Source organism: Pan paniscus, chromosome 7 (genome assembly GCF_029289425.2).
Source record: "Pan paniscus chromosome 7, NHGRI_mPanPan1-v2.0_pri, whole genome shotgun sequence".
NCBI lineage: Eukaryota > Metazoa > Chordata > Mammalia > Primates > Hominidae > Pan > Pan paniscus.
Window position 1 is genome coordinate 119869244 of NC_073256.2, and position 71767 is coordinate 119941010.

General features: G+C 44.8%; 1 protein-coding gene and 1 pseudogene across 3 annotated transcripts; one reads left to right on the forward strand and one right to left on the reverse strand.

Moving 5' to 3' along the window:
- The first annotated feature begins 21548 nt into the window (after positions 1–21548).
- On the forward strand, positions 21549–56921 carry ODF1 (outer dense fiber of sperm tails 1). Of its 3 annotated transcripts, XR_008626455.1 has the most exons (3): positions 21549–21980; positions 26880–26990; positions 55841–55975. XR_008626455.1 is itself a non-coding variant. In XM_003821724.4 (2 exons), exons 1-2 carry the CDS (start codon positions 47129–47131, stop codon positions 56280–56282), a joined length of 762 nt encoding a protein of 253 aa, XP_003821772.1. In that variant the 5' UTR covers positions 46965–47128; the 3' UTR covers positions 56283–56921. The 3 variants fall into 3 exon arrangements, 1 of the variants encoding a protein (XP_003821772.1); XR_008626454.1 differs by lacking the exons at positions 26880–26990; positions 55841–55975 and adding an exon at positions 22435–22954; XM_003821724.4 differs by lacking the exons at positions 21549–21980; positions 26880–26990 and adding an exon at positions 46965–47448 and having other exon boundaries at positions 55841–56921.
- On the reverse strand, positions 26366–26464 carry LOC112440738 (U6 spliceosomal RNA; annotated as a pseudogene).
- Positions 56922–71767: the final 14846 nt, after the last annotated feature.

Genomic DNA, 71767 nt, shown 5'->3' on the forward strand with positions numbered 1-71767 from the left:
TAGAGGCCCCACCTTTTTTTTTTTTTTAGATGGAGTCTCACTCTGTCCCCAGGCTGGAGTGCAGTGGCATTATCTCAGTTCACTGCAACCTCCACCTTCCAGGTTCAAGTGATTCTCCTGCCTCAGCCTCCTTAGCAGCTGGGACTACAGGCATGAGCCACCACACCCAGCTAATTTTTGTATTTTTAGTAGAGACAGGGTTTCACCATGTTGGCCAGGTTGGTCGTGATCTCTTGACTTCGTGATCCACCCGCCTTGGCCTCTGAAAATGCTAGGATTACAGGCATGAGCCACCATGCCCAGCCATGGCCCCACTTCTTAATACTATTACATGGGCCCTTAAATTTCAACACATGAATTTTAGGGAATACATTTAGACCATAGCAGACATCATTCTTTTCTGCAGTGGCATAGAGATTCAGTGGCTAGCCATGGTGTAGTTTATTTAACCCCTTGCTTGTTGATAAACATTTAGGTTGCGTATGGGTTGTGCCATCATGAGCAATGCTGCTATGAACTTCCTGTAGATGCATTTTTATACATGCATTAGGATATCACTGCAGTGAACTCAGAGCAGCGAAATCATTGGGTCAAATGGAACATGTCTGCAGCATTTTTTGTTTTATTTTGTTGTTTTTAGTCCTTTAGCTTTCTCTGACCAAGGAATATGCCTGTAGCATTTTTTGTTTTGTTTTGTTTTGTTGCTTTTATTCCTTTAGCTGTCTCTGACCAAGGAAGATGCCTGTAGCATTTTGATAGATATTGATGAGCTGCCATGCAAAAAGGTTATGTCAACATCCACTCCCACGTGGAGCATGTCCTTTCTCCACATTCTGTACAACACAGTGCACTGCCGAATTTTTTTAACTTTTGCCAATCTGGGAGGTGGAAAATGGTACCTCAACATTTTAAATGTCCATGACTTTAATAATGAGTGATAACAATTATATTTTTATCTGTTTACGAATATTTTGAACTTTTATGAGTATGTGAACTGCCTATTCATACCTTTTGTCCTTTTTCTTTATTGAATTAACAGGCTTTTCTTGTTGATTTGTAAGTACTCTTTATATATTAAGGAAACAAATATACCCTTGCCTTTTGTGTTGTACATATTTTTCAGAATATGCATTTTAAAAATGCTTCTCCTAGAGAGTGAAATAATAGACATTGGAGACTTGGAAAGGTGGGAGGGGGCGCAGAATGAGAAATTACATAATGGGCACAATGTACATTATTAGGGTCATGGTTACACAAAAGCCTAGACTTCACCACTATGCAATATATCCATGTCACAAAATTTGTGCCCCCTAAATCTATTTTTAAAAAAATACATTTTTAAAAGTGTTTCCCAGGTGACTCTAATGACAGCCAGGTTGGGGAACCACTCTAGGGAATGGCATATTAACCAGCGTTAATATGTCCCATGTGTGGGCCACCTCCAGCTGTAGGTAAAGGTAAGAGCTGCTGAGCAGGTGTGGTCTGAAGATTACAAAACTCCCTGTCTGAAATCTTCACAGCTACTTGAGTAGAGATTCCCAGCATTAAACCCACCTTTGAAGGGTAAGGCAGTGTTACCAGAGAGGTTAGCAGCACTGACCCCTTATTGTGCAGTGGCAGGACTGCTTCTCCTCCCATGTCCTTGAGTTTAGAGGATGACAGAGGGAGACTTTTGGCATAATACCATGAGACATAGCCACGGCCTTGTTAACGAGGCTGAGCGAAAGTTCTGATTCTCTTGTAAGCACCACATCCTGAGGGCAGACCAGGCGGAGGCCTCTCCTCCCCTTTTCTGTCTTTCACACCCCAGGTCCTGAAGCCTCATACTATCAAGATGGAAAGGAACAATGCACAGCTCAGCAGAAGAAAGGAACCAAAAGAGGGGCTGTGTGGGGAAAGGGGACAGGATAGAATGTCCAGGGCAAAAGGCTCTTCCTCCAAAGGGAAGGAGCTGCAACCTGGATGCCGGAGGGTCACAATGAAGCCCTTGTTAGTGAGAGAAACCCAAGAAGGGCAAGCTGCTGAGAGAGGAGCAGAGGAGCAACTCCAGACTCTTGGCCCCTTTGCAGTCTATCGGGTGGGAATGTTCAACTGTACGTGAAAGGGTTGTTTTATACATAACTCTGGACTCCATGTATGTTTCACTGGATAACTATAGGACCATCTGCTCCATCCCCTTCCTCCCATGATGATTGTGTAGAGAAGGTTGTCTTTGAGCCTACATTCTGGGATCAGACCCAAACTGAGGAATGAGGATATTTTAAATGAAATGTGTAGACCAGTGGTTCTCCAAGAGTGGTCATAGAACTGGCAGCATCAGCATCACCTGGGAACTGATTAGAGATGCAAATTCTGGGCCCTCACACCAGAGTGACAGAATTAGAAACTCAGGGTGGGGGTGCTAGCCGTCTAGGTTTTAATAAACCCTCCAGATGATTCTAAAGCTCGAGTTTGAGAACCACAGCTCTAGAAAGGAGTCACTGACGTCTGCCACGGCTTCCAAATTTAACAGAATGGAGCCTGTAAGCAAAATGAAGGCAAGAGGAGGGCCACTCTGCATAGTCTTTTTGGGATAGAGATGTTTTCACCGGAGAGCTGGCACCCGAGTGCTGTGTGCATTTGCCGCAAAGGTTTCTGAGCAAGAACTCCTGCAGGAGATTCCAGGGGAGGCCCAGGAGCCAAAGCCTGTCTATAGACAAGGAATTTTTAAAGATCCGCCCCCATCTGCAGAGGTGGAATTTTTAAAGAGAGTTACATTGCTATAGGAATGGAGGCATTAATTTTTCTTATTTTGTCTGGCGCAGTGGCTCACGCTTGTAATCTCGCACTTTGGGAGGCTGAGGTGGGAGGACTGCTTGAGCCCAAGAGTTTGAGACCAGCCCGGGCAACATAGCGAGACCCCATCTCTACAAAAAATAAAAAAAATTAGCTGGGCATGGTGGTGCACACCTGGAGTCCCAGTTACTTGGGAGGCTGAGGCGGGAGAATTGCTTGAGCCTGGGAGTTCCAGGCCATAGTGAGCTGTGACTGCGCCAGTGCATCTGAAGCTGGGTGACAAAGCAAGACCCTGTCTCAAAAAAATTTTTTTTAATTGTTTCAACATAAGTGGAGTGAGGGCCCTGTGTTAGTGTCCCATGGCCCCTCACTTCTCTGGATTTGAATTGAGCTCATTGTGCTTTAGGGTCCCTCTGGTTTTACCCAACCCCCAAACAATTCCCCCTGGCAAAGTTACAGAACAGGTTAAAAACAACAACAACAATAATTATCTATATCTGTATCTATATCTATATCTGTATCTAAATCTTGACAACTGGATCATTATTTCAACTTTAATGAGTCAGCGAGTAACCTTAATGAGTACCATGCTGTGATTTATTGCCAAGTCACCTTTTTTTTCAAATATTTTTTGTATAAAATATTTAAGGCTACATCTGACTTTGGGTCTTTGGAAGTGATTAAGTTTCCTCTAAATGTCAAATGCATCCCCTAGTGTTTTGGCCACAGCCCTGCCAACAAGCCTGCTTGACGAGAAGCTCAGTGCTCTGGGGGTGCTGGCAGTTCGTCACTCCAACTCAACAGATGTTTGCATCAACTAGAAAAGATGCAGCAGACCTAAATATTATCAGAATTGTTTTAAAAGTTAAAATTAAGGCCAGGAACTGTGGTTCATGCCTGTAATCCCAGCACTTTGGGAGGCCGAGATGGGCGGATCACCTGAGGTCAGGAGTTCAAGACCAGTCTGGCCAACATAGTGAAACCCCTTCTCTACTAAAAATACAAAAATTAGCTGGGCATGGTGGCGTGCAACTGTAATCTCAGCTACTTGGGAGGCTGAGGTAGGAGAATTGCTTGAACCCAGGAGGTGGAGGTTGCAGTGAGCTGAGATTGCGCCACTGCACTCCAGCCTGGGCCACAGAGTGAGACTCTATGTACAAAAAAAAAAATTAAATTTTCTCTATTTTTCCTTATTTGATAGAAAGAAATTAATAAACTCCAAATACCAAAATGGTTTTTTAAATGACGTATCCTGTCTCCAGATCAAAATGATTTAAAAAAAAAAAATGTTTAGAGCCAGGAACGCTGGCTCACACCTGTAATCCCAGCATTTGGGGAGGCTGAGGTAGGCGGATTGCTTGAGGCTAGGAGTTTAAGACCAGCCTGGCCGACATAGTGAGACTCCCCATTTTTTTTTTTTGAGACTGTGTCTCGCTCTGTCACGCAGGCTGGAGTGCAGTGGCGCCATCTCAGCTCACTGCAACCTCTTCCTCCCGGGTTCAAGCGATTCTCCTGCCTCAGCCTCTTAAGTAGCTGGGATTACAGGCACCGGCCACCAGGCCCGGCTAATTTTTGTATTTTTAGTAGAGACAGAGTTTCACCATGTTGGCCAGGCTGGTCTCAAACTCCTGTCCTCAGGTGATACACCCGCCTCGGCCTCCCAAAGTGCTGGGATTACAGGTGTGAGTCACTGCGCCTGGCCAAGACCCCCATCTTTAAAAAAAAAAAAAAAAGATCCGGGTATGTTGGTGCATGCCTGTAGTGCTAGCTACTGGGGAGGCTGAGGCAGGAGGATTGCTTGAGCTAAGGAGTTTGAGGTTGCAGTGAGCTATAATTATACCACTGTACTCCAGCCTGGCTGACAGAATGAGACCTTGTCTCCAGATAGATAGATAGATAGATAAATGAAATTTAGTTTAAAAAACCATCTTAATCCCAGCCTAAGGTCGGCAGGGAAAAGAGGACTGCCTGGGCGCTGGATGGGAAGACTCTGTCCCCATTAGGGAGGTTGGGTGAATCCCCAAGGCCTTCCAGCAAGGAATGTTGGAGGCTGCCAGTGCCCTGAGCAAGCTGTTCATCCTGACCAAAGTCTGCCCACCGCATGGTCCCTGCAGGGAGAGCAAACAGAGCAGTCCTTCTGCAAGACCAAACGTGTTTCTCTAAATTTCCTGCTCCAGGCTGAGGGAGGCTCATTCCAAGGACCCGAATGCTGGCATTTACACTGGCAGAAGCTGGGCTCCCTAAGTCTCAAGTTTCCCAGAATGATCTGACTTGTTTACATTACAGTTCAGGAGGCAAACTGAGAGCTCGTGAGAAGCTGTGCTTATTTTTTTAGGGCTTCAGCAGTTACACACACACATGCACACACACACACAGATTGAGGGTCCGAACCTTCTTTCTTCCAAGAGAAGGTTGTATTTATATTTTAACAAGTCTTCTTGGTCTCTCTGTTACACATTTCTACTTAACTGTTCTAAAGGTCAGAACAAGCCAACCACATGATATTCTGTAGTAGTGCAGACTCTTCACCTAAGGGCTACAACACCCGTGAAATTATATGCCAAACTGTATGTGCATTTTCCCCCCTAGAATCGAGAGGACACAGCTTCCATCAAAGGGTCAAAAAGGGCTGTAGGTGTTTAAAAGCCTCAGCCAACTGTTCGAATTTCAATGCCATGGCAATGATTAATTTCTGTTGTCAGCAAGAGAATATTTCTAAAGGATCATAGTCAAAGTTTTTCACCAGTCCCTCCCTGCCCAACACAATACAACACAACATACGTATCCCAAACCAGACTACAGAAGCCATATTTTTGTTTTCTGAGAAAAAAATACTTTTTCAGATAGAAAAGTATCCTTGTACCCCAACCATCATCCTGAATTCAATTATTAATATTTGTCCTTCAAAACTCTAAACTTGTTTGTGTTTGAAAAAGAGAAAACATTACAGATAAAATTTAAGCCCTCTTGGTTCCCAAATTCCCCTTCCCAAAAGTAACTGCAATGAATTTAGCATGTATCCCTTCAGCCCATTGTTCAAAACTTGTACAATCATGTAGTTCTGAATAATATTACAGTATTGCTTTTATATCTTATTTATTTATTTATTTTTGAGATGGAGTGCAGTGGCATGATATCGGCTCAATGTAGCTTCTGTTTTCTTGGTTCAAGCGATTCTCCTGCCTCAGCCTCCCAAGTAGCTGGGACTACAGGCATGTACCACCATTAATTTTTGTATTTTTAGTAGAGACAGGGTTTCACCATGTTGGCCAGGCTGGTCTTGAACTCCTGACCTCAAGTGATCCACCCACCTTGGCCTCCCAAAGTGCTGGAATTACAGATGTGAGCCACTGTAATTACGGGCTGCTTTTATATCTTTAAGTGGTATCATATTGATTGCATTTTTCTTCATTCAATATTATACTTTTGAAATCTGTCCATATTGATACACAAAAATCTTGCTCATGCCTTTGCATTTGCCAATTTGTATTTTAACATTTAAATGCATCAAATTTTATTTATTCACCATTAATAGATACTCAGGTTGCTTTAATTTCTTGATTTTGTAAATAATGCAACAATGCATTACTTTGGACACATCTCCTTGTGAGACACAAGGAGACACATCTAGACACATCTCCTTGTCTAGAGTACAGACCTAGAAGTGCTGGGCCACAGGGTATATGCACCTTCTGCCAAATGGGTCTCCAAGGTAGACTGTAGCAATTTTCACTCCTCCAGCATCACATGGAATTCTGTCCACTCAGGCTAAGATGGGAAAGTACCTAGTCCGAGACCTCCTGCCTCCTTCCACCTTTCTGTGTTCAGGAGCCTACTTCTCTGAACATAGAGAGGCTTCTGTGGGGAATCTAAACTGGGTTTGATCCATGAAACATGCTCACTCGCTGTGGTCTGCACCGTGGGGTTGTGCCGCAGCCCAACTGTTAAGCCTCTTAGTTTCTATTTTCTCCTGACTTGATAAACCAAGTGGAAACTCTTCACCTGCTCATACCTGTGTCCTAAGCTAACCCCTGAGCAGGGGGCCTAGCATTACATTGGTTTGATCTTAGATTCCCTAAGGTCGACGTTGCTGCTTGGTTTGGCTTGTCCATTTATTACTTGAGTATTTATTGAGCACCTGGGTGAGGGGTGCAAAGGTGAACAAGACAATACTTATGGATTCGTTACCATCTGTAGAGGTGGGCACTGGCAGCTGATCTCAACCAGTCCTTCCAACCTGCCTATGAAATAGGTACCATTATTAGCCCCATTTTACAGAGCAGGACACTAAGCCTTTGAGTCCAGGAAGATCTCACTTGCCCAGGCTTAGCTAGGATTCCAGCCTGTCCACAGATGCAGTCTGAATAACTGCCTTATTCTTCCACAATGTATTAGAAGTTAGCTGGGATGACAGGCCACTTTGGTTAAGGGGATCAAAGGAGAAAGGAAGGGATATTTGAAATGGGCCTAGAAGGCCATTTTCAATTTTAATGGGAAATGATGGTGAGAAGGACAGAGGATGCACACGGGCATCAGGTGGGAAAGGGCAGAATACATTTGGGGAGTGGTGGGGGAATGGATGGAGTTAAGAAAACTGTAGAAGTGGAGTAGGACATACACCAGAAATACAAGTTGGGGTCTCATCACAGAGGGCCTTGAATGACATAAGGAAATGGTGAGTTACCTGAGGCTTTTGAGCTGGGGAGTGACGTGATTAGAGTCAGCAGCAAGAAAGAGAATGGAATTGTAGGGGAGAGCAGGGAAGCTGGGAGGCAGGGCTGGGAGGGGAGGGAGACGTGGAGGCCAGCCCTGCTCAGCATCCATTCCAGCCTATGCTGGTAATGTCAGAAACCTGAAGACTGCAATTCACACACTTCTTTGTAGCTAGAGTTCTGGACAAGGATTCATGTAGCCTGCATGGGTGATAGAGAGGCTGCTTGGTGCTGGGGTCGTTTGCTTCTTCATTCGAGGACTTCCGCATGGCAATGGTGGCTTTCCAGTTTTTTTGTTTTTTGTTTTTTTTACACAGAGGTAATAGGATTCCAAGAGTTAGGTGTTGTTCCTGGAAGGTCTGCTTCAAATATCTTTCCCAGATTTTTCAGCAATGTGTTAGTTACCTGAACCCGAGTTCTCCTGAAACTAGCTTGAGTGGCTGTTTCTCCAAATGAACTGACACCATTGCAACAGAATTAGTAAGGACTTCAACTTGGATGAAAAGCATCAGGGCTGGAAAAAAGGAGGAATGGACGAGCACATTTTGGAGGTAGAAATGGGCAGGTTGAGGTAAATCTTTGAATGTGGGATGGAGGAAATTGTCAAAGATTATGCTGAGGCTTTACACAGGGACAATGCAAGGAGTGACAGAGTCATTAATGGGTACAAACAGTAGATTTTGAGAAGCTGCCCTTAATCTGAAGCTTTGGGGAATCAATTGCCTGCCCAGAAGCGTCTGTGTCCTGGAAGCTAAAGCTCTATGAGGACAGCTCTTTGCCAATTTATTCACTATCATAATCACTTTGGCCATGTGCTTGGCATGTGGTAGACACTCAAGACATACCTGCTGAGGAATGAAATTAGGGTCCAACATGCAAAAGGAATTATGGAAGGAAAATATTTTTAGAGCAAGAGGATAGGAAATTGTGTAGGAAGGATAAAAGGAGTTGAGAAGTCAGAAAAAGACTACTAGAGGCCAGGCATGGTGGCTCATGCCTGTAATCCCAGCACTTTGGGAGGGTGAAGTGGGAGGATCGCTTGAGGCCAGGAGTTCAAGACCAGCCTGGGCAACACAGTGTGACCCCATCTCTACAAAATATATTAATACAAATGTTTTTCAAATTTTTAAAAAGAAAAAGACTACAAGATATAAATAGATAAAACAGAACTTTTTTTTTTGAGACAGAGTATTACTCTATTGCCCAGGCTGGAGTGCAGTGGCATAACCTCAGCTTATTGCAACCTCCACCTCATGGGTTCAAGCAATACTCCTGCCTCAGCCTCCTAAGTAGCTGGGACTACAGGCGCCCACCACCACGTCTGGCTAATTTTTGTGTTTTTAGTAGAGACGGGGTTTCAGCATGTTGGCCAGGCTGGTGTCGAACTCCTGACCTCAAGTGATCTGCCCACATCAGCCTCCCAAAGTGCTGGGATTACAGGTGTGAGCCACTGTGCTTGGCAAAACAGAACATTTCAAATGCTTTTCTAAAAATAACTTTTTAAAAACAGTTGAAGTAAACATAAATACAGAAAGTATATATCATACATGTATAGCATAAAGAATTATCACAATCAAGTAACCACCTTCCTGATTTAAAAAACCAGAATATCCCTAGCATAGCTGGAACCTCCTGAATGACCCCTCTTAGCCATTAACTGCCACCACCTAAAAGAAACCACTATCCTTCTTCTAACAGCATAGATTAGTTTTGCCCATTTTGAACTTTATATAGTTATATGGCACGTATTCATCTATATCTGACTTCTTTTGCTCAACATTATGCTTGTGAAATTCATCCATGTTGTTGCATGTAGCAGTAATTTATTCATTTTCATTGCTGTATAGCATTCTGTAGTATGAAAGTACCAAATTTATTTATCTATTCTACTGTTGATGGACTTTTAGCTTGCTTCCTGGCTTTGACTTTAATAAAGCTGCCGTGGGCCGGGCGTGGTGGCTTACGCCTGTAATCCCAGCACTTTCGGAGCCAAGGAGGGTGGATCACCTGAGGTCAGGAGTTCAAGACCAGCCTGGCCAACGTGGCAAAACCCCATCTCTACTAAAAATACAAAATTAACCAGGCGTGGTGGCGCACACCTGTGATCCCAGCTACTCAGGAGGCTGAGGCAGGAGAATTGCTTGAACCCAGGAGGCAGAGGTTGCAGTGAGCCAAGATTGCACCACTGCACTCCAGCCTGCGCGACAGAGCAAGACTCCATTTCAAAATAATAATAATAATAATAAAGCTGCCATGAACATTTTACTTCAAGTGTTTGGTGTACCTATGTACACATTTATATTGGGTACATATCTAGAAGTGAAATAGCTGGAATATATTCAACTTTAGTAAATACTGTCACACTGTTCCAAAGTAGTTGAATTAATTTATATTCTACGCAACAAGCATATTTTACAATTATCCTACATCTTCTCCAAAAAGGCTTAGTGGTTTCTGTATTCTGTTTAGCAAACCTTATCAAACCTTAAAGTCATGGAGATCATGTCACATTTTATCTTTTAAAAGATTTATTGTTTTATTTTTCACATTTGGGTCAATAATATGCATGATGTTCATGTTTATATATGTTGTGAGGTAGGGTTCATGTTTATATATGTTGTGAGGTAAAGATTAATGTATGTTCCATTTGTACATCCAGTTATGTCAGCCACTATTTATTTGAAATAATTTTCTCCATTGTTCAGCAGAACCATTTCTAACATATATTATGTATCTTCATAAATGTGAATCTGATTATGGATTCTCTATTCTGAAATTTTGACCCTACCATTTACCCAGATCCTATAAATTTTCCCTCTTAATATTCTTTATTCCTTGTTCCAAGAAATAGATATTAATGATCAGTCATTTATCCAATTTGCAATGAACACAATGAGATTTATAATGAATGTTATGCTGGATTATTCTATTGGGAACTATGTTCCCTAGAATTTCTTTCTCTGTATGATTCTGGGTCAAGTTGGCAAAAAGTGAAGTTGTGTGAGATTTAGGAAGCAGAGATGAAGCAGGCACCATTGTGATCTAAAGACTGATGTTGGTGAGAGGTGATGAGACACAGACACAGACACACCAGCAGTTTCGTTTGCCCTGGTTCTTCCCACTCTGGGTCCACCTGTCCTTTCTCCCTGCTAACTCTGCCAACAACAGCAACCCCAGGACTACCAGCAGATGCTGTGCTGTGAACTCAGAGGCTGCAGTCATGAAGAGCCAACAGCCCTTTGTAGACTGAAGTTTGAAGCATGGGTTCCAGGCTTCCCTGCAAGCTGGGCCTAGTAAGTAACTTTTCTCTAATTCTTCATCTCCTCTTTCCAGACCTTTACCTTCCAGCTCCTCCCCAAATTGTGCAAAGTCCATTTCCTGTAATAAATTCCTTATCTCATAACTTATAGTGGTCCTGCTTCCCTGAATGAACCCTGACTGACACTCACGCTGAAATAGTCAACAAATGTAAAAGTGGCAAGCCCTAAAACTGCATATGGTAAAATCTGCAATTGATGAAAAATTGACAGAAGAACTGCATATGGATATTCTGGGCTGACAACATTGGCAACATCATCACGTTGTTGTTTTGAATTTAAGATCTTGAAGCTGGCTAATTTGCTTCTGTTCTAGAATCCTTCCTCTAACCCATCCCTAGCCTCCTTGGATCATTCCCTTGTCTCTACCCCCTTGTGTATATTTCCCTCCAGATTAGGGGCTTGTCTTGCCCTATTTGTCTTTGCACTCTTTGCCAGAAGGGAAGCAAACCCTGTGTTGTAAGAATTCAAGAAAGGAGTGATTAGTTCTGCTCAGGAGAGCTCCCAAATGTCTCCATGGGGGTGCTGGCACGTGACCTGGGCCTAAGTGTCTGATCAGGACCTCAGTGGGCAGGAAGAGGGAAGAAGTAAGAATAGATAACATTTATCTCCACGTTGTGTGCCAAGCACTGTGCTAAGGGCTTTACGCATTAACTTATTATCACATCAATTATGTGAAGCAAGCACTATTATATCCTCGTTTTACATATGGGGAAACTGGGAATCAGAGTAATTAGAAAACTAAACCATCATCACATTCCCCTACTAATATGCAAGCAAAGTCCAGGGGTGGGGGTTGGTTTGTCCCAGAATTTAACAGCCCTTCCTTAAGAGTGGTACTTTTTAAACTGCAATGTAGGGAGTTAAGCTATGAGGACGCAAAGGCATAAGAATGATACAATGGACTTTAGGCACAGGAGGAAAGGGTGGGAATGGGGTGAGGGATAAAAGACTACACATTGGGTACAGTGTATACTGCTTGGGTGATGGGTACACCAGAATCTCAGAAATCACCACTAAAGAACTTATCCATGTAACCAAATACCACCTGTTCCCCAAAAAACTATTGAAATAATAATAAATAAATAAATAAATAAATAAATAAATACAGGCCGGTTTGATGGGTCATGCCTGTAATCCCAGCACTTTGGGAGACCGAGGTGGGCAGGTCACTTGAGGTCAGGAGTTTGAGACCAGCCTGGCCAACATGGTGAAACCCCGTCTCTACTAAAAATACAAAAATTAGCTGAGCATGGGGGTAGGCGCCTATAATCTCAGCTCCTCGGGAGGTTGAGGCAGGAGAATTGCTTGAACCCGGGAGGCAAGGTTGCACTAAGCTGAGATTGCACTACGGCACTCCAGCCTGGATGACTGACTGAGGCTCCATCTCAAAACAAAAAACCAAACAAACAAAAAAGTAAAAAACAAACAAACGAAAACAAAGATGTTTTTCCAGACATGAAAAACAAACAAACAAACTGCAATATAGTCCTTGAATATGTGAGGGAAGCCTGGAAAATGGGAGGAGTGTGTGTGAGTGTGTGAGTGTGTGTGTGTGTGTGTGTGTTGGCGGTGGTACTGATGTTTTGTGTTGTTTTCTTTTCTCCTGGGAGAACAGAAAAGAGGCAAGAAGAGAAAAGGAAAAAATAGAGGGATGATTCTGTAACCTCATAGAAGGTGGTAGAAATGGCTGAGGGATGTTTTTAAGAACACGACCAAGGAGATTATAAAGTATGACTAATGTTCACTTTTAAGTTGCCTGACTTTTGCTGGACGTGGTAGCTCACGCTTGTAGTGCCAGCTACTGGAGCGGCCGAGGTGGGAGGATCACTTGAGACCAGGAGTTTGAGATCAGCCTGGGCAACATAGCAAGACTGTCGCTAAAAAGTTGCCTGATTTTCTTTAGTGTAAAGCTCTCCATCTTCCTGAATTTTTAGTAAAAATAGAGTCTGCTGCACACGCAAAGACATGTCAGTGTGAATTTATGGAAAATAAGGAAATGGCTGAGGCTTGCATTTGAGTTATACAAAATAGCAAGATGAGCCCTATGCTGAACTAATTCACAGAAGCAGAAGGTCAGAACAAGAGGCAACCCAGACCTCAGGTCTCCTGGGAACTTGCAGAAGTCTTAGAGGAGGCACTGGACTTTCTAGTCTGTAGAATGGTGTACTCCAGAAAATCTTCTCTGGATCTTAAGGGGCAAGAAGGCTCCGGGTAACTCTTCTATTATTTAAGAAACTGGGTGTGTGTATCCAACCTGGAGGCAGGATCTGTGAGCTTGGAGACAGGCTAGTAGCAAATGTTGCTGGAGGTTGGGGGCCAAAATAGAGTGCTGTGGGGAGTTGAGAGGGGACAGATGTAGCCCTTATGCTCATGGAATTCAACAACTATTAGGAGACTCAACAATATACAGATGAAAGGATGGGAAAGCAATGCAAGAAGGTATCCAGCTCGGCGAGGGGGCTCATACTTGTAATCCCAACATTCTGGGAAGCCAAGGCAGGAGTATTGCTTGAGCCCAGGAGTTTGAGACTATCTGGGCAATATAGTGAGATCCCATCTGTTAAAAAAAAAAATAGGCCAGGTGTGGTGGCTCACGCCTGTAATCCCAGCACTTTGGGAGGCTGAGGCAGGCGGATCACAAGGTCAGAAGATCAAGACCATCCTGGCTAACATGGTGAAACCCCGTCTCTACTAAAACAACAAAAAATTAGCCAGGCGTGGTGGTAGGCGCCTGTAGTCCCAGCTACTCAGGAGGCTGAGGCAGGAGAATGGCGTGAACCCGGGAGGCGGAGCTTGCAGTGAGCAGAGATTGCGCTACTGTGCTCCAGCCTGGGTGACAGAGCAAGACTCCATCTCAAAAAAAAAAAAAAAAAAAAAATAGCCAGGTGTAGTGGCACACCTGTAGTCCCAGCTACACGGCAGGGTGAGGTGGGAGGATCACTTGAGCCCAGGAGGTTGAGGCTGCAGTAAGCCATGATTGCACCACTGCACTCCAGCCTGGGTGAAAAAGCAAGACACTGTCTTAGAAAAAAAAAAAAAAAGGTATTTAATTCAACATCAAAGGGAAAGATTCATATGGCCTCCCACTTTTGTTTTTATTTTTTAAATAAAAAATTTTTTTAGAGACAGAGTCTTACTCTGTTGCCCAGGCTGGAGTGTAGTGGTGTAGTCATAGCTCACTTCAGCCTAGAACTCTCAGACTCAGGCAGTCCTCCCACCTGAGCCTCCTGAGTAGCTGTGGTGTGCCACTACAATGGGCTTTTTTTTTTTTTAAATAGAGTCAGAGTAGAGTCTCTCTATGTTGCCCAGGCTTAAACTCCTGACCTCAAGCAATCCTCCTGCTTTGGCCTCCCAAAGTGCTGGGATTACAGGTGTGAGCCACCTCACCCAGCCTAGGTCCCTTCCAAAATCGACTTGCTGTTTAGTTATTTTGAATGGCCTTTGGTAGTGAAAGCTTTTGAAAATAGTCAACAGGCTGCCTAAAAACACTAGCCTTCTGAGATCAGATGATATTGGGCGCATTCAGGGTGGCATGGCCGTAGACTAAAAACACCGGCCTTAATGTGTGTATACAGCACAGACAAATGCACCAGCCACCTGCCATCTTCCCCCACATTCCCCCAAACCCTGCCCTGGGAACTACCCTCTTTCAAATCCTGATCAAAATTAGTAGGGAACAAGGAAATTTAGGCCCTTTTGATCAGGAACTTCATTTTGACTTCCAAAATATTTTGACCTTTGAAAATATTCTAGAACAAGATCCTAACTTATCTCTCAGTGTTGATGGTCTCCTATGAACGCCCAAGTCAACAAATGTTTACTGAGCACAAACCATGTCAGGCACTGGGAGTTACAGAGAGAACCAAGACCCAGCCCCACCCTTGAAGAGCACAATGACTTACTAAAATTCAGAAAAGACTTTTAAATACACAATGACCTGGCCTCTAAACAGTCTTGAAGAAACATTCAACATTTGAGCTTTAAAATACTCTTTCTGGCCAGGCGTGGTGGCTCATGCCTGTAATCCCAGCACTTTGGGAGGCCGAGGCAGGCAGATCACCTGAGGTCAGGAGTTCGAGACCAGCCTGGCCAACATGGTGAAACCTCATCTCTACTAAAATACAAAATTAGCTGGACGTGGTGGTGGGTGCCTGTAATCCCAGCTACTTGGGAGGCTGAGGCAGGAGAATCGCTTGAACCCGGGAGGCAGAGGTTGCAGTGAGCTGAGATTGCACCATTGCACTCCAGCCTGGGAGACAGCAAGACTCCGTCTCAAAATAAATAAAATAAAATAAAATAAAATACTCTTTCCTAGACTTAACCTTCTTTCTTTTGGTACCTTACCTTGCCAAAAGAGGGTTTTGTTGTTGTTGTTGTTGTTAAATATTAAAATGTCAGGGATGTTCTTTCTTTTAAGAGATTGCTCAACAGGGCCTTATGTTTCTCAAAAGAGAACTTACATACAAATTCAGTAACTTCATGGAATAGAATGAGAGGCACTATCAAGCAGGCTTGAAGTTGAGTGACATTAAATCTACTTTTCAGACTTAATTAAGCCTGAAGCCCACAAATACCCTCACTCCCAAATCACCATTTATTGTGGAAGATAAAAGCAAATGACTTAAAATAAAGAAGAAAACCTGCAAAACAACATCTTAGCGTTCTGTCAGAAAACACGGAGTCCTCTGAGGACAGTTAATAACAAAATTAATCCCAAAGAGCTAATACCCACCCCCTGTACTGCTGTAGAGTAGCTAATCACGATTTCCTCTTGCCTGAAGGCTGTTTCTGGAAACAGGGACAGGTCCTGCCCTTCCCAGGTGAGCACTCTCAGGTGGGTTGGGACTGCTGCTAGGCCACTGTTTCTTAAGACTGCCTCCTTTTCCAGGCTCAGGGAAACACCATTGCCTTTTCCTAGATTGCTGAGAATTTCCAGAGGCCTACGGCCAAAGCATCTTCTTCTGTGGCATACGTAAGTTCATGGATGGATCGCTTGCTGCCCTCAAGTGTGGTCGCTGCTCAGCACTCTGTGAACCTGGAAAGAAATCTTAGCCCCTTAGAGTGACCATTAAAAGCCTCTCACAAAGGAATCTGTGTGTGTGTGTGTGTGTGTGTGTGTGTGTAGAGAGAGAGAGAGCATGTGTAGCAAGCTTGATTAATGGTTTGGTAAAATGGAGGAGTCTTATATTCCAGCAACACAACATCAAACATTTTAGCAAGCCCTGTTCTTACAAATCTTTCTGCCACCCCACTTGTGGCCAGAAGGGTTTGCTCCTACTCTCCCTCCTTGAAACTGCATTTGCAAAAATTAGAACAGTGAGAAAATTATGATAATGAAAGAGATCTGATCTAACAAACTCCCTCTTGCCGCTCACCTTCAAACTGCACTTGATCATTCCTGGGTGTAGCCCAAGCTAACTTTGGGAGAATTTTAATTTATAGCTTAAATAATAGTCCTTCCTAAAACTAAACTGCCTTTGTAAAAGTAATGAAAGACTACTAGGTTTGGAGGATAAGAGGGGTCTGAATTCTGCTAAAATGTAGGCATAGTTAATTACCAGCCATTGTTCTGGAGGTCATAACATTTGTGACTTCCCCAATTACTTCTGTAAATAACATTACTATTGTAGAACTTAAGCTTGGCCTTTTGAGATGTCTTTTCAGACTTTTGCATTTCTGATGACCGGGTGACTCCACTGGGACCAGAGACTCAACCCTCAACAGGTCCTGTGGCCCCCACCTAGAAGTGGACTCAGCGCACAAAGACCATTTCCACACCCCTATGACTGTATCCCCAACCAGTCAGCAGCAGCCATTCCCTAGCCCCTCCTGCCAAACTATCTTTAGAAAACTCTAGCCTCCAATTTTTGGGGAGGCTGATTTGAGTAACCAAAAATTCCAGTCTCCTGTTTAGCCAGCTTTATGTGCATTAAACTCTTTCTCTATTGCAATTCCCCTGTCTTGATCAATTGGCTGTATCTGGGCAGCAGGCAAAATTAACCAATCATGCAGTTACATCCTCTCTCCTCACTCCCCTTTTTATCTTCTTCTCTTCTTTTGACCTCAAATTCAAGTTCTTCCCATCGGATTGCAACACCTTGGGACAATTTAGCACTCCTCAGCCCCTGCTCCTAAACCCAGCTCCAGCCTGCCTCTGCACCACTCATAGTGGCTTGGCTAAAGAGCCTGATTCTGTTCCTAGACAAAGGCCGTCTCTCCCCCATGGGTAGCGTGGTAGTTCTTAAATATGTCTACAGATTCTTTGATACTTCTTTCAAAGGGTGACACCTATGTCTCCTCCCCTTTAGTATGGGCTATGCTTACTGACTCAATTCCAGTCAATAAAGGGCCACAGAAGTGACATGTGACTTTCCAGATGAGGGCAACAAAGACACTGTGACTTCCTCCTTAGGTCACCCACCCTGGGGCAAGTCAGCTGCCCTCACAAGGACTCAGAGAAGCTTCTCTCTCTCTTCCCATCCTCCATTACTAATTCTTCCCAATAAACACCACCACGCATAACTCTGGGTCAATGTGCAAAGTGTGGAAGGGGTAGAGGGGGAGGTGCTGGGTCACAGCAGAGAAGTAGAGAGATGAGACTAAGGCAATTGAGTGCAGCAGAGCAGTGCATGGGCTCCAAGCCACAGCAACCTGTGTTGGAGCCCCAGTTCTGGCTCAGATAGGCTTGGTATAAGGCTTGGCCCAATGTAAGTATTCTTGTGATGATAGCAATTATGGTGATTATTATTGGTTGAGCACACACTGTGTGTCAAGCTCTATGCTAGCTACATTACACACATTACCATATCATTTTCTTCCTTTTTTTTCTTTTCTTCTTTTTGAGAAGTAGTCTCACTCTGTTGCCAAGGCTGGAGTGCAGTGGTGCAGTCTTGGCTCACTGCAACCTCGCCTCCCAGGTTCAAGCTATTCTCCTGCCTCGGCCTCCTGAGTAGCTGGGATTACATTTGCACACCACCACGCCCAGCTAATTTTTGTACTTTAGAGACCGGGTTTCACCATGTTGGCCAGGCTGGTCTCAAACTCCTGACCTCAGGTGATCCGCCTGCCTTGGCCTCCCAAAGTGTTGGGATGACAGGCGTGATCCACCACATCGGCCTGCTTTCTTTCTTTCTTTTAGATGGAGTCTCGCTCTGTCGCCCAGGTTGGAGTGCAGTGGCGCGATCTCGGCTCAATGCAAGCTCCGCCTCCCGGGTTCATGCCATTCTCCTGCCTCAGTCTCCTGAGTAGCTGGGACTACAGGTGCCCACCACCACGCCCGGCTAATTTTTTTGTATATTTAATAGAGACGGGGTTTCACCGTTTTAGCCAGGATGGTCTCGATCTCCTGACCTTGTGATCCACCCGCCTCGGCCTCCCAAAGTGCTGGGATTACAGGCATGAGCCACCGCACCCAGCCTCTGTTTTTTTTTTTTAGAGACAGGGTCTCACTCTATCACTTAGGCTGGAGTGCAGTGGTACAATCATAGCTCACTGCAGCCTTGATCTCTCAGGCTCAAATGATCCTCCTGACAGCCTCCCAAGTAGCTGGGACTATGGGCATGCACTACCATGCACAGCTAATTAAAAAAAAACTTTTGTAGAGCTGGGGTCTCACTATGTTACCCAGGCTGGTCTCAAACTCCTGCCCTCAAGCGGTCCTTCTACCTTGGCCTCCCAAAGCACTGGGATTGCAGGTATTGGCCACCATGCCCAGCCTGGTGTTTCATGTTAATACTCACAGAGCAACTCAACAAGATTGATATGTTGTAGTGATAGAATAGTGTTTCCCCAAAATATATGTCCAAATTGTGACTCTAGATACCTGTGAATGTGACCTTATTTGAAAATAGGGTCTTTGCAGATAGAACAGAGTTATTGATTTGGGGATGAAATTATCGTGGATTTACAGTAAATGTAATGACTGGTGTCCTTGCAAGACAGAGGAAAAAAAGATGTGAAACAGGAGAGACACAGGAAAGAAGGCCATGTGAGGATAGAAGCAGAAGGTGAAATCTTTGTTGCCACAAGTCAGAGAAGGCCAGAGCTGGAAGGATCCTCCCCTTCCAGGATTCTCTTTGGAGGGAGAATCAAAGGCCAAGATGTCAGCTTGGCCTTGCTGACATCTCAATTCTGTGCTTCTGGCCTCTAAAACTATAAGAGAATACATTTCTATTGTTTTAAGCCACCCAGTTTGAGGTCATTTGTTACAGCATCCCAGGAAACAAATACATACACACATATATATATATATTTTTAGATGGAGTCTCACTCTATCGCCCAGACTCGAGTGCACTGGTGCAATCTCAGCTCACCTCCTGGGTTCAAGCGATTCTCCTGCTGCAGCCTGGGACTACAGGCGTGCGCTACCATACCTGGCTAATTTTTGTATTTTTAGTAGAGATAGGGTTTCGCCATGTCGGTCAGGTTGGTCTCGAACTCCTGAACTCAAGTGATCGGCCCCCCCACCCTTGGCCTCCCCAGGTGTTGGGATTACAGGTGTGAGCCACTGCATCTGGCCTGAATACACATGTTTTTGTCCCCACTTTACAGATGAGGAAATGAAGGCTCAGAAAGACAAATTTGCTGAGTCTGTTTTTATGCAAAGAGTCAATTTATGCTAGATACACATAAAGCTACAGAGTGCTCATAAGATAAATGATCAGGAACCCAAAACAGGAAAATTAGGACAAACGTGTAGCTCTAGGTCCCTACTGAAAAAAGGAAAATAGGTTCACATCATTTCAATGGGCAAATTCACACAAATACCAGAACTCATTTAATTAGGTCAGGAGAAACCCTCTTGGAAGGAGAAAACTAGCAAAATAGAAGGTTGGGTAACATGTAAAACAACTCAGCAAAACTGTCTATGGAGAAGACCAGTCCATACCAGACAGAGCCAGCCCCAAAGGTGGATGACCTAGACTCTTGGGAGACTTTGAGCAGATTAAATTAATAGAGCAATTAGGGGCAGGAAGCAGACTAAGCCTCTTAAAATCTGGGAATCCAAGAGGAAATTTTCAGAACAATTTAGCTTGTAGGAAGGAATCGAGTCATGCACTTTTAATTTCTCTCTGTTTGGTTTCTTTTCAATATGCTGAAATGGCAAGTCTGAAGAGCAATAAATAAACACAGGTTTCTTCTGAGACGCAAACAGCAGGGAATCATTAATTTTTAAGGTCCACCCATTTCCCAAGGAGCCTTGCCTGGTGTTTGAGATTTAATCAACTCACGGAAACAAGTTTCTCCTAACCTACACCATTATCATCCCAGGAGCCTTCTCTTGTCTTTTGGGGGGAAAGAAAATTGGCATTTTCCATAGTTGCAAAAATAACAAATGCTCAATATACAAACTTTGGAAAATTTGAAAGGGCACAAAGTAAAGAAAAGGAAAAAAGTAAGCACCATAATCCCATCTCCTACTTTTGTTTTCTTTGAGACAGGGTCTCATTCTGTCACACAGGCTGAAGTGCAACAGTGCAATCACAGCTCACTGCAGACTGGACCTCCCAGGCTCAAACGATCCTCCCATCTCAGCCTCCTGAGTAGCTGGGACTACAGGTGCACACCACCATGCACAGCTAACTTTTTTTGTATTTTTTGTAGAGACGGGGTTTCACCATGTTGCCCAGGCTGGTGTTGAACTCCTGAACTCAAGTGATCCAGCCCCCTCAGCCTCCCAAAGTGCTGGGATTACAGGTGTGAGAGCCACCTCGCCCAGCCCCATCTCCTACATTTTGAAATATATTCTTCTGGTAGTTTAGATATAAGGATAAACATGTAATTCAAAACCAAATTGCCTTTAGCTGCTCCTGCATGTTCATGGGAGGGATGGTGAAACCGCCTTTGTAAAATCATGACTGAGACAGTGAAAGAGATCTAACTTAACTGACTCTATCTTTCTTCTAACCCCCAAGCTGTCCTTGTTCATTCCTGGGCATAGGCTGAACTAACTTTGGGAGAGGCTTAGTTTTTCTAATTTAAACAAAGACGGTAACAGCCCTTTCCCAAAGCAGACCTCCTTCTTGCCTAGGGACTAGATTGCCTTTGTAGGACTAACATTACCCACAAGATTAAAAATTATGGTTTAGGAGTCATGCAGCTGGAAGTCTACAAGATTCTGATCCTCCTTAAACTGGTCCTAAGATCAGTGCTTGAGATATTTTGCAGACCCTGCACTTGATAGATCAGCTGGCACCACCCAGATCAATAAACTGGTTCATCGGATCTTGTGCCCCTGGCCCCCCAGGAACTGATTCAGCACAAGACAACAGTTTCGACTTCCTATGATTTCATCCCTGACCAATCAGCACTCCTGGCTCACTGGCTTCCCCCCACTCACCAAGTTATCCTTAAAAACTCGACTCCCCGAATGCTTGGCGAGACTGATTTGAGTAATAAAAAAAACTCCGGTCTCCTGCACAGCCGGCTCTGCGTAAATTACTCTTTCTCTATTGCAATTCCCCTGTCTTGATGAATCGGCTCAGTCTAGGCAGCAGGCAAGGTGAACCCCTTGGGCAGTTACGGTGGCTGAGGACATAATTCGTATTTGTGGAGAAAAACATCACATCGAATATTATTTACTATGTGCCAAACACTAAGCACTTCATACATATTAACTCTAAGAAACTTTTGTCTACTGCCTGCCAAGTTCAAAGATATTCTTCTATATTTAACTCATTTAATTCTCAGCAACCCTACTAAATATTAGTCCCACCCCATTCTGTAGATAAATAAACTAAGGCAGGGGAAGAACTGTGCCCCAAACCGCACAGCTGGTAAGTGGCGGAGCCAGGACTGCCTCCAGAATCTGCTCCAGAAGCCTGCGCTGTGCTGTGCACTCCGTGCGCTGTGTGCTCCGTGCGCTGTGTGGTCCGTGCTCGCTGTGTGCTGTGCACGCGGTGCGCTCTGTGCTGTGTTGCACGCTCTGTGCTGTGTGCGCTGTGTGCTGTATGCACTGTGCTGTGTGCGCTGTGCTGTGTGCTCTGTGCTGTGTGCTCTGTGCTGTGTGCTCCGTGCGCTGTGTGCTGCGCGTGTGTGCTCTGTGCTGTGCTCCGTGCGCTGTGTGCTTTGTTGTGCGCTGTGTTCTACGTGCTCTGTGCTGTGCGCTGTGCCGTGTGCTGAGCTGTGCTGGCATCGTTCTCACTCCTCCTGGTGGCTGTGGGAGGATGGACTGGTAAGGCTTTCTCTTTGTTATCTTCTGTCCCAGACCGGATGTCTGTCACAGTCATCAAGGGGTCTTGTCTGTAATGCCAGGAGGTGTAGCACGAGATGGGAAGGTGGGGGACACACTGAAGCGAGGAAATCCTAGAGGGAGGGCCAGCCTGGAGGGGCGCAAATACCGTCGCCCCCAGGCCCCGCCCCACCCCGGCAGCCAGAGCCCTGCAAGCAGTGGGGGCTTTCTACACAAGAGGCACCCACGCTGTGCTGCTCTGAACATTGAGAGAATGCTAGGCTGGGCGTGGTACAGGCTATGCCTGTAATCCCAGCACTTTGGGAGGCCGAGGTGGGAGGATTGCTTGAGCCCAGGAGTTCAAGACGAGCCTGGGCAACAGAGCCAGATCCGATCTCTAAAAAGAAAAAAAAAGAAGAAAGAAAACGTCTGCCACATGCTCATTTTCCTTGCGAAGGTGGTTTTGGAGGAATCCAGAGAAATGGCTGAATCCCACCTCTGAGCTGGAGCAGAGAAGGGAAAAAAGAAGTCTGGTTGGTCTGAGAATGAACCCCACAGTCCAGAGGCAGCAGTGAGCTCCTGGGAATCTGGATAAACTTGAGGAGGACACTGTTCATTGTACTTTACGCCAACGTGGACTGGAGGATACAACCCGTTTTATTTCAGTCCCAGAGTGACCTCGGATGACACGTGGGAGAGCGCTGTACATTCATGCATATATATACATGTATGTGATTTGTAACATGTATATTATGTGGTTTATATAACAGATGCATGACATAAACATGTACCGGTAGAGATGTAGAGAATTCTTTATAAAAAGTGACATAATATAATGAATCAATAAATCTATATATATAGTATACATTGTATATTATATAAATGTAACATGGCATATTATAAAACATCTATAAAACAAACATAACACATATACTGTTTTATATATGATATGTAAGCACATATTTATATACTCTTTATTAAAATGTAACATTATATGATTTAATGTTTTTCCCTTTAAATTTTTTTAACAAAATGGGACATTATTATATACACAATTTTGTGTGTTTTTAATTTAGGAATATACTGTGTATGCTTTATCTTTTCAGTAATATTCTTTAAGAAGATGATTGTTAATATATTTTTATATTCTTTTGTTTGTTTTTGAGGCGGGGGTCTTACCATGTTGTTCAGACTAGCCTTGAACTCCTGGGTTCAAGTGATCCTCCTTCCTCAGCCTCCCAAGTAGTTAGGATTACAGGCACACACCACTGCACCCATCTATATTTTTATATTCTATATGGAGGTACTATAATTTGCTTAATCAGTCTCTTATTTTGGTTATTTGTTTCTGTTTTGAGTTTTTGCTATTATAGGTAATGCTGCTAATGAACTTTCTTAAAAATAGAACTTAGATTCTGATTTCATACATCTTGCCAGCACCAGTCAGGGCCTGACAGGAAACAGGTGGCACACTAAACCTGGGCAATTGAGGGACATCTAATAAAAAAGGTACAAAGGTGTAAGCTGGGTTTAGGGAAACCAGCCAGGGATGATGCAGTGCCTCAGGGATATTACCTCCTCTAGAATATTTTGTTATTGCTTCATTTTTCACTTCTTTTATTACTCATGAGGTCAAGTACATTTTATATGTTTAATTTTCTTTTGTGAATTGCTTTTGCCCATCAGGGAGTTCACTTATTCTGCTTAGTTTGTGGCGTGTTTTATAAGTATATTAACTATTGGTTTGTTTCCTCAAATATTTCAGTTGGTTTGTTATTTTTTATATGTGGTTCCTGTTGTTTTGATACACAGGAGTTTAAAATTTTTACGCTGTCAAACTATTAACCTTTGCTTATATGTTTTAGAATGATGCCAATTTAATAAGACTCTATAAATGGAACTTAGAGTCTATTTTATAGTTTCTTTTTAACCTCTAATTCTTATCTTCTTAACCAGAGCTATAACTTTCATTATCAAGTAACCATTTATGCTAAACCTGAAAAAACTGAATATGAGTCTTCCCCCTAAAAAATCTTTACAAACACAGGTGTCAACATGAATCATCGTATTTCCTGACCTTGTGGTCTTCCATTATGGTTTCAAAGCAGAGAAGAGTAACTGCTATTTTTTTGTTTTAAGCAAATTCATCTTCTAGGTGCTGCAAATATGATAAACTCTGCTTTTTTAAGGAGAATGCTTGCCTGAGCCTTAGCAGACACGCCCTGACTTAACACATCTAAGTGAAGCTAGAGTATTTTTTCAGGAATCATCTTTATGATGTTCAAGATGAATTAAATGGAGGAAAAGTAGGTTTTAAAAATAAAATTAGGCTGGACGCAGTGGCTGGCCGGGCGCGGTAGCTCACGTCTGTAATCCCAACACCTTGGGAGGCTGAGGCAGATGGATCACTTGAGATCAGGAGTTCAAGACCAGCCTGGCCAACATGGAGAAACCCCATCTTTACTAAAAATACAAAGATTAGCCAGGCATGGTGGTGCATGCCTGTAGTCCCGGCTACTTGGGAGGCTGAGGCAGGAAAATCGCTTGAACCCGGGAGGCAGAGGTTGCAGTGAGCTGAGATCGTGCCACTGCACTCCAGCCTGGGCAACAGAGCAAGATTCCATCTCAAAAAAATATAAATAAATAAAAATAAAATAAAATCAGGCCAGGCGTGGTGGCTCACACCTGTAATCCCAACACTTTGGGAGGCTGAGGTGGGCAGATCACTTGAGGTCAGGAGTTTGAGACGAGTATGGCCAACATGGTGAAACCCCGTCTCTAATAAAAATACAAAAAAATTAGCCGGTGTGGGGGCGAGCACCTGTAATCCCAGCTACTCTGGAGGCTAAGGCAGGAGAATTGCTTGAACCCAGGAGGGGGAGGTTGCAGTGAGCCGAGATTGCACCACTGTACTCCAGCTTGGGTGACAAAGCGAGACTCCATCTCAAAAAAATAAAGTAAAATAAAATAAAAAATAAAAATAAATCAGTTTGTAGACTATGATACAAATATAAAAAATAATATATAAGCACAGGCTTGGGGCTAGTCATTCTGTGTTGCAATCCAGCTTCACTACTTACAAGCTGAATAATAGGAAAAAAACTTTTTCCTTTCTATACTCACACTCATTCTTGTACTTCATTTCTGATACCAAACGTGTGGGTTTTTTTTCTTCCCACACATCCATTCTCCAGTGGACACCAGCTTGTCCTAAATTTCAGTCAATTCTCACACCATCTACCTGCAGTTAGCTTCAGAACTCATAAGTTAAAGGCTCAGTCCTGCAAGACAGGCTCCTACTTCAGGTCCCAGTTGCAAGTACAGGCCTCCTGTGCTTCTGACCAAGGCTATAAATCAGAGGTTTCCATAAGCCACTCCTTGGGTTTGATCATTCATTAGAATGGCTCATAGAACTCAGGGAAACACTTAAGTTTACCAGTTTGTTAAAAAGGATATTCCAAGGACACAGAAGAACAACCAGAGGAGATTCTGTAAATGCCTTCCCAGCAATAAATATGCTCAACTAAAATTATATGCTCATAAATTGCTATCAGTATTTGGTAGTACCTGTCTAAAAAGACATTTTTACAGTTGAAATACATAAAATTTCATTACACATTAGTATTAACAGATGAACGTCTGCAATAGATTTTGATGATAGGGAACACCAATTTTGAACATCAATCAAAATTTTATCCTCTCTCAATGAAAAAAACAATTTTTTTTGAGACAAGGTGTCACTCTGTCTCCCAGGCTGGAATGCAGTGGCACAATCACAGCTCACTGTAACCTCTACCTTCTGGGCTCAAGCAATCCTCCCTCCTCAGCCTCCTGAGTAGCTAGGACTACAGGCACACACTGCCATGCTTGGTTAATTTTTTAAATTTTTTGTAGAAATTCCTGGACTCAAGCAATCCTCCTGCCTCCGCCTCCCAAAGTACTGGGAGTCCAGGCATGAGACACGGAGCCTGGTCTAAAAATAAAAAACTTAAATTAGGTTTAGTTGGGCCTCAGCATCAAGTGTTTCCTCCTGTCTGATGGTTCTGTTACATGGAATCAATAAAATCCTGATTCCCACCTATGTGTGATTGCAAATGGTCACGGCCTTTAACAACATGCTGGTACTCTCAGGATATCCTTCAACTAAACTAATCTAAATGCTTGAAAAAGCAGATTTTTGTTTAAAAACTGAATCTGCTGCCCACATGTCTTGTCACGAATACAAGTCCACTGAGTAGCATCCAAATCATAATAAACATTCAAATGATTAATATGTTCTGTTTACCACCCGGTGCCCTCACTTGCCAGTTATTGCACAGCTCACTATTATGCTGGGCTTGATTTTAAGTGAATGGATAAGTACAGCCTGAATTTTTTTTCCGTTTCTTTTTTATATGGAACATTTCATGAATTTTCATATCATCCTTGGGCAGCAGCCATGATAATTGTGTATCATTCCAACTTTAGGATGTTTGCTGCCAAAGCAAGAACCAGATCTGAGTATTTTTAAGAAATGAGGGTTGAGGCCAGGCACAGTGGCTGATGTCTGTAATCCCAGCACTTTGGGAGGCTGAGGCGAGTGGATTACTTGAAGTCATGAGTTCGAGACCAACCTGACCAACATGGTGAAACTCTGTCTCTACTAAAAATATAAAATTAGCTGGGCATGGTGGTGCTCACCTATAATCCCACCTACTTGGGAGGCTGAGGCAGGAGAATCACTTGAACCCACGAGGCGGAGGTTGCAGTGAGCAACAAACGACCTGGTTTGTAGGATTTGCCAATTACCATGGTGTAAATACTTCCACTATGGCCAATTTCAAGTTATTAGTGCGATATTTCTGAATATCAGGTTAAGAAGAGATGTGTACCATTGACTGAATGAGTATTTCTGAATATCAGGTTAAGAAGAGATGTGTACCATTGGCAGTGAGCCGAGATTGTGCCATTGCACTCCAGCCTGGACAACAAGAGTGAAACTCCATCTCAAAACAAAACAAAAAAGAAATGAAGGTAGAGCTATAATCTTTCTTATCCATATAGTTACAGGAAAGTCTTGGAAACATATAGTACATACTCAATAAACATTTGTTCATTGAATGAATGGATGAATGAGGTTTTTTTCTCTAAAAAGGTTAGTCTGGTGGCACTAGTCCATGATGTGGTGGTCTCCACCAAGTCACAATCTGATATGGAATATCTGAATGTGCATGTTTGTGTTTGCATGTGTTTGTTACAGTTTTTAGAGACAGCATGTGAAATAGTGACCAAGAAAGGCTCTGGAGTCAGATTCCTTGGATTTGAACCTCAGCTCTGCCATTTACTAGCTTCATGGCCTTGGAAACACTGCTTAATTCTCTATGCCTTAGTTTTCTCATCAGTAAAAGGAGGATAACAATAGCACTCACTTTATAGGATAATTGTGAAGATTAAAAGAGCTATTCATGCAAATAACATCATAAATTTGCTTAATATAGTTCCTGCCGAGGCATCTGTTTTTAGGCCTGACATAAGTTATTTGAAACCTAGTCATACTCCATGACCTTTGGCCTAGTTACATCTTCCCCTTCCAGTGTGATTGTTTGTGCTCTAGCCCCATTGTTCTATCCCATTGACACAAAACTCAACACAGCCCAGAACTGCTGGCCATAATAAACCTAATGGTCAATGCCAGAGTCATGGGTGTGGTGGCATGCACCCATAGTCCCAGCCACTCAGGAGGATGAGGTAGGAGGATCACTTGAGGCTGGGAGGTTGAGGCTGCAGTGAGCCATGATTGCACCACTGCACTTCAGCCTGGGCGACAGAGCTGTGTGTTTTTTTGGTTTCAACAAACACTCAAAAAAGACACAGTCTCAAAGCCCTTGCTCCACCTGATGGCTGTGCTCCCCGCCACCTACAGACTTCCTGTTGGCCACCCACTGGGACCCCTAGCTCTTCTGGGACCTGTAAGTAATACATATCATGAATTTTGGTTTCATTTCCCCATTGTGGCCTACCTGATGCACACACCTGAACCTAACTTCACCGTCACCCACCCACACACCCCCACCCCCAACTCATACCCCAGTGCTCTCCTACAGAGTGGCTAGCTTGGCTTATGGCCACTCTCAAGAGAGAGACCCCAAGACCAAATTAGAAAAAATTGGCTGGGCACAGTGGCTCACGCCTATAATCCTAGCACTTTGGGAGGCCGAGGCGGGCAGATCACGAGGTCAGGAGATTGAGACCATCCTGGCTAACCTGGTAAAACCCCGTCTCTACTAAAAATAAAAAAATTAGCCGGGCATGGTGGCAGGTGCCTGTAGTCCCAGCTACTTGGGAGGCTGAGGCAGGAGAATGGTGTGAACCCAGGAGGCGGAGCCTGCAGTGAGCCAAGATCATGCCACTGCACTCCAGCCTGGGCAACAGAGCAAGACTCCGTCTCAAAAAAAAAAAAAAAAAAAAAAAAGAATAGAAAAAATTACAACCTAACTTGATAAAGGTTTGCCATTTAAAGCTGGTAAAATATAAAAAAGAAATGTAAATTGAAAGCAAATGCTTACAGAATTTTCAGATTGCAGGGGACATAGTCTGAAAAATACCAGTTTAAGAGAAAATGAATGAGAGGGTTTGTGCAGCTCAAAGCAAAATGATCTCCTCCTTTGATTTGCTTGCTCAATTAGTCTCAGAGGATGAGTGTCCAATATGTACGGAAAGATGTTTTTAATTGGAGAATAACCTGGAAACTCCATGCTACTGAGCTATGTGTCAGAAATGGTAACAAAAACCACTGAGGACTTACTCTGTGCTAGACCCTGAGATAAAGTATGTACTTAAATCTTTTCATTTAATTCTCAGAAAATGCCCAATGAAATTGGTATTTTAACCCCATTTCCAGATGAAAAAAATCAAGGCCCATGGCCCAGTTGAAACTCTTTTGAATGAAGTGGAGGAGGCAGGATCTGTGTGATTTGAGAGTCCAGGCTCTGAGTCAGGACTGCCTCCCGGCAACACACAACAGCAACAGACACAGAGTGCAATCTTAGGGAAATGCCAAGACCTTCACCTTGAGCGTGTGCATGCGCTGCTCTCCAGAACCCAGGAGGCGCCTTCCCCCCACCCACAGGTACTACAGCACTAGCTCATCCACCCAGGGGCCTCTTCCCAGTGGTACCAGGTGGCTGTTCTCCTTGAATGTCAAAACACACAGCCCTTGGTTTCTGCATTTCCTTTGTCTTTGCCACCCACACCCACCCTCTCGCCTTGTACTTATTAACACCACAGGCTTACCCAGCACCTTTTATTTTTAGCATCTCAAAATGTTCGAACAAGACATTTTTCTTACTTTCATGTGCCTCTGCCTGGGAAAATCAGAATCACAAAGACTATTACCATCATAATGACTCTGATGGTTATGCAACAAACAATTCAAGATAAAAGGAGGGGAGAGGCCCTTCCAGGTTCTGGGGTTTTGGGGGATGGATCAGGTTCAGAACACAGCTGCATCTCTTCTGCCAAACCTGCTGACCTGGCCCTGGGACTCGGGACTTGCTGATCTGTGTGAAACAGCTTCTTCCTACCAGAGGTGTTATTGACAGGAGGGGAGGCCAGACAGCTGGGCTGCCTTGAAGTGATGCTTGCCCGTGTTAGCCATTTTAACAGTCATTTAAAATTCATTTCAAATACTAGGGATAGCAGTTTGTCACTTTCCCTGTTGTTTTTTTCCCACAGACATATTAATATGGATGTGGCTAGCAGGTTCCAAGCTTTGAATTGTGCTCATTAAGTCACAGCTGGCTGGGAATACGTGTCAATCCCAGACCTTTATTTCTCAAGCCGGTTTTATAATGAAATTAAAATGGACTCCTCCAGACACCCCCTTCCCTGGAAGCAAAGCATTTGCCCCTCTGGGGAGTAGATGCTGTGTTCTGATATGCTCTTTTTCTCAAAAGAAATGCATAAGTAATTTCAGTAATTAAAACATTTAATTTGGTGATTACCCTCACAAAAAGAAACTGCACAAATTAACCCTGGTAGGGGAACATTCCATCCAGCTGTTTCAGCAAGGCCTTTTCTGCCCTCATCCGTGCCCTCCTTCCCTTTGAGGGAGCAGCCCACCTGCTTGGGATGTTCCCCCGTCACTCACCATATCCCAGTGTTCCCAGTGGAAGTGTGGCTGGCCAGATGGCCCCCGCTATTAGTCACTTTCCTCCGCTGAATTGCATGGCTTGACGTCTGAAACTCAGTATTTATTTGTAAAAGGAGCTAAGGAAAAAGCTGATTCATTGTTACTCCAGAGGAATTCCTTCAGGGAATATAATACCCTTAAGGAGACCAGACTTCATGAAAGACATTTTGGCTTAAGCAGAACTAGCTGCATAAGTGAACTCACCTGGGGAGCTTGTTAAACGCAGTGGTTCCTGGACCCCACCCTGGACCTACTGAAACAGGAACCCGGGAAGGAGCCCAGGAATTTGAATTTTAATAAGCTCCAAGGTGATTAATTTGCAACCTGGATTTTGGGAGCCACTGAGATGGAGGACACCCACTCATCATCAGCGTGGGGGTGGGGTGTAACTGTGAGTCACTCAGGGAATGATGGGGGGGGTCTGACCTTTAATTGGGTGCAGCTGAGCTCACCTGGCAGCCTGTGCTTCGTTTGCAAATGACAAATTAGAAAACGATGCACAATTAAGCTTTTCAAGAGGGAATTAATCAGTTCACCCCCTCTTGTACCTCAGAGCCAGCCTGTGCATCCCTGGGTAATCAGGAAAGTCACTGACACTCCCCATGTTATGTGGGCTGAAGGATGACAGAGCGGAAGCCCTCAGATGTTGTCTGTCAGCCCTTAACGAGAGAACAGGCTGGGTGAGTCCTGCAGCCTCAGCCAGGCTGGGTCCTAACTCTCAGGGGCTGCTGAGGAAGAGTGCAGCATACTCATTCACAGATGGTTTTTCTGTGGTTTCCAAATGCCATCCCAACCCTATGCCTGGAGCTAGGCTGGCTTACCAGAGCCACCTGGGGAGCAGACCAAAAACATAAATTCCTGTGCCACTGATTGGCTTGGAGGCTGGGCCTTGTAATCTGTATTCATAGCGATCCTCCCTGGGATTTGGGAACCACTGTGAACAGAGAGGACTGCCTGTTGGATCATGAAGTTATTAGAAATAAACCCACAGAGAAGTCGATGTAAAGAAAAGCGAAAGCTCCAATGGCAGGAGCTTTGAGTGACCCTGCAGCCCGTGGAGAACGCCAGAGGGCCTAACAAGGGGAAGACAGTCAATGAGGACTGAAAAGAAAGACGTCCCTTCAAAAGAGGCTGTGTGATTCACAATCGCTTGGCTCCCATTTAGCACCGGGCGCTTCCAGAAAATGACGGGGAGGGTGAGATGGAGAAGATTCTAATTGCACAGGCTGCTGTCTCTTTTGAGGGATTTTTTAAAAGGGGGTATTGCCAGTGCCGTGTAGTAACTGGATGCTCCAGGGTGTGGTGAGGAGGCGGGGGAGGCCCTGGTTTGTAATGTTTGCTGATTTCCTTGCCACCAGCATCACTTCACTGAACATGGAGTTGGGAAGAGACCTGCGCAATCGGTTCTTTCTGTTGGCAGGCGCCTCCCCCAGCACACCTCTGGATAGTTCCCCGTCTTCAAAGAAGAGCTTCCTGCAATTATACCGCAGTATCTGCAGCAACATCACCAAAATGTGGCCATACTGGAATCCCTGAGGCGGAGCAGCTGGACCCGAGGGTTCACTGATTGTGCGGTTGGGAGCGGGCGTCTCGCAGGCTTGCAGAGATCAGCTTTTGTTGCGCCAGGAGCTGATGCTTAATGGCCAAGCCTGCCTAAGGCAGAGCCCAGTTTCCTAAGGAAGCGGGGAGAAGCAGAGGAAGCAGGAGCTAAGAATTTCAGGTGGGGAAAGGGGTTCCTTTTGAATTCAGCTAGGAATCGCTCATAAAGACGAAGAGTTCACAATAAAGGAAATGGAGATGCTGCGGGCCGCCCCGGTACACTGACAAGCCGATTCTTCACAGTTTGCTGCAGCCAGAGGCAGAGGGCAGGCTCTGCACAACCTGACTTGTAGTGGAATGGAAAATATCCAATTAATCATTCAAATTTGTGTCTAAGGAACCATGATACTCAGTTATGAATTTCAAGCACTTTTAAAAACTGCTTTTGGGAGAGATGTAAAACCTGTCATTGAAATAAAATTAGCAAATATTTCCCCAAGTAAGTTAAAATGTGTCAGGTAAATAATGGGAAGACAGAAGAGGTTTCTGGGAAATATTTCATTTGTGTAACTGAAGAAACATTGTAGGAGGTGATGGGGGAAAAACGCACAAAAATGCAGAGCCCGGGTTTGAGGGAAATATCTTTCCCCTTTTTCTTGGCCCTCATGGAGAGATGCTTGGCTCTGAAATGGAAACCAGCCACTTTGTACAACTCAGTTCCTATGTCCCATTAACGTGCTGAGCACATTAGGTGTGAAAAGCAAGGAGTGGAAAGACAGCAGAAAACATGGACTGCCATATTTTCAAGTCCCTTTCTGTCTTGAGAACCCCTGCCCAGGGTGTGTGAGTACTTTTGGGGTAGGGGTGAAGGCATGCTAGGAAAATACCATTTTATTTTTAAAAACAAGCAAACAAGATCCTGCCATATAATGTGCTACTAAAAATATTTGCTCCTGGCATTGACTGTCAAGCAGTGGCATGCTGCAGCCAGCTTGCGTTGGCTCATAAAAGCCAATGGTACACATCTCTTCTTAACCTGATATTCAGAAATATCACACTGATAACTTGAAATTGGCCATAGTGGAAGTATTTACACCATGGTAATTGTCAAATCCTACAAACCAGGTCGTTTGTCCTTGGAGAACTGGTTGTTAAAGATCTATCATCACACAGCTGCTGGCAGGTTATCCTACTGAGAGATCGGATCATAACCATGTATATTAGTCAGCTTGGGCTGCCATAACAAAATGCCACAGTCTGGGTGGCTGATACAACAGCCATTTATTTCTCATAGTTCTGGAGGCTGAAAGTTCAAGAGTAAGGTGTCAGGGAGTTTGGTGTCTCCTGAGGGAAGGCCTCTTTCTTTGGCTTGCGGGCAGTTGTCTTCTTTTTTTTTTTCTTTTTTTTGAGACAGTGTCTCCCTCTGTCACCCAGGCTGGAGTGCAGTGGTGCAATCTTGGCTCATTGCAACCTCTGCTTACGGGGTTCAAGCAATTCTTGTACCTTAGCCTCTGAAGTAGTTGGGATTACAGATTGCAGGCACCTGCCACCATGCCTGGCTAATTTTTTTTTTTTTTTTAGATGGAGTCTTGCTCTGTCGGCCAGGCCAGAGTGCAGAGCGATTTTCCTGCCTTAGCCTCCTGAGTAGCTGGGATTACAGGCACATATCACCATGTCCAGTTAAATTTTATACTTTTAGTAGACAGGGGTTTCACCATGTTGGCCAGGCTGGTTTTGAACTCCGGGCCTCAGGTGATCTGCCTGCCTCGGCCTCCCAAAGTGCTGGGATTACAGACGTGAGCCACTGTGTCCGGCCTAATTTTTATATTTTTAGTAGAGATGGGGTTTCACCATGTTGGCCAGGCTGGTCTCAAATTCCTGACCTTAGGTGATCTGCCCACCTCAGCCTCCCAAAAATGCTAGGATTGCAGGCATGAGCCACCGTGCCCAGCCATGGTTGTCTTCTTGATGTGTCCTGGTGTGGCCTTTCTCTGTGTGCACACATCCCTGGCATCTCCTCCTCTTCTTCTTTTTTTTTTCCTTGAGACGGAGTCTCACTCTGTTGCCCAGGTTGGAGTGCAGGGGCACGATCTCAGCTCACTGCAACCTCCACCTTCTTGGTTCGCGTTATTCTCCTGCCTCAGCCTCCTGAGTAGCTGGGATTACAGGCATGCACCATCATTCCTGGCTAATTTTTGTATTTTTAGTAGAGACGGGGTTTCACCATGTTGGCCAGGCTGGTCTTGAACTCCTTACCTCAAGTGATCCACCTGCCTCGGCCTCCCAAAGTGCTGGGATTATAGGCATGAGCTACTGCACCCGGGCTCTTCCTTTTATAATGACAGCAGGCATGTTGGATTAGGGCCCTACTCTTATGACCTCATTTAACCTTAATACCTCTTTAAAAGTCTCATCTCCAAATACAGTTACGTTGGGGGTTAGGACTTCAACACATTGATTTTGAGCGGACATAATTTAGTCCACAACACTATGTGACAGGCACTTGGGGAAGATGCATTTTATTTTCAGGGAAGTGGTATTTCAACTCTGAAGGGAGAGAATTTCAAGGCATTTCAAGCCCTCTAGCATGGTGGAGCAGGAAGGGGGAGACTTCTGTGAAGTAAAGGAGTGTTCTTGCTGGCAGTGGTACTGTTAGCCACGTAGCTGTTAGGCAACAGTCGTCTGCTTCCAGGGAACCCTGGAAACCCCTGATGCTAGATCCTGACTCTGGCAGGGAGAAAGGCAGTGGCCATCAGACTTGTTCCCAAAGATAGAACCATGAGGAAACACATACTCTGAAATTTTCCATTTAAGTATGAGTAAATAGATTAGTAAAGACCCGCTGAGCACCATAATGATAGCAATGACCTTTCACAGCAGTAAGGAGTGAGCATGCGGCAGGGTTGCTATCAGAATGAAGCTCAGGACTCTGACAGTTGTGGAGTGGACAGTCTCTCATCAGCTGTAACTCAGGAAGCATGTAGCCTTGGTTGTTGCTATCAGCTCTCTATGAGCAGGAGGGAAGCAAGCCTAAAAAGGAATCCAACAGAGGAGGGTAGAGAAATGAGCTAGAGTCTCAATCAAATAATGCCTGCCTCCCTGATATACAGACAAGTGGATTTTGTATGTTAATTATGTAAGTCAATATGTTCCTTTTATTGTCTAGTCCATTTTTCATGGAGTTCTGTTCCTTATAATAAAAACAGTCTCAAGGGTGATAATCCAGGAGTGCTCTGTGTATGTGTGGGAGGAGGGTGGTTTATGTAACCTGAGTGCACTGGTTCAGTGTGTCAGTGACATTATCATACATCTATTCAAATCACTCATTCTTTTTTTTTTTTTTTTTTTTGAGATGGAGTTTCACTCTTGTTGCCCAGGCTGGAGTGCAATGGCGCGATCTCGGCTCACTGCAACCTCCGCTTCCCAGGTTCAAGCAATTCTCCTGCCTCAGCCTCCAGAGTAGCTGAGATTACAGGCATGCACCACCATGCCCGGCTAATTTTGTATTTTTAGTACAGACGGGGTTTCCCCATGTTAAGGCTGGTCTCGAACTCCTGACCTCAGGTGATCCGCCTGCCTCGGCCTCCTAAAGTGCTGGGATTACAGGCGTGAGCCACTGCGCCCGGCCATATCACTCATTCTTTATCCTGCCCATCTATCAGCTCACACGTCAGCATGAATAGAGAAGTAGGACTGAGTGCAAGCACCGACCTAGGTCCTACCTAGGACAGGGGTTGTCAGGCCCCTTGCACTGTCTTCTTGAAGGTACTAGCAGTAGGAGAATCCTTGGAAACCTCCAAAAGGGTACGTTCTGGCTCAGAGTCAGGAGAGGCAGGAGGGAAGCTGGTCCCATTCTTTGCAGAGCTTTGACAACTCCACCCAGGAGGGAATTGATGGGACAGGAGGAGGGACAGGTGCCTGGCAGAGCCCTCAGGAGCACAAGCCTTCCTTTCTGATCCTGATGGATCCCACTGCCTGCCCTAGCTCTACATCACCCCTCTTCGCTTCTCCCCATCAGCACAGTCTCTGGCCTGTTCCCCATCAATCCATTCATCCATCCTCATTGAGCCACAGACACTGTGCTGGGTACTATGGATGTGGATGTGCAGAGCAGGTCTAGGAAATGGCCAGGAGTGAGTCAGACATGTAAGTAAACCATTACAACTATGATGCCTGCCATGAGACAAAGGCCCGGGCACTTAGGGGCACATTACGGGTGAACAGAAGAGGCTGACCCCAGGGAAGTGGTATTCAAGTTGAGATCTGAATGGTGAGTAGGGTTAGCTGAGTGGAGAAGGTTCAAAGTGTGGAGGATGGCAGAGAAACAGCTTTGCCAAGGCACTGAGGTGGAAAGGGCGAGGTGTGTCCTACCTCTGCCATCAGTACTCACTTTCTCCTTGGGAACTTCTCCCACTGTCCCCATCCCCACCACACCCACCCTGAGTCTGAATGAGCCATGGAGCCGTGGCCTCGTGGGAAACCCCATGGAAACCCCGTCTCTACTAAAAACACACAAAAAATTAGCTGGGTATAGTGGCGGGCGCCTGTAGTCCCAGCTACTCGGGAGCCTGAAGCAGGGGAATTGCTTGAACCCGGGAAGCAGAGGTTGCAGTGAGCCGAGATCGCACCACAGCACTCCAGCCAGGCAACAGAGTGAGACTCCATCTCAAAAAAAAAAAAAAAAAAAAAAAGATTTAGGAGGCGAACTGTTCCAGGAGATGATAGAAGCTGATGAGATCTGGGAGGGAAGTGCTGAGGTGATGGTAATTGAAGGCACATAAATTAAAAAGCTGAGAACCTACCTGGATGCCAGCCTGGTAGCTGGCAGGAGTTGGTGGGGAGAGAGAGAATGATCTGCAGAGGAGAGGGTAGGAGAATTGGATGGAAAGGCCCCATCCACTACCACAGCCCCTCCTGCCCTGGTCATGACCATGAGAAATCCACGGGAAAGCCAGGGGAGGCTTGTGCAGGCTCTGGACATGCTCCTTCCTCCTTCCCTGCCTCTGATGGTGCAGGGGGACAGAACTTTGAGAAACATCAGGAAAACACACTCCAGTTTTATTTATATAAGAGATCAACATGTGTTTGCAAGACTAAGGGTAAATGAAATTTTAACAGAGAAAGACAAACTCAGGCATTAGTAGTGGTCTGACTGTACCCCTGAAGGAGTAACTTGAACAGTATTGAACACCTTTCTTTGGGTGGTGTCCACCATGGTCAAGCCCTGCAGCCTTCTGCTGGCCTCCCCAGTTGTTTCCGGGAGCTCCGTGGGATGTCTCTAGAAGCTTACAACAGCCCTCGCCAGCCCTGCTAGGAGTCCACCACTTTGCCCATCTCCTCCTCTGGCTTACTTCGTGGAGGTTCCTGGTCCTCTAGCCTAGAAGTCATCCATGGATTTCTGGCCACATTCCCAGGGCAGTTCCGAGGTCTCTGACATCATTGCCAAGGGTGCCATCTCCTGGGGCTTCCAGCAGGGGTGCTGCCTCTAGCAGCTTCTCCAGAGCAGCAGTGTTCCTGAATGCCTCTGTTAGCACAACTGGGACCTCTCCCAGGTCGGCTCTGGGAAACCGGGGCCACTGTTAATGTGCCAGAGCTTTGCTCTGTTCTCTGGAGCCTCCAAAGCACCAAAGCCATCCCATGTTTCATGTCAACGTGGGAAGACTGCTTCCCTCCTCATTGTGTGTGATTCAGCAGTTAGCTGGGGCACCTCTGGCCCTGGCAACTGATAAGCTAGGCCCCACTGTGGGATCTCAAGGCAGTCGCTGAGATCTCTAGAGGAGACTGGCATCTCACAGTCACCTCTCGGCCTGAGCTGCTGGTCACATTTAGCTCTGCTCATGGCCCCTCCCCATCTCCCACATGCAATCTTCTGTTCCATACCAGCTTGATGCCACCATGAACCTTAGCTCAGGCTTTGATTTTTCTTGGAAAAAACTCCACTTATATAAGTGGTCTGTGAAATATGCTAGGTGTTACTGAACATTTAGGAGCCAGACCTAACAAAATACTTAAATGGATCACAACTTGGCTGAAGACAGGATCCTACTACATATGATTTTTTTCCATTTCTTTTCTTTTTTTGAGACAAAGTCTCAAAAAATCGCAATGTTGCCCAGACTGGTGGCTGGTCTGGACCTCTTGGGCTCAGGTGATCCTCCCACCTCACCCTTCCAAGTAGCTGGGACTACAGGTGTGCACCGCTGTACTCCAGGTACATACAGTTCCTCTTCTTGTTCTTTCTTCCTCCTCCCTCTCCCCCTCCTCCTCTCCCTCCTCCCCCTCCCCCTCCCCCTTCTCTTCCCCCTCTCCCTCCTCCTCCCCCTCCTCCTCCCCCTACTCCTCCCCTCCTCCTCCCCCTCCTTCTTCTTCTTCATCGTCATCATTGTCATTGTCATCATCTTGTTCTGTCACCCAGGCTAAAGTGAAGAGGCATGACCACAGTTCACTGTAACCTCCACCTCAAGGCCTCAGGTGATCTTCCCACTTCAGCCTCTCATGTATCTGGGACTACAGGCGTGTGCTACCACATCCAGCTAATTTTTAAATTTTTTGTAGAGGCAGGGGTCTTCCTATGTTGCCCAGGCTGCTCTCCAACTCTTGGGCTCAAGGGATCTCCCTGCCTCGGCCTCCCAAAGTGCTGGGATTACAAGCGTGAGTCACTATGCCTGGCCCAATTTTGAAATTTCACTTATAACCGGGAAACTTCTCTCCTCCTTTTTTCTTTATTTTTATTTTTAATAGAGATGGGGTTTTGCCATGTTTCCCAGGCTGGTTTTGAACTCCTGAGCTCAAGTGATCCGCCTGGCTTGGCCTCCCAAAGGGCTGGGATTAGAGGCGTGAGCCACTGCACCTGGCCCCTCCTTCTTTCTTTTACACGCTCACATGTGTATGCACACACATTATTCACAACTGGATTTTGAGCTCTTAATTTCAACTTCCTTCTCTTTTCAGATCCACAGTTGCTATTGACCTTTGAGGTATTTACTATAAGAATGAATGGAATAATAAATTAGTGAATGGTTAAAACAGGAGCACCCTCATTGGAGAGCAGGTCCCAGAAGCTGTGAAGAACCCAGGGCTCCACAGTTACAGAGGGTGGTCCACAACGGCAGCCTTGCTTTCTGCATTCAAGACCCCTCGGCCCATGTCCCCCATTGCCAGGTTCCTGGAAGAGAGGACTTGGTTGATCCAGCTGTTATTGGGTTCTCTCTTGGTGCAGAAACTTGCACCCAGTGGGGGGCAGGTCATGTTTTAGAAGGATTCCTGTCAGAGCCCCTCCCAACCCCTTCCCCATGGGTAGGAGTTCAGTTTTTAAAGAAGGGAATTGCTGGATGGACAGATTTCCCAAAAGCTCTGTAACAAAGTTCTGCAATGTGAGACTGAATTGCTTTAGGAAAAGCAAAGTGATTGTGGCTTTGAGGCACTGTGCAGCTAGAACTCTGAATTAAAGCCGCGAGTCTCAACATGTGATCCCCAAAACCCTTTCAGGGGTCTGAGAGGTCCTTCCTTCATCAATTGCACATCTGTGTAAGGCTGGATTTTCTTCTGTATTTAAACCAAAAAAAATATTGCAACAGATTGAAGGCAGAAGATATTTCAGCTGCCCTCTGTGAAACCAGACATTAGAAAATGTAAAAATGTAAAACAATGCCCCCATTCTCAGTTTTTTGTGAAAACACTATTCCCATAAAAAGATGTTATTTGTGCTAACATGTAATGGGTTCACTGTCATTGATTTTTAAATGAATACATATTTTGTATATTTCACAGTTTTAATTCCTAATATGGTCCATATCGATAGATAAAACCTACATAACAAAAAGCTCTTTGGGATCCTCGATAATTGTTAAGGATGTCAAGTGGTCCTGACACCAAGAAGTTTGAGATACTAAATGAGAAGAAGACAGGTTTCACGCTCCCCTGTCTGTCTTCTTTTCTGTCGCCTCCTCCTCCTTGGGCCATCCAATCCCGCTATTCATAGAGACCCTGGGTCTTGTCCTCTCTCCAGCTTTTAGCACCAGGAGCCCCACCTTGTTCTTCCCCTGCTGGGCTCCTGCGGGGAGTTGAGAAGGAGTCAGTGATCAGAATGTACTTCAGCTCCTGGGAGCTTTACCTAGAAAGCTGAGTCAGACAGAACAGTAGGTAAAAAGAGGGCTTTGGACTCCATGTTCTCTGCTTAAAAGCAACCCCAGCTGGAGGTAGAAAATTTGGGTAGAAAATCCATTCCCCATGCAGAGAACCCCTGGCAGAATGGCTCTCCGCTGTGAGGATGTTTTGTTCTGAAATTTTGGTATGCATTGACAAAGACAGTAGATGCTCCTCTACAAAATAAGCATCCACGCCATGCAAGGGAAAGTATTCTTGGCGAGAAATGTTCCTTTGGGAGAGAGGAAAACTTCTACTACCAAGAGGAGAGAGGAGCTGTGAATCACTTGCAGGGGCAGGTAGGAAGCAGCCCCACCCATCACAAGGTGGCTGCAGGCGGGACACAGGGGTGTCATGGAGCAGAAAAGCACTTTACTCCATGTGAACAAAAATGTGCAGCAAGTCCAGCTCTAGGTGTGCAGATAATGATCAAAGCACGGAACCTGAAATCCTAATGTTTGAGTTCAATTTCTCCTTCATCTTTAAGGGGTAAAGTCAAGTGAAATTTTCTTCTCAAGGATCATTACTCTTCCAAGACAAAGCGCTGACTGCCCATGTGGAGCCCTGGCTCTGCCACTTCCTGTGTGAATGTTCTGCCTCAATGTTCTTGTCTATAAAATGGGGATCATAACTGGCCGGGCGTGGTGGCTCACGCCTGTAGTCCCAGCACTTTGGGAGGCCGAGGCGAGCAGATCACAAGGTCAGGAGTTCGAGACCAGCCTGGCCAACATGATGAAACCCTGTCTCTACTAAAAATATAACATTTAGCCAGGCTTGGTGGAAGCTATTTGGGAGGCTGAGGCAGGAGAATTGCTTGAACCCGGGAGGCGAGGGTTGCAGGGAGCCGAGATTGCACCACTGCACTCCAGCCTGGGTGACAGAGCGAGACTCCGTCTCAAAAAAGAATAAAAACAATGGAGATAATAATAGTCCTACTTCATGAGGTCATTGTGAGGATTAGCCTGGCACAGACTCAAGCACTCATTAAATGTGAATATCATTATTAGTCAAGTAAGCATCTATTAAGAGATAGGCAGTTGTGGTGGTTGTAGTGGTAGGAATATAATATTTTTTAAACTCCCTCAAGTTAATCAGGCCACCAGCTGTGACAGAAGCAAGCCCTTCTGTTCCTAGGTAAACATGAAAATGTGCTTTTATGTTTGAATGACTCCAGTGTGAAGTTGAAAAAAAATTTTGGGGTCTCTGTTCTCATCAAGAACAATATAGACAGCCGCTAATGATTTTTCTTGGAGAATTCATGAGACTGAAAGCAAGGAGGGGGAAACACACAAGCGCAGGTGAGAGGGTAAGAAAGAGAAGAAACTATAGTTGTCACAAAGAATTCAGAACTTCTAATAAGACTTTTGGCCGGGCACAGTGGCTCACACCTATAATCCCAGCACTTTGGGATGCCAAGGTGGGAGTATCACTTGAGGCCAGGAGTTCGAGGCCACCCTGTGCAACACAGTGAGATCCTGTCTCTAAAAAAAACAAAAAAACACTCCTTACTACCCTTAGAGGTTGCAAGGAAGGAATGCAAGTTTGCATCCCAGATATGGGTTCAGTCCTGGGCAAATCAGAGTGATTGGTCAACCTAACACCCCCATGTACTCCTCAAATCTTTTGTTTTGTTTTGTTTTGTTTTTGAGACAGAGTTTTGCTCTTGTCACCTAGGCAGGAGTGCAGTGGCGCGATCTTGGCTCATTGCAACCTTGGCCTCCTGGGTTCAAACAATTCTCCTGCCTCAGCCTCCCAAGTAGCTGGGATTACAGGCACGTGCCACCATACCAGACTAATTTTTGTATTTTTAGTAGAGACGGGGTTTCACCATGCTGGCCAGGCTGGTCTCAAACTCCTGACCTCAGGCGATCTGCCTGCCTTGGCCTCCCAAACTGCTGGGATTACAGGCATGAGCCACCATGCCTGGCCTAGTCCTCAAATCTTAATGAGGAACTTATTCATGTATTTATTTGGTATGTAAAATTCACATGATTCTTTCTCAATATCTGAATGATCTGCTGCAAGCAAAAGGAAAGCACACTCTGAACTGCTCTAGAGCTTTTAGACCCCACCAGGCGAAAGCAGCCTTTCCTCTGTAGTAACTTGGACCCTCAGGTTCACTTCTGTTGGGTGCAGCTGTAAGAGAATATACGAACACCCTCCTCCTCCTTATCCCTCACTGTATTTAGAAGGAAGATATTTGCTAAAGACCTTGTGGGCTGGGGAGAAAGGGGGGAGAAAAAATTACGCTAATCGGTATGGTTAGTCATAGGCGTATTGGCTATCCACACCAATAAGAGGGAATCTCAACCCATACACAAGCCCTAATTTCTTCCATACTTATCTGCCCAGGGTGCTATAGCAGAGATTTTCTACTTGAGTAGGAAGCTTTCTGGATGACTTGGGTTTTCCAAAGCTAAAGTTCTGAGATTCTGGCACCAGCGAAGCCTCTCTGGCTCCAGGGACAGTGTTCATGTAGGGGTCTTCCTGGGGATTTTCAGCCATTTTCCCTAGCGTGGGTCACTGTCGTTGATCCATACCCACAGGGCCTTCAGGATGGCTGCTGCCCTGATGCAGCTGGATCTGGGTTAAGAGGGAGGAGCTGAACTTGCTTGGGACAATGTCCACTGGAGCCACAGCTGACTTGCAAGGTCAGCCTGGAATGGCCATCTGTGGGTAGATCCAGGGCACAAGCTGTCATCTCAGTTGGGTTCTTTAAATACGAGAAACAGAAACTGACTGGGTAACTGACTGGAGCTTATTGGAAAGATGTGCAGGAGCTCTCAGGCCCAAAGAGAAGCCAGGGACCAACTTGAAAATTATGGAACAGGGACGTAACTAAGGTGTAGTCTCCTAGGGTGCACTGTCAGAATGAATCAGCTCCAACTGTCTTCAGGCTTTATGTCTCTCCGCTAAAGATCAAATTCCCAGAAGACAGTCAGATCGGCCAGCTTTGGTTTCATGCCTGCCCTTTGGCTAGGCAACTTACTGGCAGCACTCAATGGTGGAGGGTGGGAGTGGGGAGCGGAGAAAGTTATTTTACCAAAAGAAGGTGCCGTGGATGATGGACAGACCAAATTCCAGATGTCCCTTCCAGGGAGACTTCCCCAATGGCCTGCTTAGGGGGATGGCAGGGGCCAAAGGTGGGCTTAGCAATTCAGTACACAGCTGATTTCTTGAGAGTACAATATCAGAAAGTGTTTCATTATAAAACTGGTGATATCCTCATAGAAGAAATTTGGAAATCACAGAAAAGTCTAGAAAAAATAATTTTAAAAGCCATCTATGATTCTACTAGCCAGAGTTAACCACAGCTAATTTTTCAGGGTGTTTCTCTCCTTTTTTTTTTTTGTGACAGGGTCTCACTCTATTGCCCAGGCTGGAGTGCAGAGGTGCAATCATAACTCAATGTAGCCTAGAGCCTCTGGGCTCAAATGATCCTCCCTCCTCAGTTTCCTGAGTAGCTGGGACCATAGGCATGTGCCACCATACCTGGCTAATTTTTAAATATTTTTGTAGAAGATAGGGTCTCACTATGTTGCCCAGGCTGGTCTCAAACTCCTGGCCTCAAGTGATTCTCCCCACCTCGGCCTCCCAAAGTGCTGGAATTACAGGTGTGAGCCACCACACCTAGCCTATGGATTCTTTTTTACAGAGTTGAGGTCACACTGTGTGTATACTTTCATATTTGATGTTTAAGCACTGTGTATTGACCTAACAACTGTTAGAAAAGTGTCTTTGTAACATTGGTCTGGTGACTAGACTTGAGCTGTAGCTGTGCTACCTGCTGGAAGAGGCAGAGGGGACCTTCTTTGGCTCATGATTTCACCAACATTGGGGACCAAGCAAGTGTTGCCGAACTTGGGAAAGTGCCAAAACCTGCCTTCCATCCAGAGGAGGTTCTATCCGGACACCATCCAAGGTGAATTAGAGCTTCCATGGACATAGTCCTGCATACGGAAGGTCCTAGTTCCATATTAGAATCCATATTAGAGTCCTTCTGATATGAATAGATCACATTTCCATCTCATCATTAAAGAAGACACTACCTTTATTTAGTCACTTAAAATGATAAGAATATACTTCATGGTGAAGAGTAAAATCACTAGGAAGGGACGGGAGTGGTGACTCATGCCTGTAATCCCAGCACTTTGGGAGGCCAAGGTGAGCAGATGGCTTGAGCCCAGGAGTTTGAGACCAGCCTGGGCAACATGGTGAGACCCCATTTCTACAAAAAATACAAAAGTTAGGCAGGCATGGTAGTGCATGGCTATAGCCCCAGCTACTGGGGAGGCTGAGGTGGGAGGCTCACCTGAGCTCAGGAGGTCAAGGCTGCAGAGAGCACACGCCACTGTGCTCCAGCCTGGGTGACAGAGTAAGACCCTGTCTCAAAAGAAAAAAAGAAAAATCACTAGGAAGGTGGGATAATGGGAGAATCCTAGTTGAAATATAGCTATACCCATCTTAATAATGTACCATGTATACACAGATGTGTGTATTTAGGCACCTGAACTTGTGTATATAATAATATTAAACTGAGAGCTTGCCTGCTTCAATCTTTGCTGACATTTGCTAAGGGATAGAATTCAAGGTGATATAAGAATTCTGTGTCACCTGGAGCTAGAGAAATCTGTACAACTCCTGCAATTAACTCTCAGGAAAGAGTAGGCCATGTTTCTATTAGTAGGGTCCACCCCTCAGAATCAAATCACAGTGGAATCACTTTTAAAGAGGTCAGAATTTGTCCATAGAGGAGAATCATTCAACTTTGCTTTTTGACTCATTCCACGTGACTCAAGGGGCCAGCCTCTCATTCTAATGCCTCTAGGGACACTTGTTTGCTAAGACACATTATCTGCACAGAAAAGGGCCTCCTAAGTCAAGGCTGGGGAACATCGAGCCACTGGGAATGCCATGCTTGGTCTAGTGACTCCCAAGGGACTCCAGCTGAGGGGGCTGTCGCCTCTCTATTACTCCTTCTATGAGCCTTTCATGGACTCCTTCACTCTCCTCATTTCTACTTATTTTTCCCTGGGAGTCGGCTTCAGCTCTCTTTTTTAATTCTGAATTATCTTGTCCGTTTCCAGGGTTCCAACTACCTATGGAATTGTGGCTTCCTAATTTATATCTCTAGCCCAGGCTTTCCTCAAATTCCAGACCCTCTTATCCACAGGATACTCCAGATTTCTACCTTAAAGTTGTCACCAGCACCACCTGTTCACCAAATCCCCAAACTTACTCTTCTCCCTGTGTTATTTTTATCTCAGTGGCACCAAGAGTCTGCCAAGCTTGAAAGCTGGAAGTCACCACTGATTCCTCCCTCACTCCATCCTCACTCTGTTCACTAAATCCTGTTGAATTCACCCAGATGGTCATTCAGTGAGTATATTTCAAGCACCTGCTATGTGCCAGGCATTGTGTTAGGTATCTACTGCGAAGCAAAAATAGACAAGGTCCTTGCCCTCGTGGCTTACAGTCCAGCTGGGGAAACAATATCATGAAGGAAATGTGTCCTAAGTTATGAGAGTGTTTAGTCTGGGAGACAGAGAAGGCTTCCCCAAGAAAGGGGGAGATTTAAAGGGTGCCTTAAGAATTAAATGGATGAAAGTCATAGGTGGGGAGTTTAATTTCTAAGCAGGCAGAATGTCCTGTGTATGAGCTCTGAATGAGGTGGAAGGAATGAGGAATGTCCTTCAAGGGACTAAGGAACGGCCTCTGGAAAGTGAGTGGTCTTCCAGGAAGGCCATCGTGGCTGAGGGGTAATGAATTGCAATAATACTGGGATGGGAGAGGAGAGTGGGGAAGTGGGAGAGGCCCCATTGCTCAGCACCTGGTAAAGATTTTGGTCCTTTTTTTAAGAGGACAGAGAAGACTTTTAAGGTGAGTGGGATGGTGGGTGGGGAAGGTTGAGGAATGACAGATTTCTATATGAAAGTCACTCTGGCTACAATGTGGAAAATGGATTAGATGGGGCCTGGGCGGAGGTGGGGGAAGGTGTTCCCATTGGCTTCCTCCTTGCCATCCCCATAGCCATGATCCCCAGTCCAGATTTTTGTTGTCTCTTCTTGCCTTGCAGCAGAAAACACCACTACTATTGTCCCTAGCAACTTACCTTCAGTGTGGCTGTCTCACTTCTGACAAAAGAAAAGAAAATCAACAATCCTTCGTTGGGCTCAAAATAAAGTTCAGAGTCCTTAGTCTGGCTACAAGTCCCTTCAAACCTGGCCCTTGTCTCCCTCACCAGTGTCACATCCAACCACTTGTCATCAATACCTGAGCTCTAGTTCATACAAGGGAGACTCGAGAGCTGGATCGCAGTTTGAGGTGAAAGGCCCAGAGGAGTAGAGGCACCGAGAGCCAAATCTGAGGCCGAATCAGAGGTCTAGGATGTTAACTGAACAGAAAGTAAAGGAAACTGGCCAAAGCGGGGGTTTCAGGCAGTTGGCTTCCAGCACCTTCAGGCGGTTGTCTACAAGAACATCAAAGACCAACATTTGGGAAGCACTCAGGGACAAAGCATCTGGAGGCTTGGATGCAAGACCAAAGGTGTACTTGATGGGAGGTAGTTCCCCAGGACAGGCCCCCGAGGACTGACAGATGGGAGCTTAAGGACAGGACCCCCAACCAGTAGAGAAATGAGGTTCCCGAACAGCCATGACCACAGCTGGCAAAGAATGGGCAGGACTCAGAGACTTGTAACTCAGAAGGTCAAGGACAATGGCTGACTTGAGGATGACTTGGTAGGAGGAGAATGATGAGAACATTCTTTATATTCTACCTGTCTGGAGACAGAATGAATTCTAGAACAAAAGGAGCAAGGCCAAGCTTCCAGTCAAGGCTAGAGCTAGAAGGTCGTGGAGAAAGGCGTGGGCAGCTCCTGCCTTCGCCTGCACCAAGTTCAACAAACACACAGTCATAGCCATGGCTGGTCCCCAGAGCACACACAAGGCAAGGATGTTAGTGGCCAGCCCCATGCACCCCGATGAGGTGTGCTCGCTTGGGAGACCCATCCTCCTTGAAGGTGAGTGAAATCTCAACACGAGTATGGTTCTGAGAGTAGCTCTGTAACTCTGAGGATGGTCTCTGGAGACCATGACTGTGTACAGTTCACATGGTAACCAGAAGACTATGACATACTTCAGAAGGTGGTGAGGTCATAGAACACAAGCTTTAAAGTAAGTGAATCATGTGTGCCTCATTTATTTTTAAAAGCAACTTCTGAGAAGGGCTTAGAACAAATTTTTTCCCTGAGTGCCATTTCCCAAAGGTACTCACAGAACAATCAGGTGTGACCATAATGGCTGCACTGAGTTGTCTCTTGGACAGTGTCAGAAGGGACATAAAGAAGGTGGACAGAGAACTAAGGCAACTGAGATGCATTGACGAATTTAGCACACGGTGCCTGTGCGACTTGTATATGCACCCCTATTGCTGCTGTGACTTGCACCCATATCCGTACTGCTTGTGCTATTCCAAGCGATCACGCTCTTGCGGCCTGTGTGATCTCTACCCATGTTGCCTGTGTGATTATAAGCTTTACTGTCTGCGACCATCTCTCAGAAGTTTGGAGAGGAAAGCCATCAGAGCCATAGAAGATGAGAAGCGAGAGCTTGCCAAGTAAAATAACTTATTTTTAAATTTTTATAGTCGGTATATTAGCCTTATAAGTTGGAATAAGGAAAAATATGTGACAATCAATAGTTGAACAAAGATTAAAAGGGTTCAGGATAATGACCCTGGTGACTTAGGAAAGATTTAAGGAAAGAAGAGTAAATGAGTCCATGATGGGAATTGTAGGGTTCTCAAAAGACAATGTAATGATGTCGATTGGCAAGGTCGTCGGTGGTTTATAGCAAGAATGCCAGTATGATAAATAATGCGGCTTTAATGAAGGGAAGAAACAGGGGATGTCATTAAAAAGCCATTGGAAGCAGCAAACTAAACATTTTTCCTGGTTATGAGTAAAGTGATTTGAGTATATTTGGACTTACAGAAATGACTACAGGAGAAGTAATAATAATAGATCAAATCCTTAATGTGTGCCAGAGGCTTTACAAGCAGGAGAGCAAATTGAACAACAGAGGCATTGCCTTGGTTTTGTGGGAATATCACTCTCCTATCCCCCTACTCCAGACAAAGACTTACCTTGTATCTGGAATTAGGTCTATCATGTAGGCCTCCCCTCTAACTCTAGCAAAGATCTTGCAAATAAACTATGGGACTGAGTTGTAGCTTTCAGGATAGACTTGAAAGGCTTTTTAATTGAATTGGGTAATTAAAAAGAGTCAGTTTTTAAAAAAAATTTTTGTTTTGGATTATATTTTCTTTTTGCCTGGAGAAACCTTTCCTTTTCTTTTTACATATGCCATTTAATCTGTTACTGTTGATGAAAAAGATGGTTGAAAGTGCTGTCCCTGGTTAAATAAATAATACATTCATGCACTGGAATCATAAGTAAATATGGAAAGGATTGATGAAGCATCTTACATATTGATGTATTAAGTCAAACAAGCAAAGTGCAGAAAAACTGATGACAGATGACAGATAGATAGATAGATACAGTCTCTTGACAACAGTGACAGTGATGTTTCTTTGGAAAAAGCAATAGGAGGCCGGGTGCACTGGCTTATACCAGTAATCCCAGCACTTTGGGAGGCGGAGGCGGGCAGATCACCTGAGGTCAAGAGTTCGAGACCAGCCTGGCTAACATGGTGAAACCCCATCTCTACTAAATACAAAAAAAAAAAAAATTAGCCAAGTGTAGTGGCAGGTGCCTGTAATCCCAGCTACTCGTGAGACTGAGGCAGGAGAATCACTTGAACCTAGGAGGCAGAGGTTGCAGTGAGCCAAGATTGCACCACTACACTCCAGCCTGGGTGACAAAGTGAGACTGTCTCAAAAAAAAAAAAAAAAAAAAAAAGGATAATTATTGTCTAGGTCACCAGCCTCCAATGGTCAGGAATGAACCTCCCTCATAGCCTGGGAGCTTTCACCTATAAATTCATCTATACTCTTTGAACCAATGTTTGTTTTTATTTCTTAGGGTATCAAGTTACATAAATTGCTCACACTGTGAGGCAGGGGCTCTTTTTAAAATATTTGGACCAAGTTAAGGTTTCCTTGTGAGCAGATCAGTATCCACTCTCCTCCTACTTTTGGATACTTGAATACCCTTGTCCAGGTCTTTCCAGCCTCTGTCTCCTGGCTTCTCTCCTATCCCCAGACTCTACTGATTAAAATCCCTCTCTGTCCTGTGCTGTCTACTCTCTTGATGCCTCTTTCAGAAGCCTTGTTTCTTGGCATGCAGTAGAAACAGCTTCAAGCTTAATTCTCGGCAGTGTAGTTTAGGCAAGAGGTAATGTTTTCTCCGGTTTGTGATGCTCTTCCTGACAGCGTCTGGGTCTTTGCCTATTTTTTTCTGTGCCTGCAGGCAATATGTGAAGCTGGTGATGTCTTTACATTAATTTCTGGATTTCGGAAATGATAACTCCAAGTCCATTGTAGAAATGACCTCAGGCTTGTCCTCTTTATCTCTTCCAATTCACACCACCTTGTGAAATTTCTATGCTCTATTTCTGACAACTTGACATTTCACTCTCCAGAAGGGCTTAGTGTCACTTGCAAACCTAAATATTCAATTTTCCTGAATATGGGTGAAAATGTTAAACCCTAATTCTAGCCTCAGTCCCAGAAGGCCCCCAATGTAGTATTTTTTCTTCTAGTGCAGTGCCTTTTATTCTTATCTCTAAGCTAGCGCCTGATCCATAACTAAATAGATGCAGAAATATCATGTTGATTCAATTTTTTAAAACAATCTTTGGTGTGAAAGCTTGCCCAAGGCTTTTTGAGTTTAGAATTCATATTCACATGACCTTCCTCCCCTTTAAAGAATGCAAGGGGGTTGGTTAGTTATGACATATCCTTTCAGATGGCAGGCTGTGTTGTCCAGAAGGTTCTTTGCCCAATATGAAGTAAAGACTCTCTAGTCTATAGTTGCCTTGGCCCCCTTGAAACTGTTTTTCTGTGTCACTGGGTCCTGGGTCCCAGTCAATCTGCTGTGTCTCTGGGTCCTCCTTTAATAACTGGTAAAAAGCCTCAGCCAACAATTTCTTAATTGATCCCACAGGTTTCTTGAGCACTCCTGACTATATGTTATTTGATTGATGCGTGTGTGTGGTGTTTTCTTAGACTGGGCATAGAAAATCCAATCCAAGCTGGGTGCAGTGGTTCACACCTGTAATCTCAGCACTTTGGGAGGCTGTAATAGGAGAATTGCTCAAGTCCGGGAGTTTGGGACCAGCCTGAGCAACACAGGGAGACCCCATCTCTATAAAAATTAAAATAAAAAAATTAACCAAGCGTGGTGGTACATGCTTGTGGTCCCCGGTACTCAGGAGGCTGAGGTGGGAGGACTGCTTGAGCCTGGGAGGTCAGGACTGCGGTAAGCCATGATTATGCCACTACACTCCAGCCTGGGCAATAGAAAGAGACCCTGTTTCAAAAAATAAATAAATAAATAAATAAAAGAAAATCCAATCCATTTCCATTCTTTATTGGGCAGCTGCTTCAGAAGACACCATGTTGGCAGTGTCTTCCTTAGTAGAGACCCAAGTAAGCACCTTTGTTTCTGTAGCTTCTTTGATATCCTCTTTTCCTCCCCAAGAGGCAGGCAGTGTCCCTGTCTCTTCCTCCCTCTTCTGGATTTAGAGGGACTGAGGGGACTGCATTGGTTTCCTTTGTCAGAAGCCATGCCACCAGCCTGATTTAAGTTGTAACTGATTCACCACCACATTTCATGGGCTTCCCTGCCCTCTGTCTTAGAGCCGGAGAAACAAAACCCAGACCCTCCTCAATCCTGCCCTAGGAGTTTATTATCTAATTCATGGGTGCCCCATGTGGCCAGGACACCAGGCAGTCCTCGTGAGCAAATGAACCTTGATTTACAGCTGTACTCTTTACCGGTACCTAGAAACGAATCCTGAGACCGTGTTTCTGTCCACATACCCAAGTGTCTGTGGTTGGCACGAATCTCAGTGAAAAATTCCCTTGAAATCCCCACACCAGGGGCACTCTCAAAACTTCAAAAATCTGCCTCCTCATTTCTTGGTTCCCCCTTCATGCTCTGAGGATGAGGTTTTCACTGAATCCACTCTTGCTTGGTGAGGCTGATGACAGTCAGGCCTCATGGTGAGCTCTTTGTGGATTTAGAGGTGCCTTGCCCAGGTCTAAGCCCTCAGAGAAAACATTCTAGTCTCTCTCATTCTCTGACCCAGAGGTCGGAGTATAAGTGAGCCCTATGGGGCTTTCTGGCTGGTGAAAGGCTGGCTCTTCCACTCCCACTGAGGGGAGCTCTCCCTTGTTAACCTCTGTGTCCTCTGCAGAAGTGGAAGTGAGTTGGGCCCTTGGCTGCCTCTCATCATAGACTCTTCACATCCATAGTTCTCAGAGCTCAGTCACCCCTTGGCTGTGGGGGTAAGAGTCTCTCCCCATCTAGGCCAAATGCATTGGTATGATTTGGTTTGACCTTGCTGTTTATTGATATAAGACTTAAAGCTTCAGATTAGGGCAAGTCCATGTAAGGTGGGGCCTGGTGCAGCTTGATTAAGAAGACATACACTTTATTGAGTGAAACTGTTCCTAGCACTTCATGTTCATTTAAGCCTTGTAACATGGGTGACATGTTGGGTGATATTATCTTGGTCATCTTACAGACAATGAAATAGAGTCAGGGGCCATGTTCTTGATCACTAGGTGGTGGCAGAGCCAAGACTTGAAGCTGTGTGTGCCCGAGTCTGGAATCCGTGAGCTTAATCTCTGGTCAGTGGTTCTCAAAGTGTGGCCCCTGAAGCTGATTAGTAGCATTACCTGCAGCATGTTAGAACTGCAGATTCTCAGCTCCACCCTAGACCTGCTAGCTCTGAAACCTCTGAAACTCTAGGGGTGGGATCAAGCCACCTGTGTTTTTTTTTGTTGTTGTTGTTGTTTTGTTTTGTTTTGTTTTGTTTTGTTTTGTTTTGTTGAGATGGAGTCTTGCTCTGTCGCCCAGGCTGAAGTACAGTGGTGTGATCTCGGCTCACTGCAACTTCTGCCTCCTGGGTTCAAGAGATTCTCCTGCCTCGGCCTCCTGAGTAACTGGGACTAGAGGTGCGGACAACCACGCCTGGCTAATCAGCCACCTGTGTTTTAACAAACCCTGCAGGAGAGTCAGATGCACCTGTGCCATGCTGCCTGGCTCCCTGCTGAGTGACATTGTCCTCAGTATCAACCCAAAAGCCTGGAGAAGAGAGAAAAGGCTGGAAAATAAAAGAAAAGGAGAAGAACGGAGAAGAGAAGGAAAAAGATGTGTTGGAAAGAGAGGGATCGAGTTTAAATGGGTCTTTGGGATGGGGCTAAATTCAGGAGAAAAAGCAAAGTACTCCAATGAAGCCTAGAGGAAGGCCTGCCCCACCTGGTTCCCTGATAGAGGTAGACATTTTTCACATCTTCATTACTTTATTCATGACCAGGTTAAATCTGATTTTTATCTTTGAGAAGATGGCTGGGTATGCAGCTGATCATTGCTGTGGGCAGCATGTTTCATATTCGGGAGTTTGGTTGTACATCCGGGTGAAATTTAGCATTAGTAGGGAGGAGAGGAGGCCGCACAGAGCAGCAGACACAGGCACTGGCTGTCTGCTAGCTTTCCCCAGCTTTCCTAAGAGGCTGCTGCAAAGGAGCTGATTTCCCTATGTTTATTGAGGCTAAGCTTCGCCCCCATGATAACAAGTATAGGAGGCAAACTCCCTTTGTGCAGAACCCCATAGAGCCATGGAAAATTCCAGGTGGGGTGATGGGGACATCACCAGGCAGGAGTCAAATTGCAAGTTCAGAGTTGAGTCTGATGAGTAAAATGTGGCTTCTGCAGTTTCCCCTAAACCAACACATCTTCCCTGATAACCACTGACTTAGAAGCAAGAAGAAAAAGAAGTATGATCTGGCCAAGACTTTTTGGGCGACTTCCTGAAGACATTTGTGAGATCCTTGTGTGCTGTCGCAGAGCCACAGGAGCCAAAGTGACCAGAATAGAGAAAAAAGAGGAACCCAAGCAACAAAATACATGAAATTGTGCCCTGGGACCCAGGTTACTTAGAGATGAATCTGGGCGCTGACTTGGGCTTATAGACCTGGCTCCCAGATCCAGCTTCTGTGGAGGTCAAGAGGGCTTTGCCAAAACCAGCTGTGGCCATAGCCAGGGCCACTAGCAAGGACTCCTAGTTGGGGCCCTTGGCCCTCCTTTAGGAGGCCCGGCTGCATCGTCCTGGTGGGATTTGATGTTTCTCATCTCATATGAGAAGATCTGAGCTGAACAGGAGAAGTTTGATTCTCAGACCATGCACACACCGTGGGAGAGTCTTGAAAGGCCCAGAGAGTGCCCATCTTGCTCTGTGCTTCCCCTTGGCCTTGGCTGCTCTGGCTTTAAGCCTGTAATCTATCCAGAGAGGGTACCATGCCTGGAGTTTGGGCTGGTTCCCTGAATCTTTGTGAGCTATTTTCTGCCCATCCAGCAAGATAGAGTGCTTGTTCTCCTGCTTACCTCACAAAGATAAAGATTTCAAACAGTTCAAAATTCTCCTACTTCTCGTTAGTGTGGCATAGGGTACCCTGGCACACCCAGGGCAAGAAAGACAATCATGCCCCATGCCATCCCCAGGTTTCATGGGGCCAGAGGTAGAAATGGGGCTGAGGCCGGGCGCGGTGGCTCACGCCTGTAATCCCAGCACTTTGGGAGGCTGAAGTGGGCGGATCACAAGGTCAGGAGATCGAGACCATCCTGGCTAACACGGTGAAACACCTTCTCTACTAAAAATACAAAAAATAATTAGCCGAGCGTGGTGGCGGGCACCTGTACTCCCAGCTACTCAGGAGGCTGAGGCAGGAGAATGGCGTGAACCTGGGAGGCGGAGCTTGCAGTGAGCAGAGATCGCCTCACTGCACTCCAGCCTGGGCAACAGAGCGAGACCCCGTCTCAAAAAAAAGAAAAAAGAAAAAAAAGAAATGGGACTGAATACAGTCCTCTGGGTGTATTACACAAGTTGTTTCTGTTTGCCTCAGTGTCTTCTGGGACTGAGTTCTATTTGATCATTTTATAATTAGCCACTAAGAGTCTTGATCTGTAACTTTCAGTACAAGGGTAGTGAACACTCAAACTGTTAATCTAATCATGTTAGAGCTTAAGTGGAAAATACAGATAAAAATCAGTACGTATAGCATGATTTCATAAGAACACATACAAAACTCTCTCTCTACATGTATATAGAACTACACACACACACACACACACACACACACACAGACACATACTCACACACACACTCACATAAAGTCAAACACCAAAATGCTAAGGGTTATATGAGATGATAGGTATTTTTAAAATAGTCCATATGTTTACTTATCTGTATTTTGAGTCTTCTACAATCGACTTGTATAACTTATGTAACAAAAAGAAGTAACTGCATAAACAAAATTCAACATACAAAAGTGATATAGTGATAATTACATCTGCATCACAGTTATTATTGTAAAGATTAAATGAAATATGCCTTTAACATGCTTAGCACCTTCCACAGCACATTGCAAAAAAAAAAAAAAAAGAAAAGACAAAACCTTAACATCCTATGTGCCAAGTATTATTGTAAATATTTTCTTGCATTAACTGATTTAAGCCTCACAACAACCCTATGATGTAGGCTATTTTTATTGCCCCAGTTTTACAGATGAGGAAACTGAGGCACCGAGAAGTAAGTTATCCACATGTTAGAGCCAAGCTTTAAACCTCGATACTCCAGTTCCAGAGTCTGTTCTTAGGCACTTTGCTTTACTACCTCTTGACGGATCATAACTGATCAATTAGTGTGAGCTGCTGTTGTTGTTTTTATTAAGGATTTACACAATAGAATTAGTGAATAGCAACAAGGTAGGAACCACAGTAGCTCTGCAGTGAGGACAGAGGAGAGCCCTAATATGTAGCATTTTCCAATTTCCATGGTGTAAATATCCTCATCATGACTATGATTGATTTCAAGCTATCAGCGTGCAGTACTAACTGGGGATCGGGAAGAGATGTGCACGATCAGCTCTTGCTAGCTGATGTGATCCTGATTATGGACACCACTGAGAGGTTGTTCTGTATCTGATCAACACGGCCCCACCCAGCTGACTGCCTTTCTGCTGGTGCTAGCTGTCCAGAGGCTAGAGTGACTTCCCAGCCTGGAGGAGCCAGGCGCTGGGCAAAAGACTTTCACACAACACCAGCCTGGGCAGAGCCAGGCCAGGGCTCTCCTGCCATCATTGTTTGATTGAGCTTTCAGGCTGTCTCTGTGCAATTGCAAGAGGTAGCACCTGTCCCATGAACCAGTAGGGCTGGGTTCGAAAGCTGACAGCCATCTCTAAAATGCAGATTTTAAGTGGTATCTTATTAGTTATATCCCATTTTTTAATCTATATAAATATAAAATATAATTTTTATATAATTTAATTATAGTTATATACACAATTTAATTACAGTAATAATAATGAGAGTGGTAATAATTAAGCAGGATTTATAATGTACGAAGCACAGTGCTAAGTAAAATATCATAATCTCATCTAATCCTCCAATAGCCCTATATGATACAGGCATTATTATTATTATCTCCATTTTGCAGATGAGGAAACTGAGGTACAGAAGGGTTAAGGAACCTACACAAGGATCAATAATAAGAGGAGGAGCTGGTATTTAAATACAAGAGAAAGATTTGGAAGGGCAGGCAGCACGCATTCATTGTTAACAGCTGTGTACTTGCGGGCAGTGTGATTCGCATGGGTGGACTCACACTTTTTACTTCATGCATTTGTGTAAAGTTTATTTTCACAATGGCTAGTATTAACTTTGGCTATTTCAAAAGCTAGAAACCAAAATATTGCTTCTCAAGCTGTGTCTGGATTCTGAGGTCTGAGCTCCCTCCCACCCTATCCCTTTTCTCAATTCCAGACTGAGAAGAACAACAAATAGAATTCTGGCTTCCTCCTGCTGTAGCAGTAACATTTTAGGATCGGTGAATGTATGCGGTTTTGAACCTGATCAAGTCAAAGTTCGAGTGAAGGATGGAAAGGTATGTGTGTCGGCTGAGCGGGAGAACAGGTACGACTGCCTTGGATCGAAAAAGTACAGCTACATGAACATCTGCAAAGAGTTCAGCTTGCCGCCCTGTGTGGATGAGAAGGATGTAACATACTCCTACGGGCTCGGCAGTTGTGTCAAGATCGAGTCTCCTTGCTACCCTTGCACTTCTCCTTGCAACCCTTGCAACCCCTGCAACCCGTGCAGCCCCTGCAACCCCTGCAACCCCTGCAGCCCCTGCAACCCATGTGACCCTTGCAACCCGTGTTATCCCTGTGGAAGCCGATTTTCCTGTAGGAAGATGATTTTGTAAAGTGCGCATAGGAACCCATTACTTAATAGAAGTCAGTTACTCCAGCCAGGCAGCTCTCCCAATGTTTCTCCTCTCCTTCCCATGGCCCCTGTTGTTGAAGTACGTAGGAAACTGAATACATAACTGCAATCTGCTGGTGTTGTGTGAAAGTCTTTTGGTTAAACCCACTGCAGGAGCCCTGCAGAGTTAGTGAACATTGGAATAATTAGTGGATGGGAATAGAAGGACGATATGGTGAGATCCACCCTCCCATTCCCTCCTCCATACTCAACTACCTCCAAACTCCAGGAGAAGACACTCTTCTGGTGGGCATCCCCAGACATTGTTTTCCAGATGATCCAGTGAAATGGCCTAGCCCAGAAACCAAATGGTCAAAGCAGAAACAGATTAGTTAGAGTTGAAGGCAAACACTTTTTCAAAGCTACTGCAGTAGGGAGTCCTGGAAAGAGACTCCTCAAGCACAGTGGGGTTGTGGTTTTACTGGACAATGATCAGGATACAAAAACTACGGGGTGGTAGGTGGGACGAGGGGCATGTTTGTTGGCCAAGGCGGGGTGGCCATACAGCTTGTCATTTTTCAACATTCTTGTGGTTTGGGGGATTGGCCAGCTCTGGTTAGTATATGGATGCCAAACAAAACATTAAAAAAAAAAAAAAAGCATAAACATACCAGCTTTGGTTTGCAACTGGCTTGAGATTTATTACAACTATCTCTTTTTCTGTTTTTTTCTTTTATTTCTTTCTTTTTTTTTTCTTTTTTCTTTTTTTTTTTTTAAGACAGAGTCTTGCTCTGTCCTCTAGACTGGAGTGCAGTAGTGCGATCTCAGCTCACTACAACTTCTGCTTCCCAGGTTCAAGCGATTCTTCTGCCTCAGCCTCCTGAGTAGCTGGGATTTCAGGCGTGCAGCACCATGCGTGGCTAATTTTTGTGTATTTTTAGTAAAGACAGGGTTTCTCCCTGTTGGCCAGGCTGGTCTCGAACTCCTGACCTCAGGGGATCCACCGCTTCAGCCTCCCAAAGTGCTGGGATTACAGGCATGGGCCACCGTGCCCGGCCTCTTTTCTTTTTTTTAGACAGGGTCTTGCTCTGTCACGAAGGCTGGAGTGCAGTGGTGCAATCATGGCTTACTGCAGCCTTGATCTCCTGGGCTCCAATGATCCTCCCACCTCAGCCTCCTGTGTAGTTGAGACTACAGGTGCATGTTACCAAGGCAGGCTAAGTTTTGTATTTTTGGTGGAGACAAGATTTTGCCGTGTTGCCCAAGCAGGTCTTAAACTCCTAAGCTCAAGAAATCCGTTCGCTTCGGCCTCGCAAAATGCTGGGATTACAGGTGTGAGTCATTGAACCTGGCCTGTCTCCTTTCCTTAATTTCTGAAACTGCTTTTAGACACAGAAGTTCAATTCAAAGTTCAGGAGTGGAAAAGTACAGCTTTCACAAAATGATAGCGTAAGTCACCTGAACTCGGATCTGCCTGGAGGACACAGCCCATGAGCCATTCTTTATTACCAGGATTGAAATAAGTGTAAAGAAAGTACGAGATGATGGGGAAGAATCAGAATGAGGATACTGGCTGGTTTCAAACCTGACTCTCAGAGGGAACATAAAACCCTCCAGTTTGCACAGTAAGTTTCTTCATGAGTTTCAGCTGCATGTGGGTGAAGGCAGTAGTTCTCAGCATTGGCTGCACATGGGGATCACTGGGGGCGCTTTAAAAATATGGATGCCAAACAAAACATAAAAAAACAAAGCTAAACTAAAACTAAAAACTAGAAAAGGCAAAAATTAAAACAAAATACAGATGTCTATGTCCTTTCTCCAGATAATCTAATGTAATAGACTTGAGATGCAACCTGGGCATTGTGACTTTTAAAAGCTTCCCAAGTGATTTAAGAATGCAGCTAAGGTTGAGAAGCTCTGGATGGGATATTAAAGCTATCCCAGCCTTTTATTTTAAAAGCTTCCTTTAGGCCAGGCACGGTGGCTCTCCTCTGTAATCCCAGCACTTTGGGAGGCTGAGGTGAGAAGATCGCTTGAGCCCAGGAGCTCAAGAGCAGTCTGGGCAACATAGCAAGACCTCATCTCTACTAAAAATTTATTATTTTTTTTTTATTTTTTGAGACGGAGTCTTGCTCTGTTGCTCAACCTGGAGTGCAGTGGCGCAGTCTCAGCTCACTGCAACCTCCGTTTCCCAGGTTCAAGCGATTCTCCTGCCTCAGCCTCCAAAGTAGCTGGGATTACAGGCATGCGCCACCACGCCCAGCTCATTTTTAGTATTTTTAGAACAGATGGGGTTTCACCATGTTGACCAGGCTGGTCTCGAACTCCTGACCTCATGATCCACCCGCCTTGGCCTCCCAAAGTGCTGGGATTACAGGCGTAAGCCACCGTGCCTGGCCTCTACTAAAAATTAAAAAAAATAGTTAGGTGTGATGGCGCATGCTTGTGGTCTTAGCTACTTGAGAGGCTGAGGCAGGAGGATCACCTGAAGCCTAGGATATCGAGGATGCAGTGAGCTATGATCATGCTACTGTACTCCCGCTTGGGCAACAGAGCAAGACCTTGTCTCAAAACAAACAAACAAAAATTCACAGACAAAAAGCTTCCTTCAAGTTCAAGGCTGAAGAATATTGATGGTGGTAACAGACATATTTTGCTTCCAATTAAGGGAAGTAATGGCCCTCTAAAAGAAGTGGTGAATAAAACATATTGAACATTTCAAAAATTTGCCTGTGTAAGTATCTTGCCATGTTTTGAATATATGTTTATAAATATTCTATTTTCTAAGGTATAAATTTTTGGAAAATGATTTTGAAGAAATTTCACCCTAGAGAGTCAATGGGATGTCACTGGGGTCTTTGGCAGCCACCAGTACTTCTTCAATGTGGAAAATAAACACTAAAAACCATATTTTTACAAACCTGAAGCATTTATCGATAATTTTATTGTGTCTTATATAAAGCCACTGAAGTCCTAACCCGTTGGATAAGCAGGAACTTCTGTCCTCTGGTGGGCGCCATTCCAGCACACTCTTAGGAACAGTTCATTCTTTGATTCACTCACACACTGACCCACCCTCCTTTCTGTTGGTCCTGCAGCTCATCCATTCATCCATCAACCTGCCAGCTAGACTTTATCATTTTGAGTGCCAGATACTGTGCTCTGCAACAGGGATGGAGAGAGAAAGCATCCTTTTCACAAATGCCTCACACTAGACTCAAGGAGGGTTGCTATAAAGGGGCTCAGGGTAGAGGGGGGAGACAGCCAAAGAAACTGAATGTACAAGAGCTAGAGAGGACAAAGAGGCCTTCCAGGCTGGCCCTGGGCATTCCCAAGGTTTATTGTCAACATCCCTGTCTCAAAGGAAGCTTCAGGTAAGCCTGAGTCTGGCCTGCAGGGAATTGGTGGCCTTGGTCTGCTCACCACCCCTATAGGGAAAGACTTGCTAGAAAGACAAGGATGTATCTACTGAGTCCACTGCTCTGAGTAATTCACAGTGCCAGGAGCTTCTATATTTTAAGGCAAGACTAAGCTCCGTGATATACTTGTCAGCGCACTTGACAGTGTGGGATCAAGAAGTAAATCAAACAGTGTGGGAGTGAAGTGCCCTCCAATCTCAGAGAAAGTGTGGGGAGGTGAAGCAGGCCTGGGTGGGAGGCAGAGCCTGGCTGTGGGCCCTGTCTGAGGCCTGCAGGAAAGGCACAGAACAGGGCTTAGTCCATGAACTAACTGGGTTCCTGAGGATGGGGAGGAAGTTGATACAAAGGAGAGGAAAGAAGAAACATTTGCTGTTTTCAAAATTGCCCTTGGCTGGTCAGATGAACCCCAGGGCTTGGACAGCTCTGCTGTGGCCTTTAATGCAATTTTGTAGGTCAGGGTCCAGCCGTAAACACCCAACCCCATCTACCTGGGTGGGAGATGGGAATGGGGGTGACTCTTGAAGGTGCAGAAGTGAGAAATCGGCCCACATGGGAACTGAAAGACGAGAGGCTCTGAGCTGCTCCACTGCCCCGCACATGTGATGAATGAACATATAAATTAGGCAAATGTGCCACCTTCTAATAAACATGCTTGGTAATACTGTAGAACTAAGAGCAATGAAGATAATTACACTTCTTTATTATTATTATTATTTTTGAGACAGGGTCTTGCTCCATCGCCCAGGCTGAAGTGCAGTGGCACAATCTTGGCTCACTGCAGCCTCAAATTCCAGGCTCAAGCAATCCTCCCACCTCAGCCTCCTGAGTAGCTGGGACTACAGGAACATACCACCACGCCTGGCAAATTTTATGTATTTTTTTTGTAGAGATGGGGTCTCGAATATATTGCCCAGGCTGTTCTCAAACTCCTGGCTTCAAGTGATCCGCCCGCTTCAGCCTTTCAAAGTGCTGGGATTACACCTGTGAGCCACCACACCTCGCCTGATCATTACACTTCTTAGTGTTCATGGAATATATTTTAGAGCCAAAGAGCTATTTCACTGGATTATGAATTTAAAATTTCTCAGGTATAGGACTGGGGAGAATCCATACCCAATGACTATCTTGTATTATTTGATTTCTTTTAATGCTCAGGTAGTGGATTATTTTATAAAATGATATTATTGCGCCAGGCGTTGTGGCTCACGCCTGTAATCCCAGCACTTTGGAAGGCTGAGGTGGGTGGATCACCTGAAGTCAGGAGTTCGAGACCAGCCTGGCCAACATGGTGAAACCCCATCTCTGCTAAAAATACAAAAATTAGCCGGGCGTGGTGGTGGGTGCCTGTAATCCCAGCTACTTGGGAGGCTGAGGCAGAATCTTTTGAACTTGGGAGGCGGAGGTTGCAGTGAGCCAAGATCACACTATTGCACTCAGCCTGGGCCGCAAGAGTGAGACTTCATCTCAAAAAAAAAAAAAAAAAAAAAAAGAAGGAAATAAAATGATATTATTAAAGATCCTCAGGTGACTGTTCTTCAGTCATTGTAAAATAGTTTTATTTAGTGAATTCTTCATGTCCCCAGAACTAATGGAATAAGTAAGTTTTAAAATTATTTCAACTTCTCTTCCTTGCACAAAAATTCCTTCTTTTTCTGTCTCTATCTCTGCCCCTCTCTGTTTCTTTCTTTGTCTGTCTTTGTCTTCCTCTCCCATTCAAGTGTCTATGAGTGTCACAGGTTGGAAAAGTTTGGGACACTCTCATTTAGCTCTTTGGCTGAGGACATTATGCTAAAAGTTAAGCTAAAATGGATACTGAAACCAGAAGACTGTGGGTTTGTAAAACAAGTAAAGGGAGAAGGTGTTGCTGGGTGACCCAGATGAATTCCAGTAAAGTTTGTAGGGTTTTTGGCCTTTACATAGCGCAATTGTCAACCAAGGCCTGGATGAGTCACACGGTTTGTGATCCTGGGTGGAAGATGGACTCAGAATTTATCCTCAGGGAGCAACTGCTTTTATTACTAACCTGGAAGCACTTCCTTCCCATCTGGAGCTGCAGTAAGTATTTGTTCTTGTCCCTAAAGGTATAAAACAAAAACAAAACACACCCCTTGCTTAGGCCTGTGGATCCTGATGAGTGTAGAGCATTTGACAATCAGACTTGAATACCCCTCTCCCTGAGCCACACCAAGACCTGGGACTTGTTGCCACACAAACGTCAGCAACGTGGTGGATGTAAACCTGGCCTTGGACAGACGACAAAGGCGATGATTCCAGGCCCTCAAGTGTGCCTCAGAGAATGTATCAGTGACAGGAAGAGTCCTGGAGCCAGGACACCAGGCAGGGTGCTTGAAATCCAGCAGACACTGTTCTTGGGCAACTGGTCCACCATTTAGAAGCTCTTGCAGTCAGCGGGTCACCTTTCTCTTCGCACAGTACAGAGTACCCACAAGGGGATGAGATAACCCCAGGTGGTTGAAATAACTTCTGCTTTTAGTGGGATGGGGGCCACCAAGCATCAGAATACCTAGAATTTCCAGTCTGAAAGGCTCGGAGGGAAGATAGCCCTTCTTTTCAACTCAAATTTTAGTGATAACTGCATTTTTATTCACCAAACTAAGGAAAGTGGTCTCAAAAGAGTTTTACTCTGGTTTGTGAATTTAGGGGTGGGAGCTGTAAGCTATTTTGTTATGCTCATAAATTCTGTAGGTCAGAAATTCAGATGGGACATGGCAGGGATGCTTGGTCCCCCTCATCTGGGAAGATCCAAATGGCTGGAATCTTCAGGAGGCTTCTTCATTCCCTGACACCTGGGCTGGAATGACTCCAGGGCTGAGCTGAGCTGAGCTGATGCTGTCCTCTGGTTTGTGATTTTAGATGAAAAGTCTCAACAGCGGTGTAGAAAACATCATACTTTATTATACACACAACTGCTTTTATTGAAAGCAACATAACATCAAAAGAATCACAATATTTAGCATTTAAAATGTTCTCCTAATAGAACATTTGGGATTAATACTGCTTTAGAAGGAATGTGGTCACCACGTCTGTGGAAACAACTACAGTCAGACACACTTCAATAACTTTTCTTCATTTTTTTTTCTAATTATATTTCTGTTTTTGTTTTTTTGTTTTTGAGACAGAGTTTCCCTCTTGTCACCCAGGCTGGAGTGCAATAGCACGATCTCAGCTCACTGCAACCTCTACCTCCTGGGTTCAAGTGATTCTTCTGCCTCAGCCTCCTGAGTAGCTGGGGTTACAGGCATGCACCACCATGCCTGGCTAATTTTTGTGTTTTTAGTAGAGACAGGGTTTTGCCATGTTGGCCAGGCTGGTCTTGAACTCCTCACCTCAGGTGATCTGCCCACCTCGGCCTCCCAAAGTGCTGGGATTACAAGCATAAGCCACTGCACCTGGCCTTATTTCTGGTTATTAAAACCATTTTAATTGAAATGGATCAAGGCTTAGTGTTGGTATATAAATATCATGAGTGTGTATTCCAGATTTTCTGGGACAGCCCAGATTTCTAATGAGCATCTCTTGGTTTGGGAATGGGAGGATGTGGTCCCCTCATGTTTCCTGTGTGTGGTCAGGGTCTCCTAGCGAGGTGTTTAGGAGCTAGCACAGATCCTTCAGATTACATGAGAGATGGCAACAGAAATAAGGGTACAGGGACAAAAAAGGTGATTGAGACAAACATCTTGGAGAGCCGTGCGAAGGTGGCAGGAAAGCACGAGGCCAGGATTTGTCAGAGTAAAACTACTTGATCATAGATTAGGCGATGATCCTGGAAGAGGAAGTTGGTTTTCTTGAGTCAGCAGCTTAGTCACCTTCCGGTATCATCAGTGTCAAATGGGTTTTAGCCTTCAGGGACTGGCCCTGGGCTTTGGAGGTAGAACCCCATGTGGTTGGAATAACTTCTGCTCTTAGTGGGACGGGGGCCACTAAGTGGGGTTGTTCTACCGCCTAGGAAGGGGGTGGATTCTAGAAGTGTGTACCATAGAGTTCATTTGTGGGTGAAGCCTCTATTCCTTCTTCATGTGAACCCACGTGAGGACTTACTCTGTGCAGGGCAGCCTGCAAGAAGCCGGGCAGGATGCAGAATGGCCATGACCAGAAATCTTAGGCTTTTAGGAGTTTTTAGTCTAGTGTGGAAGATAGACATATAAACTGATAAGTGGTCAGGAGCAGTGGCTCATGCCTATAATCCCAGCACTTTGGGAGGCTGAGGCAGGAAGATCACTTGAGGTCAGGAGTTTGAGACCAGCCTGGCCAACATGGTGAAACTCTATCTCTACTAAAAATACAAAAATCAGTTAAGTGCGGTGCTGCTTGCCTGAAATCCTAGCTACTTGGGAGGCTGAGGCATGAGAATTGTTTGAACCCAGGAGGCGGAGGTTGCAGTGAGCTGAGATCATGCCACTGCACTCCAGCCTGGATGACAGAGTGAGACCCTGTTTCAAAAAAAAATAAAAATTAAAAAATAAACTGATAAGTGACAATGCCACCTTATCAAGGATACCTATTGAGATAGAACCAAGCACTGAGGGGCACAGGAAGGACAGAGCCACTAATCATGGGGTGACAGGAGTGACTCAGGCCATATTGTGTGGGTCACACACAAGTCCTTTCTATGCCTTCTTCTCCCCTCAGTGAACAAATGAGGGAAATAACAAGAACTTGCTCCCCAGGTCTTGAGGGGTTTAATTCTCCTGGGAAGTAAGGTGAGTGAGGGTCTTCTGAGAAGCCCCCTTGTCCTTCCAGGCTCCCTTTACATCTCTCCCTATGTTCTCCGTTTAGGGACCTGTCAGAGTCCAGGCAGGAAACAGAAGACATTCCACTGGGATTCTGACAGGCTTTAATGAAGTGGCTTTACAGAAACGAGGGTGGCTCCATTTGAGTAACAAGGGATGCTGTGCGCACAGCAGCTACCAGCAGAGGGAAGCTGCCCTTGCACTGGGCCTAGAGAGGAGGGAAACAATGGTGTTACTGGTGCCCAGGAAAAAGCTGGAGCCCTGGACCCAGGGCTGCTTCACAGGAGGAGCTGGGCTGTAGACGGATGCTGCTGCTGCCAGAAGGACTGCCCAGCGGGTGGGGAGTGAGAGGAATAAATACTCCCACCTCTCTTTGCTCCCAGACTCCAACTCGCCCATAGTGCATCCCCCTTGGCCAGCTCCAGTGGGACACCCAAAGGCAAGGGACTCTGATGATGCAATTCACGGGGTTAGCTGCCCGGGCCCACAGCAGAGCAGAGGAGAACTTGAAGTGGACTTTTAGGGTTAATGGAAAATAATCAGCTTTCTTTCCTTCTTTCTTCCTTTCATTTCTTTCCTCCTCTCCTCTCCTCTCCCCTCCCCTCCTCTCTTTTCCTCTCCTCTCCCCTCCCCTCCTCCCCCTCTCTTTCCTTCTTTCTTCTTCCCTCCTTCCCTTTCTTCCTTCCTTCTTCCTCCCTCCCTCCCTTTCTCTCTTCCTTCCTTCCTTGCTTCTTTCACTCTTTTCTTTCCTTTCTTCCTCCTTATCTGCTTTTCTGCTTGCCCACAGGCCATCATGCCAGACATTGAGGAATCAGGTATCAAAAGCCAGACCTGCTCCCCAGCTTTATGGTGCTTATGGTCTAGCAGGGAGAGAAATACAGAGCACACAAATAAAGGGGTGCAGGAATGGGACGGGTGGGCTCAGGGAAACAACTCTGGGGTCTGATTTTTCTTTTCCGAAGTCAGGCCACATAGCTCCTTACTCCTAGAACTGCAGTGTCCAAAGATCCCATGAAAACCCTCACTCAGAGCTGATCCTAGAAATCTCAAAGGACAAACTACTCAGAATTCATAGGCAAAGCCCTGCGCTACCCCAAGTAACGATCCCTCCATTCCCTCTGCTATTCTGCAGCGTTTCTATCACTTTTGCCTAAGTCTACGCACTCTCCCATAATATGTAAGGAAAGAGAAGTTCAGAAGAACATCTTTTAAGCTTAGAATGGAGGAAAGCAATCTAAGGCAGACTGAGTACCCAGAAGCCATAGCTGAAATATAGACATAGTCAATTACATTTCTAAATAAAGCCAATAGAGAAAGAATAGGTTAGGAAAAAATAGTTAAAACTTGATAAAATTTATATCCTTAGTAGTCAATTTGAAAAGCAGAGGACAAACAATTTTAAAATGGGCAAGAAGAATGTTTGTAGCAGCTTTATTCATAATCTCCAAGAACTAGAAGGAAACAAGATGTCTCTCAATAGGTGAATGAATAAACTGTGGTATATCCATCCAATGAAATATTATTCTATGATAAAAAGAAATGAGCTATCAAGGAAAACACATAAAGGAAACTTGAATGCATATTACTAAATTTAAAAAGTCAGTCTGAAAGGCTGTATACTGTATGATTTTAATGATGTGGCATTCTAGGGAAAAAAAAAAAACTATAAAGAGGCATGGTGGCTCACGCCTGTAATCCCAGCACTTGAGCCTGGGAGTTCGAGACCAGCCAGGGCAACATGGAAAATCCCATCTCTACAAACAATACAAAAATCAGCTGGGTGTGGTAACACACAGCTGTAGTCCCAGCTACTCAGGAGGCTGAGGTGGGAGGATCACCTGAGCTTGGGAGGTCAAGGTTGCAGTGAGCTGTGTTCCTGCCACTGCACTCCAGCCTGGGTAACAAAGTGAGAGACCTTGTCTCAAAAGCAAAACAAAACAGAAAGACTATAAAAATAGTAAAAAGATCAGCAATTGCCAGGGGTATCGTGGGAGGGGGATAGAGGGTTGAATAAAGCATGGGGGATATTTTTTAGGGTGATGAAACTATTCTGAATGATACTGTGATGGTAGGCACAGGATGCTATGCATTTGTCAAAACCCAAAGAACTTTACAGCACAAAGAGTGGTCCAACGTATACAAGTATTTAAAAAATCATTTAGGAGGTAAGGTGATTTCAGCATAGACTGCAGACTGTGACAAAAGAATCTAACTGTATTACAAATGTATCAAAACATCTCACTGAAGAGGGTGAGGGAAAAGGTGCTGACCTAAGTAACTTTTGGAATGAGTAAAGTCCCTAAGACTAAAGGCAAAAAGAACCGCACGTAAGCACTGTACTCTAGTAGATAACATTTTTCCCCATCAGGATACAGGTTAACATTCTGATACTGCCGTCCATGTATACCAAAGTTGAACAATTAATAGATATTGCTGGATGGTGAGAGCAGGTTTCTCACTGTTGGGTTGGGAATTTACAAATACACAGGCAGAGGTGACAAGCATGATCCATGTGATAATGGATTACAGTTGCAGACACAGAAATGAGCTCATGTTCACACAGAAATATAGATATGTGTCTATCTATCTATCTGTCAATCATCTGGCTTCCTATCTTGAGTGCCCTATTTTGCATATATATATGTGTGTGTGTGTGTGTATATGTGTGTGTATATATATATATGTGTATATATATGTATATATATATGTGTATATATATGTGTATATATGTATATATATATGTGTATATATATGTATATATATGTGTATATATATGTATATATATATGTGTATATATATGTGTATATATATGTGTATATATATATATATGTATATATATATATGCAATTGTCAGGGGTATGGTGGAACATACCCCTGGTTACTGGTTAGTATGCCCACATATATTTCCTTGCTCTGTCAGCTGAGAGAGCCTAGAAACAATGACACCCCAGTAACAAAAGGGCAGATCTTGTGCCCAGAACTTGGTTTTTCATGCTATTCTTCAATTTAAGAAATCAGGACTCCTTGGAGAAATGGTTGATTCTAGGACTGGGGCAGAAAATACACAGGGGAACCTGGAGCATCTTGTAGTACCAAAAAGTAAGGAAGTGCTTTAAAAGCAATCCATATCACTGGGGCATGTCAAAGGGACATGGGGGCAAACTAAAAGAGCTCCCAGTGGTCAAATCCGTAACCATTTAAGCAACACAATTAAGTAGTATTGGATTATAACCCAAAGTACAAAGTAAGTTTCCATGCATCTATACTGTTATGAATGAACAATTGAATAAAAAATTAAATGGGGGAGATGAGACAAGTCTCTCATACAGATGAATTCCAAATAATTTATGAAGATACTCCACCTTCAAGTAGGTGGAGCCCAAGTCTCCACTCCTTAAGTGAGGGCTGCACTTAGTGACTTCCTTCCAAAGAGCACAGTATGCAAAGTGAGGAAAGAGTAACTTCGCAGTGAAGACACCTGACAAACACACCTCAGCCAGGTGATCAAGGTCAGTACCAACAGCAGTAAGTCTTGTGGGGGGCATGCACCCTCACACCAGTCCAGCCACGAGGAAAACACCAGACACAGCACAAGATAGGGACATCCTGCAGAATGCCTGACTAGTACTTTGCAGACTGTCAAGGTCAACAAAAACAAGGAAAGCCTGAGAAACCGTCACAGCCAACAGGAGCTGAAGGAGATGTGATGACTAAATGCAACGTGGCCTCCAGAGTGGGATCTTGAAACAGAAAAGGGATGTGACATAAAAACTAAGAGCTAAAGAAACCTCCATGAAATATGGATGTTAGTCAATAATAATAAATGAATATTTGCTCATCAATGATAACAAATGTACCATACTAATGTAAGATGATACTGTTAGAGGGAACGGTGTTGGGTATATGGAAACACTACTATCTTTGCAATTTTTCTGTAAATCTGAAATTTTTTTAAAAAGTATACCTTAAAATAATAAAATAAAATAAAAAATGGGTAAGAATACAAACAGGCAATTAAATCAAAGAAGAGGAAATACAAGTCAATAAACATTAAAAATGTCCTTAACCCCTGAGGTCTTCATAGAAATGTGAATTAAAACAACAGCATACTCTTTTTTTTCACATGTGAAATTAACATAGACTATAAACAGCTTTACTATTTCACTCTGGCTGGGAGGCTATTTCTGCAGTAAAGAGAACACACATTTCTTGCTGGTAAGAGTATAAAAATTACTAAAATTTTGGAAAATAATCTGGCATTATCTACTAAAATACATATATAGAGATATCTTTGAATGATGCATTCTACTGTAAGGAATCTTTCTGAAATAAGAGATCTGGTGAATACAAGCAAAAGAATGGGTTTGGAAGCTTTGTTTCAAGGGGTGGAAAATGGGAAACCATCCAAATATCTCCCAGTAGGGGAATAGCTGAATCAATTCAGTTTACCCATCCTGTGGAATATTTGTCTTGCTAATAAATATGATGGGTGAGATCCCTATGGATTGGTTTGGAGGGATTCCATAATACATGAAGAGGAAAAAGTTGCAGATTGATATGTGTGATCCTGGTTCTGTAAAACAACAGCCACACAACACAAAAACACCCAGATTTGTATGTGTGAGGATGGTCGTGGACAGACAGTCTGAGTCAAACTTTTGACATTGTTTACTTGTCAAAAGGAGTTATTAGGGGAGAGTGGACTGATCAATCAACTTTTTCCTTATATATCTGCTTTGTTTGTAACAAAATAAGTGTGTGCTACTTTTTAACTTTAAAAAACCAAATAAAAGGCTGGATACCAAAAAAAAAAAAAAAAAAAAAAAAGGACAAAAAGTCTAGGGGTGTGGCTTACACCTGTAATCCCAGCACTTTGGGAGGCAGAGTCAGGAGGATCAAGAGCATCCTGGCCAACATGGTGAAACCCCATCTCTAGTAAAAATAGAAAAATTAGCCAAGTGTGGTGGTGTGCACCTGTAATCCCAGCTACTCAGGAGGCTGAGACATGAGAATCACTTGAACCCAGGAGGCAGAGGCTGCAGTGAGCCGAGATTGTGCCACTACCCTCCAGCCTGGGCAACGGAGTGAGGCTCTGTCTCAAAACAACAACAACAACAACAACAAACCTAATTAAGTTGAAATGAAAAAATTCAAAGGTCATGTGGTAGGCAGAATAATGTCCCTCTTTCCCAAGATGTCCCTGTCTTAACCCTTGGAACCAACGGATATCTTGTTTTACATGGCAATAAGTATTAAGTCAAATTTGCATGTGTGATCAAGTTGAAAATGTTTGTTTAAGATGGGAAGTTTATCCTGGATTATCCAAGTGGGCTCAACATTATCACCAGAGTCCTTAGAAGAGGGAGGCAGAAGGGTCACCTCCAGAGTAGAGAGGCAAGAACAAGCAGAGGTTAGAGTGGTGCCAGCCAAGGGCTCACGAGGAATGCAGGTGGCCTCATGGAGCCAAAAGAGGCAAGAAAATGGATGCTCCCCTGGAGTCTGCAAAAGGAATTCAGTCCCATTGACACCTTGATTTTAGGACTTCCGACCTCCAGAATTGAAAGAAAATAATTTGTGTTGTTTTAAGCCACTAAGTTTGAGGTCACAGCAACATAGGAAACGAATACAGGGTCATGTTTAAGATGTGATTTATCACTCCTGCTGTAGTATTTCTGAGTTCCTTGAAGGGAGATTTTTTTGTTTGATTTATGTTTTTTGGGTCTTTTTTGAGACGGAGTTTTGCTCTTGTTCCCCAGGCTGGAGTGCAATGGCGCGATCTTGGCTCACTGCAACTTCTACCTCCTGGGTTCAAGCGATTCTCCTGCCTCAGCCTCCTGAGTAGCTGGGATTACAGGCGTGCGCCACCGTGCTCAGCTAATTTTTGTGTTATTAGTAGAGATGGGGTTTCAGCATGTTGGCCAGGCTGGTCTCGAACTCCTTACCTCAAGTGAGCCGCCCGCCTCGGCCTCCCAAAATGCTGGGATTACAGGCATGAGCCACCACGCCCAGCTGAAAGGAGATTTTTACAAAGTTAAAAATAAAAAGGGCCGGGCGCGGTGGCTCACGCCTGTTATCCCAGCACTTTGGGAGGCCGAGGTGGGCAGATCACGAGGTCAGGAGATCAAGACCATCCTGGCTAAAACGGTGAAACCCCATCTCTACCAAAAATACAAAAAATTAGCCAGGCGTGGTGGCGGGCGCCTGTAGTCCCAGCTACTCGGGAGGCTGAGGCAGGAGAATGGCGTGAACCTGGGAGGCGGAGCTTGCAGTGAGCTGAGATTGCGCCACTGCACTCCAGCCTGGGCGACAGAGCGAGACTCCGTCTCAAAAAAAAAAAAAAAAAAAAAAGGAGTTCAAGAATCTCAGACTTTAGTTGGGAAGGAGCCAGTCCTGTAGGAAAGAAGTATGAAGTAGCCCTTAAAGGATCATGAAACTTGTTGAGGGATGCCAGTGGTCCACAACCTGCCTATGCATCCAAATCAACTGAGGACTGCTAGAACCCTCCCCCACCGCGAACATTTCTCACAGGCCCCCAAGGGACAGGAGGTTGCTCAACACAGAGCTGTCACAGCTACAGGAGAGCTAAAGGCCACACGGGCAGACACCCCAAGGGTCATGGAAAGTAGGAAGTGAAGGACCCTGTGCAGAATTCATGCTTCAATCAAGATAGAATCTTCAAACACAGTGTGAGGGAGAACAGGTAAGAAACAATGAAACGTACGGAATGTACATTTAAAACGCAAACACCCAAACATTACATATTTATAAGAATTGATTCACATTTAAGAACATAATCCCAGGCCGGGTACGGGGGCTCACGCCTGTAATCCCAGCACTTTGGGAGGCCGAGGTGGGAGGATCACCTGAGGTCGGGAGGATCACCTGAGGTCAGGAGATTGGGACCAGCCTGGCCAACATGGCGAAACCCTGTCTCTACTAAAAATACAAAAATTAGCTGGGCTTGGTGGCGCCTATAATCCCAGCTACTCAGGAGGCTGATGCAGGAGAATCCTTGAAGCCAGGAGGCGGAGGTTGCAGTGAGCCGAGATTGCGCCACTGCACTCCAGCCTGGGTGACAGAACGAGACTCCATTTCAAAAAAAACCTAACATATCGCAAACCCGTGGGGGTACCCATAGCTGGGGGCTGGGAGTGGAAGGATGAAGAGGTCAAAAATAATACATAAAATAAAAAGATGGGCACTAGGAATGCACTGGTGATGGTAAGGTGCTATGTACTGACAGGTCTGATCAAGTCAATTCTGCATCTGGACTCTAAAAAGGAAGAAAAGATGCAGTTTAGAGAAGATCCAGCTCA

What these genes read in the sequence shown, in the direction of transcription:
- ODF1 (XM_003821724.4), top strand. Translation starts at nt 47,129, where the DNA reads ATGGCTGCACTGAGTTGTCTCTTGGACAGTGTCAGAAGGGACATAAAG. An exon ending in GAGAAGCGAGAGCTTGCCAA is followed by an intron (nt 47,449 to 55,840) that starts GTAAAATAACTT and finishes TCTCAATTCCAG; the next exon opens with ACTGAGAAGAACAACAAATA.